Below are 60616 nucleotides of genomic sequence, written 5' to 3' on the forward strand. Positions count from 1 at the left end.
CCATGGTCATCCCTCACAGCATGCAGTCGCCCGCCGCCACGGCCTCCGCCGCCTCCTCCCCGTACCTCGACTACACCGGAGCGGCCTACGCCCAGTACTCAGCCGCAGCCGCCAGCGCCGCGGCCGCCGCTGCCTACGAGCATTACCCGTACGCAGCCTCCCCGGCCCCTGCGGGCTACATGGCTGCAGCAGGGTATGGGTATGCGGTCCAGCAGCCCCTAGCAGCCGCAGCCACCCCGGGAGCAGCCGCAGCAGCCGCAGCCTTCGCCCAGTACCAGCCTCAACAGCTTCAGGCAGACCGCATGCAGTAACTGACCACAACTACCACTATTACTGAGCCTGGATAACAGAAGAGGGGGAGGCTATAGAGAGGAGGGAGGAGGTCATACTCACCCCCAGGACACTACAAGGGGAGAGGTGGGGAGAGAGTGTGAGGATGGGCGAGGGATGTAGAGTGGAGTGTAGTGGTGGTCGTCAATCCTTGGCTTTAGAACATGCAGCGCTGCTACCAAAAGAGCCGGAAGAGAATCATCTCATAACTGAATAGAATCGTCTCATAACTGAAGAGAATCATCTCATAACTGAAGAGAATCATCTCATAACTGAAGAGAATCGTCTCATAACTGAATAGAATCGTCTCATAACTGAAGAGAATCGTCTCATAACTGAAGAGAATCGTCTCATAACTGAAGAGAATCATCTCATAACTGAATAGAATCATCCCATAACTGAATAGAATCGTCTCATAACTGAAGAGAATCATCTCATAACTGAATAGAATTGTCTCATAACTGAAGAGAATCGGCTCATAACTGAAGAGAATCATCTCATAACTGAAGAGAATCGGCTCATAACTGAAGAGAATCGTCTCATAACTGAAGAGAATCATCTCATAACTGAATAGAATCATCCCATAACTGAATAGAATCATCTCATAACTGAATAGAATAATCTCATAACTGAATAGAATCATCTCATAACTGAAGAGAATCATCTCAAAACTGAAGAGAATCATCTCAAAACTGAAGAGAATCATCTCATAACTGAATAGAATCATCTCATAACTGAATAGAATCGTCTCATAACTGAAGAGAATCATCTCAAAACTGAAGAGAATCATCTCAAAACTGAAGAGAATCATCTCATAACTGAAGAGAATCATCTCATAACTGAAGAGAATCATCTCATAACTGAAGAGAATCATCTCAAAACTGAAGAGAATCATCTCATAACTGAAGAGAATCATCTCATAACTGAAGAGAATCATCTCATAACTGAAGAGAATCATCTCATAACTGAAGAGAATCATCTCATAACTGAAGAGAATCGTCTCATAACTGAAGAGAATCATCTCATAACTGAATAGAATCGTCTCATAACTGAAGAGAATCATCTCATAACTGAAGAGAATCATCTCATAACTGAAGAGAATCATCTCATAACTGAATAGAATCGTCTCATAACTGAAGAGAATCATCTCATAACTGAATAGAATCATCTCATAACTGAAGAGAATCATCTCAAAACTGAAGAGAATCATCTCATAACTGAATAGAATAGTTACTTCATTATTCAAATATCATCAGTGTTGTCATCACTAAATTATTGTTTTTTGTTGTTGTCATTATATCAGAAATATTTAATATTTATTCATCAGGACAAATATCTAGAATTATTATTTAAGATATGACCTCATAACCAACCTTTAAGTTTAAGTTAATAATTTTAAGCATATTTAATGTGTAGTAAATTAAATGTGTGATTTTGTACAACTTTCACAAGTGCACTGAAGTCTAATCAGGTATTTTTCCCTCAAATTTCTTAAACAATGTAGATGGTCAAACCAAAAACACTTTTGGTCACTTTTCACCTTTTAATACTTTTAAACCTACATTTTGAACTATGCAATTTGAACTTGTAAAATATATTTAGTGAAATATGTCTTCTACAAATATATATATATATACAGTTGAAGTCAGAAGTTTACATACACTTAGATTGGAGTCATTAAAACTCGTTTTTCAACCACTCCACAAATTTCTTGTTAACAAACTATAGTTTTGGCAAGTCGGTTAGGACAGTTACTTTGTGCAAGACACAAGTAATTTTTCCAACAATTGTTTACAGACAGATTATTTCACTTATAATTCACTGTATAACAATTCCAGTGGGTCAGAAGTTTACATACACTAAGTTGACTGTGCCTGGAAAATTCCAGAAAATGATGTCATGGCTTTAGAAGCTTCTGATAGGCTAATTGACATCATTTGAGTCAATTGGAGGTGTACCTTTGGATGTATTTCAAGGCCTACCTTCAAACTCAGTGCCTCTTTGCTTGACATCATGGGAAAATCAAAAGAAATCAGCCAAGCCCTCAGAAAAAAAATTGTAGACCTCCACAAGTCTGGTTCATCCTTGGGAGCAATTTCCAAACGCCTGAAGGTACCACGTTCGTCTGTACAAACAATAGTACGCAAGTATAAACACCATGGGACCACGTAGCATCATACCGCTCAGGAAGGAGACGTGTTCTGTCTCCTGGAGATGAACGTACTTTGGTGCGAGAAGTGTAAATCAATCCCAGAACAACAGCAAAGGACCTTGTGAAGATGCTGTAGGAAACAAGTACAAAAGTATCTATATCCACAGTAAAACGAGTCCTTTATCAACATAACCTGAAAGGCTCCAAAACTGCCATAAAAAAAGCCAGACTACGGTTTGCAACTGCACATGGGGACAAAGATTGTACTTTTTGGAGAAATGTCCTCTGGTCTGATGAAAAAAATAAAATAAATTTTAAAAAACTGTTTGGCCATAATGACCATCGTTATGTTTGGAGGAAAAAGGGGGATGCTTGCAAGCCGAAGAACACCATCCCAACCGTGAAGCACGGGGGTGGCAGCATCATGTTGTGGGGGTGCTTTGCTGCAGAAGGGACTGGTGCACTTCACAAAATAAATGGCATCATGAGGAAGGAAAATTATGTAGCTATAATTGAAGCAACATTTCAAGGCATCAGTCAGGAAATTAAAGCTTGGTCGCAAATGGGTCTTCCAAATAGACAATGACCCCAAGCATACTTCCAAAGTTGTGGCAAAATTACTTAAGGACAACAAAGTCAAGGTATTGGAGTGGCCATCACAAAGCCTTGACCTCAATCCCATAGAAAATTTGTTGGCAGAACTGAAAAAGCGTGTGCGAGCAAGGAGGCTTACAAACCTGACTTAGTTAACCAGCTCTGTCAGGAGGAATGGGCCAAAATTCACCCAATTTATTGTGGGAAGCTTGTGGAAGGCTGCCCGAAATGTTTGACCCAAGTTAAACAATTTAAAGGCAATGCTACCAAATACTAATTGAGTGTATGTAAACTTCTGACCCACTGGGAATATGATGAAAGAAATAAAAGCTGAAATAAATCATTCTCTCTGCTATTTTTCTGACATTTCACATTCTTAAAATAAAGTGGTGATCCTAACTAACCTAAGACAGGGACATTTTACTTGGATTAAATGTCAGGAATTGTGAAAAACTGAGTTTAAATGTATTTGGCTAAGGTGTATGTAAACTTCCGACTTCAACTGTATATAATAATGTTACTATAATAATGTTTGTACCTATGCAAAACTGGCGTAGAGGAGTGTTAGCTGTCTGTCCTGTGTTCCTATGGGGGTCAGATCAGATCCAGTGAGGGCAGGACAGAAGAGAACAGCTTCCTATGGGGGTCAGATCAGATCCAGTGAGGGCAGGACAGAAGAGAACAGCTTCCTATGGGGGTCAGATCAGATCCAGTGAGGGCAGGACAGAAGAGAACAGCTTCCTATGGGGGTCAGATCAGATCCAGTGAGGGCAGGACAGAAGAGAACAGCTTCCTATGGGGGTCAGATCAGATCCAGTGAGGGCAGGACAGAAGAGAACAGCTACTGGCCCAAAGCTGAAGCTTTTCCTGTCTATAGAAGCTGCTCCTCTCTCTATGTTCATTGTTGGAGCACCAGCTACCACACACACACACACACACACACACACACACACACACACACACACACACACACACACACACACACACACACACACAGCGGAATGTGGAGCTGTTATATTCTAGAATGTTTTTCCTAATGTGCCTTAAAATATTGGTATTTGGAAAGTATTTACGTAGCTTTTAATGAGAAAAGACAGATTAGCACCCTTTAGTTAGTCAGGGAGTAGGACTGTATTGAATAAATAATGTGTTCATGTTATATTAGAGGTATGTTCTCCTGAGCTGTTCACATTGTTATTGTCAGGTATGTCCTACAGCTACAATGATAATTAGGACTTTTATAAAAACTAGATATAACGGCATGAAGTAAACCTTTTCTTTATCTATACAACCTATTTTCTTGTTACTTTGTAGATATATTTCTCTTTCTAATTTGTTCGTACAACGAAAGAGAAATGTTACAGCGTAAACTATTAGATATACATTATAATACTTTCTATCCTAAAAAAAACACTGTTTTTAAAATGTTATTTCCATAGCTGTGATTTTATTGTTAACTTTGTGAGATTGACTGTTTTACAATGTTGGGAACTTTTTATACTTGAACTGCTTCATACCAAGGAATATGTTAACACACATGTTATATATAATATATCACTATGTTAACACACATGTTATATATAATATATGCAATATGTTAACACACATGTTATATATAATATATCACTATGTTAACACACATGTTATATATAATATATCACTATGTTAACACACATGTTATATATAATATATGGAATATGTTAACACACATGTTATATATAATATATCACTATGTTAACACACATGTTATATATAATATATCACTATGTTAACACACATGTTATATATAATATATCACTATGTTAACACACATGTTATATATAATATATCACTATGTTAACACACATGTTATATATAATATATGGAATATGTTAACACACATGTTATATATAATATATGGAATATGTTAACACACATGTTATATATAATATATCACTATGTTAACACACATGTTATATATAATACATGGAATATGTTAACACACATGTTATATATAATACATGGAATATGTTAACACACATGTTATATATAATACATGGAATATGTTAACACACATGTTATATATAATACATGGAATATGTTAACACACATGCTATATATAATACATGGAATATGTTAACACACATGTTATATATAATACATGGAATATGTTAACACATATGTTATATATAATACATGGAATATGTTAACACACATGTTATATATAATATATGGAATATGTTAACACACATGTTATATATAATACATGGAATATGTTAACACACATGTTATATATAATACAAGGAATATGTTAACACACATGTTATATATAATACATGGAATATGTTAACACATATGTTATATATAATACATGGAATATGTTAACACATATGTTATATATAATACATGGAATATGTTAACACACATGTTATATATAATATATGCAATATGTTAACACACATGTTATATATAATATATGCAATATGTTAACACACATGTTATATATAATATATGCAATATGTTAACACACATGTTATATATAATATATGCAATATGTTAACACACATGTTATATATAATATATCACTATGTTAACACACATGTTATATATAATATATCACTATGTTAACACACATGTTATATATAATATATCACTATGTTAACACACATGTTATATATAATATATGCAATATGTTAACACACATGTTATATATAATATATCACTATGTTAACACACATGTTATATATAATATATCACTATGTTAACACACATGTTATATATAATATATCACTATGTTAACACATATGTTATATATAATATATCACTATGTTAACACACATGTTATATATAATATATCACTATGTTAACACACATGTTATATATAATATATGCAATATGTTAACACACATGTTATATATAATATATGCAATATGTTAACACACATGTTATATATAATATATCACTATGTTAACACACATGTTATATATAATATATGCAATATGTTAACACATATGTTATATATAATATATGCAATATGTTAACACACTCTATATATTTTTAAGAAGAATACTTTGAATGTCTCTGGACATAAACTGTCCAGTCTCTCAGAGATTCCAGTACAATATTCTATTTATCTTGCCTTTTCAAATGTGTTGCTCTGCAAATACAATCATTCATTTAATTAGATTAAATAAACAGCCTTTTAGCTGCTTCTATTTGTATTGTAGTTTTTACATAAATACACAACTGACAGAAAGCAGTTCACTGTAGATCCACCGAGTCTCACCTGCTGGGGCACATCTTTCTGTCAAACACAATCACCTGCTGGGGCACATCTTTCTGTCAAACACAATCACCTGCTGGGGCACATCTTTCTGTCAAACACAATCACCTGCTGGGGCACATCTTTCTGTCAAACACAATCACCTGCTGGGGCACATCTTTCTGTCAAACACAATCAACACCTCATCAGTCTGATCTCTTATTTAGAACAAACCTTGCCTTATCATGGGGAACGTATTTGAGGTACAGGGTAGGCTAGAAGAAACCTTGCCTTATCATGGGGAACGTATTGGAGGTACAGGGTAGGCTAGAAGAAACCTTGCCTTATCATGGGGAACGTATTGGAGGTACAGGGTAGGCTAGAAGAAACCTTGCCTTATCATGGGGAACGTATTGGAGGTACAGGGTAGGCTAGAAGAAACCTTGCCTTATCATGGGGAACGTATTGGAGGTACAGGGTAGGCTAGAAGAAACCTTGCCTTATCATAGGGAACGTATTGGAGTTACAGGGTAGGCTAGAAGAAACCTTGCCTTATCATAGGGAACGTATTGGAGGTACAGGGTAGGCTAGAAGAAACCTTGCCTTATCATGGGGAACGTATTGGAGGTACAGGGTAGGCTAGAAGAAACCTTGCCTTATCATGGGGAACGTATTGGAGGTACAGGGTAGGCTAGAAGAAACCTTGCCTTATCATGGGGAACGTATTGGAGGTACAGGGTAGGCTAGAAGAAACCTTGCCTTATCGTGGGGAACGTATTGGAGTTACAGGGTAGGCTAGAAGAAACCTTGCCTTATCATGGGGAACGTATTGGAGGTACAGGGTAGGCTAGAAGAAACCTTGCCTTATCGTGGGGAACATATTGGAGGTACAGGGTAGGCTAGAAGAAACCTTGCCTTATCATGGGGAACGTATTGGAGGTACAGGGTAGGCTAGAAGAAACCTTGCCTTATCATGGGGAACGTATTGGAGGTACAGGGTAGGCTAGAAGAAACCTTGCTTTATCATAGGGAACGTATTGGAGTTACATGTGAAGGACACAGTCGGGGTGAGAGACTCTTTAGAGGGAAACAGCCGTGCACTGATCCAGTCAGAGGCTTCGTCCCAAATGGCACCCTATTCCCGATATAGTGTACTACTTTAGACCAGAACCCTATGAGCCCTGGTTCAAAGTAGTGCACTGTATAGGGTGTCATTTAGGAAGCAGACAACGTTATAGAGTTTGGACAGCTGAAGATGGGGACAGGTGGGAAAATACATTCACTTCCAAAGAATGTTCCAACTGTAAGAGACACCACTCCACTCTTAACCGTCAGCCCATCTCTGGCTACGTGTGTCAGGTCTGAACAACGGTGGACTGAAGTCTCCTCCAAAATGTTTCTCTTCAAAGATTATTCTAAGACTCAATTCTAAATGTGACTCAAATTAATTCAGGTGAGTCCGTGTCTAGTTCTTTTCTATGTGGAATTTGAATGTCTCAGTTTGCCAGTTGGGTTGCTGTCCATGGTGCTACATTCCCATGCTGTTCATGACACTGCTGTTTAGGTGATATATGATTGGCCTGACAAATCAAAACAAACTAAAACCAGGAAGAGGAAGCTGAACTAGACAACTTGTATTATTACTTCACTTGATAATCTGAAGAATAAAAAATCTTGGTTGGTGTCCTCTAGTCTAAACATTAACTCTCAAACTGGAGAGATTCTGAGTCTTGCTGATTACATTATCCCCCTCTCTTGAGATATTCTGAGGCTTGTTGATTACATTATCCCCCTCTCTTGAGAGATTCTGAGGCTTGTTGATTACATTATCCCCCTCTCTTGAGAGATTCTGAATCTTGCTGATTACATTATCCCCCTCTCTTGTTAATAATGTAGATCACCTCTGAAACATGAACCTGCTATGTTCCTAGAATGGTAAGTAGGTGAACTCTATCCCCTGATGAATGCATCCCAAATGGCACCCTGCATACAGTAATCCCTATATTGGTACCTGGTTAAAACTAGTGCACTACATAGGGAATAGGGTGCCACTTGGGATGTAGTCTGATCTCTCAACCCTTCCTAGAAGGGTCCTTGGTCTGCCAACTTGCAGCCACAAGTCTCTCTGACAGCTACAACTCTCTACTGAGTATTTCATCAAAACATATCAGTTGACCAATGTAAAATATATACTGTATATATATATATATCTTTACCAGATCCTGATGATAAACATCCACGCTTCAATTCTATTAACACTCATCTACATAATGAAGTTCACTATACTGGATACAGAAACCCTTTCTAATGGGGCTTTGACTTCATTCATGGTTTTGAATCCTATGAGATGGTTGATTGGTTCCTACATGACATTCCCTGCTGTGGTCAGTAAAGGTTAGCTGTGTGTGTGTGTGTGTGTGCGTGCGTGTGTGTGTGTGTGTGTGTGTGTGTGTGTGTGTGTGTGTGTGTGTGTGTGTGTGTGTGTGTGTGTGTGTGTGTGTGGAGAGCAACCAGGCAGGAACAAATGAAGCTGCAAAACCTGCGACTTGACCAGTCAGACCGACAGAGAGGATCCTGGGAACTCCTCTTTCCCCTGTTTCCACCTTGTTTAGAATCCTTTTGAATTCCAGGCACATAGGAACTTCAATGTGGGAATAAAGTTAAGGCCACTGATGGCCATGTCAGCTTTACCATTAGTCTGACAGTTTCACTGGAATAGAGGACATGCTATATAATGTTCTGTCTGCATTTAACAGTTACAATACAATACATTATTGTTCATTTTCATGGAGTCACATTTTGTGAGGCCGTGAGTTGGTCACGCTTGTCCCCATTTTTACGACAGCTGAACCCTATTAGGCAGCTGCAGAAAGTCACCTGTCAGGCCTCAGTGTCTGAGTGTGTGCAGGCACAGGGGGGACAGGTGGTGGCCTACAGGCCCTCCTCAGTGGAAGGAGCATAAAGATAGATAGAGGAGTCCTCTTTATATCTGTGCCATAGTAGTGTCTTTGACAGCATGGGCAGCGCCATTTAGGCTACAACCCATAAGAATACCCATCTAGTTGACTACTTTACTACTTTAAAATGGTGGAAGCATGCTGGAAGCCCTCAATGGTGCTGCCCATGCTGAAACTGTTTTTTGTCCACTAGAGGCCTCTACCATACTCAATGGGAAGGATGAACAACAAAAGCCCTCTCGTGTTTTGTAAACAAGACCCTTGAAAATGTCTTCATTTCTCCATTCTGATCCATGTGAGAAAGAGTTAGACTTGTTCGGTGTCCTTCAATTCAACTAAATGCTGAGCTTGTGGTCAGTTCATTGAATTAGTTGTGTTAATACTGGGCTAAAGCAATTAAGCCTGCACCCTGATGCCAAGACTGGACAGAGTTGTAGATGATTGAAGAACAGAGTTGTAGGGGAGAGAGCTGAGGTCCGTCCGTGTGTGTGTGTGTGTGTGTGTGTGTGTGTGTGTGTGTGTGTGTGTGTGTGTGTGTGTGTGTGTGTGTGTGTGTGTTCAGATGTGACATGCTGACATCTAGTGGACTTTTGGGCTAGGCTGACTTTTACTTTAAAATAATAATAATTATAATTAACTGGGCACTAATTTATTCATCCTCATAAATAAACAAAAAAGCTATTATTGAAAGTACTTTTTGTTAAAGGCCCAGGTTGGAATAATACTGTGAAATTGTGAAAATTATGATAATGCTCTTTTAGTGCAAGAGCTGTTTGAAAAGACCGCCTGAAATTTCAGCCTGTTGTTGTGGGATGGAGTTTTGGTCTGCCTGCTGACATCACCACGTGGTACATTTGTTGACGTGATACATTTGTTGACCAATAGGAAAGAGAGTTCCAAACCTCTCTGCCAATAACGGATCGTTTTCAGTTTTCTCCTACCCACTCAGACCACTCCTAGACAGTCCAAGCAAAAATTGTTGTTTGAGGAATTTCTCTTCGCTAAGAAGCTATCTTTGTTTCTTTTTGACAATTTCAATAGAAAACAATCACAGTTAGGTACTTAATTGTTGGGGATAGATGATTTAATATAGAAAAACGGCCGTATTGGACCTTTAACGATCAAGTTATAATATTTACTCATCATTGGCCCTATGTTGACATGTGGTCGAGCCCCGCTGCCGCCAGATGGCGCTATTATTCCTCGTCTTTTGTAATTGCCACGTGAGGAATAATCGCGCCATCTGATGGCAGCAGGGCTGAAACAGCGTGACACAGTTCATTCGAGAAATGACGTACCTCACAAGGGGCGCGCATGACCTTTTGGACTGAAATATGTAACGCAGGACTTAGCGGAACAAATATCGCCTACCGAAAAGGAAAGTAAGTTTCTTCTAGCTGTTCAGGTGACTATCTTTCAAACTGGGAGCAACTTGGAAAACGCTTACGGAAAACTTTCAAACTTCATCGACGGAGAATACCGGTAATATGATACTGAGTTGTTTGTTGCAGTGGGATTTTATATATAAATATATGTATATTTTGTACAGCCTGTTATAGTTTTCAACTTCCATAAAACAACGTTTGTGTATGGCGCAGTAATAGTTATCCACAGCCGTAGTTTAGTCGACTAAACTGATCCTAGATCTGAGCTCATGAATCTTGTAACAATTAAATATTGCCAGTGAAAGTTATTATTGGTAGAAGGATGCAATTGCGGCCCCCAATTAGGGGCGTTCCTGCATCTGCACATCTCTCTTAATATAATATACAAAAGTATGTGGACACCTCTTCAAATGAGTGGATTCGTTTTTTTCAGTCACAAACATTGCTGACTGGTGTATACAATCAAGCGCACAGCCATGCAATCTTCATAGACAAACATTGGCAGTAGATTTTTTTAATTTAACTAGGCAAGTCAGTTAAGAACAAATTCTAATTTACTATGACGGCCTACCGGGGAACAGTGGGTTAACTGTCTTGTTCAGGAGAAGAACTACAGATTTGTACCTTGTCAGCAAACTTTCGGTTACTGGCCCACCGCTCTAACCACTAGGCTACCTGCCGCCCCCATAGAAAGGCCTTACTGAACAGTTCAGTTACTTTCAACATGGCACTGTCATAGGATGCCACCTTTCCAACAAGTCAGTTCATCACATTTCTGCCCTGGTCAACTGTAAGTGCTGTTATTGTGAAGTGGAAACATCTAGGAGCAACAACGGCTGAGCCGTGAAGTGGTAGGACATAAAGACCACAGAATGGGACCGCCAAGTCGCAGCGTGTATAACATCTCTGTCCTCAGTTGCAACACTCACTAACGAGTTCCAAACTGCCTCTGGAAACAACATTAGCACAAGAACTGTTCGTCAGGAGTTTCATGAAATAGGTTTTTATGGCCGAGCAGCCAAACCTAAGATAAACATGCGCAATGTCAAGCGTCAGCTGGAGTGGTGTAAAGCTCGCTACAATTGGAAATGCATTTTCTGGGGTGATGAATCACACTTCACCATTTGCCAGTCCTACGGACAAATCTGGTGGATGCCAGGTGGATCTGGTTTGGTGGATGCCAGGAGAACGTTACTTGCCCGAATGCATAGTGCCAACTGTAAAGTTTGGTGGAGGAGGAATAATGGTCTGGGTCAGTTTTTCATGGTTCGGGCTAGGCCCCTTAGCTCCAGTGAAGGGAAATATTAACTCTACAGCATACAATGACATTCTAGACAAGTCTGTGCTTCCAACTTCGTGGCAACAGTTTGGGGAAGGCCCTTTCCTGTTTCAGCATGACAATGCCCAAGTGCATAAAAGTGAGGTCCATACAAAAAGGTTTTTGTCGATCGTTGTGGAAGAACTTGATAGGCCCGCAGAGCCCTGACCTCAACCCCATCGAACACCTTTAGGATGAATTGGAACGCCAACTGCGAGCCAGGCCTAATCGCCCAACATCAGTCCCGGACCTCACTAATGCTCTTGTGGCTGAATGGAAGCAAAACCCTGCAGCAATGTTCCAACATTTAGTGGAAAGCCTTCACAGAAGAGTGGAGGCTGTTATAGCCGCAATGGGGGACCAACTCCATATTAATGCCCATGATTTTTGGAATGAGATGTCAGACGAGCAGGTGTCCACATACTCTTGGTAATGTAGTGTACTTCTAATGTTTTTATTTTATTTTTTTAACTAGGACTCCGGTACAGAGGCGGGCGCTCCAGTACAGTAGTTAACAGTAACGCACCATAACGTTGGATGCCAAACGTTGATAAACCCCACAAAAGAGGCGGGTAGCAGAGACAAAGAGTGACAGTGTCCTTCATCCCGCCTGACCGGGACTGTTTTCCCGCAGTGCTGTTAACAACGGTGAGGGCAGGCGTTAGCGAAGCCGAAGGACACTGGGTTCTAGCTAGCTACCTAGGACTCCGGTACACATCAGGCGGGATAGGTAGCTAGCTAACGATAGCTAGGACTCCGGTACACATCAGGTGGGGGCGACACCCGTAGCTCGTAATGATACCGGAGCTCCGAGCCATGCGTTGAAATCGCTAAGCAGCTAACTTCGGAGCAGTGTGCGAAAGCATGTGTCACTATCATCAATGACGTCAGAAGCTTATTTTGATCATGTGCTTTTCCACACCATGTGTTGCAAAATGAGAGATCCCACTGATTTGGCCGTTGTCGCTGCTTTCAAACACTGACCTGGACACAGCACTTACAAATATAGTCAGGATTTGGACAAAAAGTTTCACCTGACTGGTAGTTTAGCAGGTAGCGTATGGAACATTCAGGGACGTGAGGGATCTGAAGTCGAAACCAGTTGAAGGAACACAATTTAGAAGGGGAAAAAAAGTGAAACCACACTTTCTGCTCAGTTCAAATAAATTGTTTTATTTAGTACAATATAATCTTCTGTATTCAGAATCCTAAATAATGCCACAGATTCTGTTTGTTTTTTAAAATGTATTTTTAACAGCTGATGTTACTAATGTGCATTGTGAACAGACAATGAAGCTCCCAGTAATTTACCCTTTTTCGGCACAATTTGGTGAAAGCGGCGAAGCCGTTACCAGGTTTGCCAGATCTAGCTCAAATGTAAAGACCAATGACACATGAAAACCTGCACAGATTGAACCAGGGTTGCCAGATCTAGCTCAAATGTAAAGACCAATGACCCATGAAAACCTGCGCAGATGGAACCAGGGTTGCTAGATCTAACTCAAATGTATCGACCAATGACCCATGAAAACCTGCGCAGATGGAACCAGGGTTGCCAGATGTAGCTCAAATGTACTGACCAATGACCCATGAAAACCTGCACAGATGGAACCAGGGTTGCCAGATGTAGCTCAAATGTACTGACCAATGACCCATGAAAACCTGCCCAAAGGGCTGAACTAGACCCCAATAAATGTTGCAGCAAGAGAGAAGTTGCCACATTTATCCAATAAATCCTTTTCCTATAAAGTTATTAAGCAAATTAAGGAATATCATTTTAACTGACAGGCTAAGAAGCAAACTATGGTTTTCCATCAAAATAATAATTATTGCGAGTTTAAGAATATGTCACGAGATAAGATAAATTGCCCTTATTAAACTCCCCAGATCATTTTCATCAGTGGATGTCAATTTAACTTGTTTAGAGTGCTATGCTTAAGCAATAAGGCACGATGAGGTGTGGTATATGGACTGTACTTAGGACACAGCCTTTAGCAGTGGTATATTGGCCTTATACCACAAACCCCCTGACATGCCTTAATGCTATTATAAACTGGTTACCAACATAATTAGAACAGTAAAACGTTTTTGTCATTCCCGTGGTACACGTCTGATATACCATGGCTTTCGACCAATCACTATTCAGGGCTCAAACCACCCAGTTAATAATTGTAAATATAACCTGGGTGGTTTGAGCCCTGAATGCTGATTGGCTGACAGCCGTGGTATATCAGACCGTGTACCATGGGTATGACAAAACATTTATTTTTACTGCTCTAATTACGTTGGTAACCAGTTTATAATAGTTTATAATAACCAGTTTATAATAGCCTCTGGGTTTTGTGATATATGGCCAATATACCACGGCTACGGGCTGTATCCAGGCACTCCGTGTTGCGTCATGCATAAGAACAGCCCTTAGCCGTGGTATATTGGCCAAATACCACACCCCCTTGTGCCTTATTTCTAAAATATATCCCGTTTGTGCATGTGGATAACTATATAGATAAATCCAACAGGAGAGTTTGAGTGATGAGTATTGGATCTCAATCTCTGTGCTAGAAACACTTGGATTATCTTCTACAAATGAATGTTAGGCCATTTTCTGGGAATTGTGCAGTTATTATGTGCCAGATGTGAAGACTACAAACTGTTATTATAAATGGCCTATTTTTGAGATTGACTTGTTATTTCAAGAACTGAGCGAGAGTAGAAACCCTTCGCTTGATATGGTTATCCATAAGAAAGGTGACATTAGAATGCAGTTTATTTTAAACCACCTCTGAGCAAATGTATCTAAAGAGCTCTCGTGTGCCTAAAGTCATTTTCCAATGCTTTGTCGCCGTTATATCAGTTCTAGAGTGTTTAATGATTTATGGGAAAAGGGTGCCTCCATAATGACCAGTCTAAATAGACTTGGTAAAAAGTTGTCACGACGTGCTTGTGTGCTGCTCCGTCTCCGTGTCTCTGCTGCCGGACTCTCTCAACCAGCGCTCTCCACGTACACACACCCCTCCGGTCCTCTCACTCACTCACTCACTCACTCACTCACTCACTCACTCACTCACTCACTCACTCACTCACTCAACTCACTCAACTCACTCAACCAGCGCTCTCCACGTACACACACTCTCAACCAGCGCTCTCCACGTACACACACCCCTCCGGTCCTCTCACTCACTCACTCACTCACTCACTCACTCACTCACTCACTCACTCACTCACTCAACTCACTCACTCACTCACTCACTCAACTCACTCAACTCACTCAACCAGCGCTCTCCACGTACACACACTCTCAACCAGCGCTCTGCACGTACACACACCCCTCCGGTCCTCTCACTCACTCACTCACTCACTCACTCACTCACTCACTCACTCACTCAACTCACTCAACTCAACTCAACTCAACTCAACTCAACTCACTCACTCACTCACTCACAGCCTTCTCACTGCTTGATAGTCTGCGGCAGCAGGTCACAGTGAAATATATTTGTTTAAGATATATGCCATGGCGGCCGCAATGCGATTTAGAAGTATCCCAAAAACCCTCCACCCGCAACCAATACATTTTCACCCCTGACATCGTTTTCAAAGTAGCCCAATTTTTGCAGGAAAATGTCAAACATGGCAACCATGGATGGAACAATAAATCAGATAGTTGACAGGATGTATAGATATGAAGCATCCGGTTGGTGTTTACCTTCACTGAGAGGAAGCCCTGTGGCCGGAAGAGGCTCTTGGCTCTGCACACCTCCTTGCTTGTTCTGCCCACTATGGTTCATTTGGAAACGACAGGCTCTGATCTGTCTTGGGTTAGTTATCACAATATTTGATACCGGCAGACAGTGCCCTTGGCCCCTGAAAAACTCTGACTCTGACTCTTTTGACCCACATTGGAATCGCATTGACAATCAGCGGAAATCCAGAATATCAAGTGTCACACAAGAATTAAGATGGCATGCTCGAGGGGGGGGGGGCGTTTATGCAGGAACCAATGGAATGCTCGAGGGGGGGGGGCGTTTATGCAGGAACCAATGGAATGCTCGAGGGGGGGGGGGGGTGTTTATGCAGGAACCAATGGAATGCTCGAGGGGGGGCGTTTATGCAGGAACCAATAGAATGCTCGAGGGGGGGCGTTTATGCAACAACCAATGGAATGCTCGAGGGGGGGCGTTTATGCAGGAACCAATGGAATGCTCGAGGGGGGGGGGGGGGGGGGCGTTTGTGCAGGAACTAATGGCATGCTCGAGGGGGGGGAGTTTATGCAGGAACCAATGGAATGCTCGAGGGGGGGCGTATATGCAGGAACCAATGGAATGCTCGAGGGGGGGCGTTTATGCAGGAACCAATGGAATGCTCGAGGGGGGGGTGTTTATGCCGGAACCAATGGGATGCTCGAGGGGGGGCGTTTATGCAGGAACCAATGGCATGCTCGAGGGGGGGGCGTTCACATGCAGGAATGCCCCGAATTGCAGGCCGCAATCACACACTGTTGGACAGTTCTTGTGAACAGTCTAGATAAGAGCGGGACGGGGAGGGACACCTTAAAGTTGTGCCACTGTCCCACTCGCTTCCCGTAACCATAGTTCATTTTTAGTTACGGATCAACAGTCACAGGTTATTTTTGGTTATATTATTTTGAGCTCTTACATTGTAATGAATAGCACACTGCTGTTTGCTTATCATTGTTCTAATCTAGATAGTTTGCTGAATCATGGCTCCCTCCCTCCCTCCCTCCCTCCCTCCCTCCCTCCCTCCCTCCCTCCCTCCCTCGTGATGCACAGTTATTACAGGGTGGATAGAGTGTTCCCTGCTCCAGTATCTGTGCATTAGAGATGCCTCTAAACTGATTCAAACTCCCATTAGACAGCTCTGCAAGCGAGTTTACCAAATAGGGAGTTTTTCTCAGCAGCTGTGTTCATTTCCTGCCGTTACGGCCTGTATGTACTTCCAGAAAGGTCTATATACAAGCAACCAAAAAAAGGTCATTTTCAGCACCTCCAATGTATTGAGTTGTTGTGTACTTTCTGTTTGTGGCGGTGTGAGTGCCGATGTTGTGTACTTTCTGTTTGTGGCGGTGTGAGTGCCGATGTTGTGTACTTTCTGTTTGTGGCGGTGTGAGTGCCGATGTTGTGTACTTTCTGTTTGTGGCGGTGTGAGTACCGATGTTGTGTACTTTCTGTTTGTGGCGGTGTGAGTGCCGATGTTGTGTACTTTCTGTTTGTGGCGGTGTGAGTGCCGATGTTGTGTACTTTCTGTTTGTGGCGGTGTGAGTGCCGATGTTGTGTACTTTCTGTTTGTGGCGGTGTGAGTGCCGATGTTGTGTACTTTCTGTTTGTGGCGGTGTGAGTGCCGATGTTGTGTACTTTCTGTTTGTGGCGGTGTGAGTGCCGATGTTGTGTACTTTCTGTTTGGTGTGAGTGCCGAATATGCATTTATTTTCCTTTGCTTGTAAATTTTTATTTCTACCTTTTTTGAAGTACAGACCGGCCATAACGGGAGGGTAGCCTAGTGGTTAGAGCAGGGTAGCCTAGTGGTTAGAGCAGGGTAGCCTAGTGGTTAAAGCAGGGTAGCCTAGTGGTTAGAGCAGGGTAGCCTAGTGGTTAGAGCAGGGTAGCCTAGTGGTTAGAGCAGGGTAGCCTAGTGGTTAGAGCAGGGTAGCCTAGTGGTTAGAGCAGGGTAGTCTAGTGGTTAGAGCAGGGTAGTCTAGTGGTTAGAGCAGGCTAGCCTAGTGGTTAGAGCAGGCTAGCCTAGTGGTTAGAGCAGGGTAGTCTAGTGGTTAGAGCAGGGTAGCCTAGTGGTTAGAGCAGGGTAGCCTAGTGGTTAGAGCAGGGTAGTCTAGTGGTTAGAGCAGGCTAGCCTAGTGGTTAGAGCAGGGTAGTCTAGTGGTTAGAGCAGGGTAGTCTAGTGGTTAGAGCAGGGTAGCCTAGTGGTTAGAGCAGGGTAGCCTAGTGGTTAGAGCAGGGTAGTCTAGTGCTTAGAGCAGGGTAGCCTAGTGGTTAGAGCAGGGTAGCCTAGTGGTTAGAGCAGGGTAGCCTAGTGGTTAGAGCAGGGTAGTCTAGTGCTTAGAGCAGGGTAGCCTAGTGGTTAGAGCGTTGGACTAGTAACCGAAAAGTTGCAAGTTTGAATCCCCGAGCTGACAAGGTACAAATCTGTCGTTCTGCCCCTGAACAGGCAGTTAACCCACTGTTCCTAGGCTGTCATTGAAAATAAGAATTTGTTCTTAACTGACTTGCCTAGTTAAATAAAAAATAAATACATGAAGATATTTGGTGAGTAAGGAACATATTTTGACATAATGCTTGCAGAGCTGTCTAATGGGAGTTTTAATATGAGCCTCCTGGGCGTTAGAGAGGAGAACCATCATACTCATTGTCGACATCTCTAATGCACAGATACTGGGGCAGGTATCCCCTAGGGATACCAGGATGGACTTTGGTCTCCTTTTAAAACCCCTTTTTAGATTAGATGATGTACTCTTAAAACCTTTTCCATCCTAACCTACTACGATACCTACTAGGATCCTAACCACCTACCTGACTAGGTGAAAAATCGATGTACCCTTGAGCAAGGCACTTAACCCTAATTGCTCCTGTAAATTGCTCTGGATAAGAGCTTCTGCTAAATGACTAAAATGTCAAAAGTAACCTTTGTCATTCGTCATCGTGTGTCTCTGTCTCTAGTGCCCTGTTTCTACAGTCCAGACCAGATCAACACTTCTTGAACCCCTGTCCCAGTGAGAGGAACAGACCTAGTGATGTCCCAACCTGACAGGAATATCTATTCTTCATTGGAGGGGGGCATCCAGCCACCAAATGTAGGCTTTGGGCAGCCAAGCCCACCAGGATATGGGATGACCTTACCCAACACGCAGGGAATGTCGAACCCATTTGGGGGGCCAGGGCCTGCTCCAGGGGGGATGCCCTTCCCCACGCCTGGGGCATTTGGTCAGCCCATGTACTCCCAGGGTCAGGGGAACCCAGGATATGGCACTGCACCTTACGCTCCTATGCCTGGGGCCTACGGTCAGGGCTTTGACAACCCAAATCATGGTGAGTACTTCAAGTGTTAAAGGGATAGTTCACTCAAACTATCTTTTACTATTTTGTTCATTAGTCCACAAAATGATGCATGACAGCAGTGACGTTTTCAAGATGGAGCACTTTTAGTACGGAGCAAAAATTATTCATTAATAGATAGAAAGGGGCATTGGAAGTGTTTGTGGTCTGATGTGTGTTATCATTCATTAATAGATAGAAAGGGACATTGGAAGTGTTTGTGGTCTGATGTGTGTTATCATTCATTAATAGATAGAAAGGGGCATTGGAAGTGTTTGTAGTCTGATGTGTGTTATCATTCATTGATAGATAGAAAGGGGCATTGGAAGTGTTTGTGGTCTGATGTGCATTGCATTGTCTTTTCTCCCAGACCCAAACACTGGTTACCACAGCGATGATCAACCCCCAGCCTTTAGTGACAATAGTTCCTTCTCTCTTGGCTCTGGACTGGACGACAAGACCATAAGACGAGCCTTCATCCGGAAAGTAAGGGACAACCTGGACGACAAGAGGCTCCAAATCAGGACCTCAAGCAAACTTGAACTAAAGATAAAATATTAACTTAAGATAAAATGGCTGTACATGCATCTGTATAGCCATCATAATAATCAGATATAATGGTTGTACAGGCATCTGTATAGCCATCATAATAATCAGATATAATGGTTGTACAGGCATCTGTATAGCCATCATAATAATCAGATATAATGGTTGTACAGGCATCTGTATAGCCATCATAATAATCAGATATAATGGTTGTACATGCATCTGTATAGCCATCATAATAATCAGATATAATGGTTGTACAGGCATCTGTATAGCCATCATAATAATCAGATATAATGGTTGTACAGGCATCTGTATAGCCATCATAATAATCAGATATAATGGTTGTACAGGCATCTGTATAGCCATCATAATAATCAGATATAATGGTTGTACAGGCATCTGTATAGCCATCATAATAATCAGATATAATGGTTGTACAGGCATCTGTATAGCCATCATAATAATCAGATATAATGGTTGTACAGGCATCTGTATAGCCATCATAATAATCAGATATAATGGTTGTACAGGCATCTGTATAGCCATCATAATAATCAGATATAATGGTTGTACAGGCATCTGTATAGCCATCATAATAATCAGATATAATGGTTGTACATGCATCTGTATATCCATCATAATAATCAGACAAAATGTCTTCAAACCGTTTTTTAAAGAACAATCCCCAGAGTCCACGTAGTTGGAATTCTAGTAGTGTATGTATCCTGTATCTAATAGTCTCTGTCTCCTTGTCCACCTACAGGTCTTCATGGTGTTGACCGTCCAGCTGATGGTAACATTCTCCTTCGTGGCTGTCTTCACCTTTGTGGAGGAAATCAAAGTGTTCGTCAGGGCCAACACATGGACCTACTGGGTGTCCTATGGCATCTTCTTCGTCTCTCTCATCACCATCAGCTGCTGTGGAGAGTTTCGTCGTAAACATCCATGGAACCTGATTGCACTCGTAAGTTAATAAGACCTGTCTCATTTCAATGGCCATTATTACCATTCTATAATTATATACTTTATGGGCCTGTTTTCTAAACTCAGATTAAGCCTTTACGTGGACTAAAAGCATGCTTAATGAAGAATAGTATACTTTATGGGCCGGTTCTGTACATTTATCTAATTGAAGAAGAAAAATGATGTCTTATTCACTATAAGTGTGCGTTGATATGTGCACTTCTACATAGAAAGTTGCATAAGTATTGTTGAAGTTGTAAAAGAGGTTGTATGACTCTCCTTGCCTCTGGTGTTTCCAGTCCATCCTGACCCTGGCTATGTCCTACATGGTGGGGATGATAGCTAGTTTCTACGACACTGACTCAGTCATCATGGCCGTGGGCATCACTGCTGTTGTCTGCTTCACCGTGGTTATCTTCTCTCTCCAGGTCTGTATCCATCTCTCTCTCTCTGTCTCTCTCCCTCTATCTCTCTCTCCCTCCCTCTCCCTCTATCTCACTCTCTCTCCCTCCCCTCTCTCTCTCTCTCTCTCTCTCTCTCTCTCTCTCTCTCTCTCTCCCTCTCCCTCTATCTCTCTCTCCCTCCCTCCCTCTCTCTCTCTCTCTCTCTCTCCCTCTCCCTCTCCCTCTATCTCTCTATCTCTCTCTCCCTCCCTCTCGCTCTCTCTCTCTCTCTCTCACTCTATCTCTCTCTCCCTCCCCCCTCTCTCTCTCCCGCTCTCTCTCTCTCTCTCTCTCTCTCTCTCTCTCTCTCTCCCTCTATCTCTCTCCCTCCCCCTCTCTCTCTCTATCTCTCTCTCTCTCCCTCTATCTCTCCCTCCCTCCCCCCTCTCTCTCTCTCTCCCTCTCTCTCTCTCCCTCTCTCACTCTCTCTCTCTCTCTCTCTCTCTCACTCTCTCTCTCTCTCTCTCTATCTCTTCTCTCAGTTCAACATGTCATAGGATTATCAGGGTTGGGGGTGTATTCCAGTCAGTGGCAGAATTAATGGTAGACTCAGAAAAATGACATTGCCATGAGCGAGATGCAAGACTTCGCTCCCACAGTATCTGTGCATGGGTATGGGTTCACTTCACACTGTTAGAGCGTGATAGGTACGGGACCAAAACAGAGGGGGAGTTGAGCCTCACTCTTCGACGCTCTTAGTTGGGGAAATGTATGAATTATACTGTTTACTTTGTGCACCTACGTCATATCGCTGAGTGTACCTTTCAACAGCATTTCTATGGAATCAAATGTAACAGGAATTGAACTGGAATTGACCCTGACCCTGCCATCATAGATTCTGGCCCTGTTCGGTGAGGCTAGGGATGGTACTGACCCTACCCTGTTCAGTGAGGCTAGTGATGGTACTGACCCTACCCTGTTCAGTGATGGTACTGACCCTGCCCCGTTCAGTGAGGCTAGTGATGGTATTGACCCTGCCCTGTTTAGTGAGGCTAGTGATGGTACTGTCCCTGTTTAGTGAGGCTAGTGATGTTATTATTGTTTGACAGTAAATGAGATTCACCTCATTGGCTAATCACTAATATGTCCCTTTGTCATTCTTCCTGACCCAACCTCCGACCCCATACAGACCAAGTATGACTTCACTTCCTGTCACGGTGTGCTGTTGGTCTGTCTGATTGTCCTGTTCCTCTTCGGCTTCCTCTGCATCTTCATCCGCAACAAGATCCTGGAACTGGTCTATGCCTCGCTGGGCGCTCTACTCTTCACATGTGTAAGTTCTTGTCACAAATGCCACCCTATTTTCTTTATAGTGCACTACTTTTGACCATCGTAGTGCACTATTTAGGGAAGGGTGCTATTAGGGATGCATACTAAAATCTCTTTCTTTGGTAATGATCTTGATTATCATAGGTGGTGTCTCTTCCTGTAGAAACTATACTGGCGGTGGTAGTAGGGCAACGATTTAAGTATTCATGCAAGTGCTTTGATTGATGGGCCCTGGTCAAAATAATGCAATATATAGGGAACAGGGGGCCATTTTGTACACAGACTTAGTCATTATTTTGCATGTGTTGTCAGACCAAATCAAGACCATATCTCACTGCACATGTCTTGCTAAATAGAATGAGTAGAATGCTAATTGTAATTGTGATAATAGAATGATCATTGTTTTGAATGTGATTGATTCCAGTTCTTGGCTGTGGACACTCAGCTGCTGCTTGGCAACAAGGAGAATGCCCTGAGTCCAGAGGACTATGTTTTTGCTGCTCTCTCCCTGTACACTGACATCATCAACATCTTCCTCTACATCCTGTCTATCGTTGGAAGAGCACGGAACTGAGATATTCCTCTAAAGGAACCATTGAAGGATGAAGGAGTCTTTTTACAGGAGTTACCAATCTGTTCCCATATCTAGTACAACACCTGCTACACGTTGTTTTACGTGCCTATGTCTCAGGTGAACACTGCTGTCACCTGTCGTTCTAAACGTGGTTCCCTCTGTGCTTTTAGAGCAGTGGTTCCCAAACTGTGCCCCCCCCCCTAGCGAACTCAGTCCGGCGTTGAACTTACTCTTGAAAGTTGTAATAGTAGAATGCACAAGGTGACATTTGTAAATTGGGTGGTGCATCATCAGTTCCTCTTGTCAGTCATTACGTACCATGTTTGGGTAACCCTGATCTAGCAGATGCTCTTATCCAGAGAAATGTATTTTTCAATTGTCTTACTATTTTTCTTTGCTAATTTTCGTACTTTTTAACTCTGCATTGTTGGGAAAAGACTCGTAAATAAGCATTTCACGGTGAAGTCTACACCTGTTGTATTACTGTTACAAAACATTTGATTTGACATAGTCCGTTCATTCAACTTGGCTAACTAAACAACCACACATCACAGTCATAGCAAGTAACTCTGCTTGATAGTACTCCCTCATGTTCATTGTGCTCATTTTTACCACAATCCAGACTGGTTTAAATTGTGTAGTGTGAATAATTAATCATATTTGAATTCAATTTGTTTTGTGATATTTCTGATGTTTGTGAGTCTTTGCAGCTGTATTTGTTGATATTTATTCAATTAAAACTGAATTGTGATCTCTTCTTTTTTCTTGTTTTATCAGTGCTGATGGTTACTGGATGCTGTTAAATTGTTTCTAATAGTGTATGAATCATGATTATGCACTTTGTGATATGATTATTTTTTTTCTAAGCCAAAAGCATGAATGTCAGTTTGTTAATTATATTTTTCCAGACATTTGTGCCTAGTTTTCAGCTTTTCAGTCTGGAGAGAAATGGTGTGAGAAATGATTTCCCCTGATGCAATGCAAATGTTGGGCGTCAAGAATGACGTATAGCCTATCTGTTTAGACATCATAAAGGAGATTCTATAATTATGTTCGATGTGTAATTATGACACCGGTGTCAAGTTAAATCGAACGTTCTGACACCCTATTATGATGCTATTTATAACCTATTTCATTTGAGGATTTGATTTATAAGACAGGCGGAAAGGGTCCACAAACTTGCGGGTTGTGTCTCAATTGTCTGAACGCCTGAAGTAGGCGCTTGGAGTCGGAGAAGTGTTTCTGGGTGGATATGGATACAGAGGGGGGCGGTGCGTCATTGCGCTTGGAGAATGAGAAACTGCGGTACGAGAATGACGACCTGAAAATAATGCTTGGCCTAATGAAGGAAAACTTTGATCTTAAATCCAAACTGCAAACCTCCGCTCTAACCAGCGATACTCTCAGGGAATCGACAGGTAACTGTTCAAGTATGGTTTACGCATTGCAATCTCCATCTATGTGGGTGATGGTGGTGCGTGTGCCGCTCTTTGTCACTAGAGGACGTCCAAAACAGGGTTGGAAAAGCTGAAGAATTGGATTTACACTTTACGGCGTGAAATGAAATGTAATTAATCTCAACCCTTTTTACATAAAGACATCTCATAGTGATGTAAAGCAACAACAAAAAACAAACCATTTAAAAACGACATTAAGTTCATGAGTTGATCTAAGGACAAGAGACTGAAGGTTGAGAACGTTCATGGTTCCATTGTTTAGACGCCTGGATAGATATTTTACCTATCGACTAACCAAATCATATGTTATAGCAATCTGTCAGTCGATGACGTGCACGCAGCCATTGGTTGATGCATGCGAGGTCTCAGCAACCCATGGCTTGAGTGAGATCGATCAGCAGAGGGAGGATGTAGTCAAAGGGGAAGGCATCTACATATATTTGCTGATTGTTTTTGCCTGGTGTCTTTTTGTCTCCATTTGTCACCCCTTTTTGCATTTAGAATTGACTCTGGTGTGAATTTCCACAGGCAGGAACACAACTATTCAGTGGCAAGACATCGTGGATGAGGACAGATTCAAACATGAGCTGCATCAATCGCCCAGACATCCTCACAGAACGTCTTCCCCGGTTAACCTGGAGTCCTACACCAAGAGCTGCATGTGCACAGTCCCACGAGAACATGAAGAGACTGCAAGCTGTTCTTACGTCATGTCTCAGAAGGTGAAAGGTGCGTGAAATGGTCGTTTGCTCATTACAATGTTGTGACATGATCCTTAAGAGAAAAATGTTAGTCAGAAATTGAATCACCATTTTGTATCAACTGAGCTGATTATGACAATATTGCAATAGCAGAAGAGAATAGAAAAATATGTATTCAAAACTATTGTATATTGTATAGGTCCCAAATTGCACCCTATTTCCTATATAGTGCATAACTTTTGAGTAGGGCCTATAGGGCTCTGGTCAATAGTAGTGCGCAATATAGGAAACAGGATGCCTTCTGGGATGTTGTTTAGAATAGGAACATTTTGTTAAACTAGCTGTGGATGAATGTTGATGTTGGTGTAATGAGGTCTATTGAAGTAATCCATGCAGATTCAGAGATTGGTTCTGTAATGGTGTTTATTGATTCAGATCCAGAGCGGTTGTTGGGGGAGATAGCCTTCCAGCTGGATCGAAGGATCCTGTCCTATGTGTTCCAGGGCCAGAACAGACTCTATGGGTTCACTGTGCTCAATATACGAGACAAGATCATTCAGGTGTGTGTGTGTGTGTGTGTGTGTGTGTGTGTGTGTGTGTGTGTGTGTGTGTGTGTGTGTGTGTGTGTGTGTGTGTGTGTGTGTGTGTGTGTGTTTGTGTGCGTGCGTGCGTGCGTGTGTGTGTGTTGTCCTTTGTACAAAAGGCAGACATTCCAGTTTTTGAATAATAAGAAAGTTGAACAACATTATTCCTTCCTTCTGTCAGCTAAGGGATAATAGACTAGTTGAACAACAGGGTGTGGTTGTGTGCCATGTAGATATTTCAATCATTCACACACAGATGGAAATCAAAGCCTCCCGAACCGGTTTATTCCCAGGTCAAAATGGTTTTCCATTTCCTAAGAAGTTCATTCCAAATCTGTTCTAAACAAATGTGTAAGAGAGAGTTGGATAATGACATCTACAGTATAACTGGATTAGAAACTCTACAGGCTAATCCCTCACTCCCATGAGACTGCTTGCGTCCCAAATGGAACCCTCTAAACTATATAATAGTGCACTACTTTTGACTGTGTGTCTGTCCCAAATGGCACCCTATTCCAAATGGAGCCCTATATGGGCTCTGGTCTAAAGTAGTGCACTCTATTGGAAATAGGGTGCCATATGAGACTCACAATCTGTGTTTCATTCAAACTAAAGGCTTGACCCTCCCCCTTTTCCTCAGGTGTCCACACACCCTCTGACGGGGAAGGTGGACGAGGGCTACAGGCTCCAGCTGTCCCAGCGCTACACTGAGCTGATGGCCAAGCTGAAGCAGCTAGGCTATAGTATGACTCTCCACCCCCCCTTCACAGAGTTCATCATCAACACCTACGGCATCCTGAAGCAGAGGGCTGACTCATACAGCACCCGGGAGCTGGGATACAACAGGTGGTGATGTAGTCCCTTCAGGGTACCAGCTCGGCTGTGATGTCAGCTCAGCTTCCCTGCCATCAGGTTGGAGGTGTCAGACAATTACTGTAAAGGCTGCACTGCACGCTTCCGGAGGAGTTTCATCCCGGGGGGGGGGGGTTTATCACCATGAATCATTAACAATTCTATGAAGCTTCCTCCTATATGTGCAGGTGTGGGGGGGGGGCTGTTTACTGTTGTTTGTTTGCTGCCATGTTACAATGTGGTTTATGTAATGTGTGGTTTGTGTATGTAATGTGTGGTTTGTGTATGTAATGTGTGGTTTGTGTATGTAATGTGTGAGCTGTAGTAGGATTTTCCTCTTGTAGGACAATAAACAACAGTCTAATCTCAACAGCCCGGACTTCCTCAGGAGAGTAGTTATCAACGCAGCCCCCTCCAAACTGCTGAAGGATCTCCTGCTGCTGTTCAGTTGCCTCTCTTTCATGGCCAGGCAGGACGGCAAGCCCCTCTTCCTCTGGTAGACGGGCTGGGAACAGCTCTGGTCCAGGGTGTTACGTGCAGCTTGCTGATTCTGAGTCTTTTATAAACGCTTCGGACCAGAGCTAGACTGAGACAGCCACTGACACCACCTCCCTCCACAGCAGAGCAGTCGTCTATGGAGAGTCAAGGTTTTACACTATAAACAAATGACTCAAACCCAGCTCTTAACGTGTCTAAGCTTTTATTGCTTTGGAGACAAGCGCTAGTTTAGTGGCTAGTGATACATGTATTACCTGCCATTATATTTCCATATTTAAATGACAGACATGGAAAACCTGGACAGAATAAATACTTCCAGAGCTCTTTGGGCCATTTAAAATGCATTTCAACAAAGAAAAAGCAGCCTGTTTAAGTCACACGACTCATTTTCATTTACACTGAACAAAGTTTAAACAACATGTCAAATATTTGTCCCATGGTTCATGAGCTGAAATAAAAAATCCCAGACATTTGTCATACACACAAAAAGCTTATTTCTCTCAAATTTTGTGTACAAATTTAGTTTACATCCCTGTTAGTGAGCATTTATCCTTTGCCAAGATAATCCAGTCATATCAAGAAGCTGATTAAACCGCATGATCATTACACAGGTCCACCTTGTGCTGGGGACAATAAAAGGCCACTTTAAAATGAGCAGTTTTATCACACAACACAATGCCATAGATGTCTCCAGTTTTAAAATGAGCAGTTTTATCACACAACACAATGCCATAGATGTCTCCAGTTTTAAAATGAGCAGTTTTATCACACAACACAATGCCATAGATGTCTCCAGTTTTAAAATGAGCAGTTTTATCACACAACACAATGCCATAGATGTCTCCAGTTTTAAAATGAGCAGTTTTATCACACAACACAATGCCATAGATGTCTCCAGTTTTAAAATGAGCAGTTTTATCACACAACAACAATGCCATAGATGTCTCCAGTTTTAAAATGAGCAGTTTTATCACACAACACAATGCCATAGATGTCTCCAGTTTTAAAATGAGCAGTTTTATCACACAACACAATGCCATAGATGTCTCCAGTTTTAAAATGAGCAGTTTTATCACACACCAACAATGCCATAGATGTCTCCAGTTTTAAAATGAGCAGTTTTATCACACAACAACAATGCCATAGATGTCTCCAGTTTTGAGACATGGTGACTTCAGGAATGAACCACCAGAGCTGTTGCCAGAGACATGAATGTTCATTTCTCTGCCATAAGCTGCCTCCAATGTCATTTGACAGAATTTGCCAGTACATCCAACCGGCCTCACAACCACAGACTATGTGTAACCACACCGGCCCATCCACATCCAGCTTCTTCACCTGCAGGATCGTCTGGGTGGTGGGTGCTGAGGAGTATTTCTGTCTGTCTTAAAGACATTTTGTGGGGGAAAACTAATTCTGATTGGCTGGGCTTTGCTCCCCAGTGGGTGGGCCTGGCTGCCAAGGGTGTGGGCCTATACCCTCCAAGGCCCACCCATAGCTGCACCCTGTCCAGTCATGTGATATCCATACATTAGGGCCTAATTTATTTATTTCAGTTGACTGATTTTCTAATATGTACAGTAACTCAGTAAAATCTTTGAAATTGTTGCCTTTCAATATCGTAACGACCCTGGGTTTATAAGCGCGAATCCGCGCTTAATAACCCCATATACCTATAAACCCTTATACTGTTCGTATAAGGAAATATATTCAACTCGGTTGCCATTTCAGACGAGCACGCACACGGTGGGAAATAAGCGGCATGCACGCGCAAACTGTCTAGACTGAAGTTGGCTGCTCCCCGCGCGGGACTAGTCTTACACTGGTCGCTGGAATCCTTGTCTTCTGTTTTATACAGGAATATTGAATGAAAAATATCCACAGCATGATAAGGCCAACTTAGCAGTAGCCATGCTTACATGTATTTAGACGGATAAATTCACATTTTATGAAGGAAGTGGACTCTTCTATACAGACAGGTAAGAATAAAGGTGCATAGCTCATGTTAACGTTTGCTAACCAGATAACCTATTTTTAGCTAGCTAGTGGCTAACATTAGTCCACGAACGTGTGGCTATGTAAACGTGTAAGACAAAATTGTCTTGTTCATGAATGATACATTGTGCATGTGAGCACCTGCTACCTAGCCCAAATTAGTGAACATTTTCAAACTGGTTGAATTAGCCAGGTGACGTTAGTACTCCAAGTTAACGTTAGCTGGCTAGCTAGCTAACCACGCCACGTCAGAGAACAGCATTTGGGGCGAGTCGATCATTTCAAAGTAACAAGCACACACAACGAAAACTTGAGACACAATCGATATCACATTCATTCATGACCGATGTTGGTTGGCATGACGGTGTCAGCAGAAATGCTGGCACTCAGGACGGGCGTCATTGTCGGAATGTGTGGGGTCTTTTTGGAGACTTTTTGTGGACTATTTTGAACGTTGCATCGACCACTAGTTTTACACACTACACATCTGTCGCTATAGCGATTAGTGAATTCGTGCAGATGGTGTCGTCTGGATTAACAGTAGTTTGGGTAAAATACCCGTATATTCTTCTCCTCTTGCCCTCCTTTCCAACAATGTCTGTCTGTCTATCCACCAACCCAGCCCTTCATGTGCGCGCAGCCCAGTAAGCCAATGTAATCTGCCTTTCTACTCCAATTGATCCCGTGTACTATGACGCACCAGCTGTCGCCCAGCCCCATTGGGTTGATTCTGGTTTCCCTGACAACCATGCAACTTCAAGCACTATTGATTTACCTCACTAGTCGAACCAGGAAAGGTCTGAAAACACCCTCTACGTGTCCTGTCTGTGTGTTGTCTTCTACGTTTACTTCCAGTAGATTGCAGAGTCTCAGTCAGATGGTGAATAACCAGAGTGATGTGAGCAGCTGGGAGCCCTGATGCCTGATCTCCCTATTTGTGTCCAGAGGTGACTGAAGGAGGGAGGCATGTCTCTGCGGGAGTCCCCATTCCCCAACAGCTTTGTGGAGGGCCTGCATGCAGTGAGCTGGGGGCTTATCCTGCCCTGCTTCTGGTTCCTGGACCGCCTCATTGCCGTCTGCATGTCCACGAGCCTGGAACGCACCCAGCGGCACGAGCAGGAGTGTTACCTCCACCCTCTCAAGGTGTTCTTCGGCTTCATCCTCTTCCTCGCCCTCTTCCTGGTCACGGCTCCCCTGGCCTTCCTGGGGTTCCTGCTTTGGGCTCCCCTCCAGGCCGCCCGAAGGCCCTTCTCCTACCACCACGAGCCCCCGTCGAGGCCAGCACCAGCTGAGGAGGGGGAGAGGAACCTGGGCTTTGAGGCAGGGGCCAACAAGGCCACTTTTGGTTTTGCTACTGCCAACCTGTGCCTATTGCCGGACGGAATTGCGCGCTTCAACAACCTGGGGCACACGCAGCGCCGTGCCACCGCCATCGGCCGGAGCATCGTGCAGGGCGTGAACCGGCCACACATCCGCATCTTCGTGGACTCTCCTAGTAGCTGTGGCACCCTCAGCCCCTCCAGTAGCCTGCTCCCCGGCCCCTCGACCACAAGCCCTGCCTCATACGGCGCTACAGACCCAGCCTGCCAGCCACCACCCCAGGCTCATTCAGACGAGGACCAAGCTGACGGAGCGGTCCCAACAACGACACCCCCCAAACCCAGTGACTCAAACTATGTGGTGTACGTGCCCTGTGACGACACTGAGGAGTCTTCCCATTCTCCCGCCCCCGTCATCAACACCAACCACAACTCCAACCAGCAGGACCGGAAGGGCCACAGGAACCCTCCGCGGGCCCTACTCACTCAGGGGGTCGCCCAGCGCGGTCAGGCTGGGCCAGACGACGTGCCCTGGGAGGTGTCTTCTCTCTTCCCGGCCAACGTGGACATCCTGTGTCTGGAGGAGGTGTTTGACAAGAGGGCAGCTGTGAAGCTGACCAACACCCTGGGGCCCCTGTTCAACCACATACTGTATGATGTAGGGGTGTACGCCTGCCAGCCTCCCGGCAGCTGCTCCTCCTTTAAGTTCTTCAACAGCGGCCTGTTCCTGGCCAGCCGTTACCCAGTGCTGGAGGCCCAGTACCACTGCTTCCCTAACGCCCGGGGGGAGGACGCCCTGGCTGCTAAAGGCCTGCTCTCTGCCAAGGTACCAGTCACCACAGAGATCCTATTACACTACTAGAGAGGATGAAGTCAATAGGCTGATATTGGCAGCCATTTTGATTAGATTAAGGAGAAATACAGTTCTAATTTGTAATTCTATGCCACTCACTGTCATTATAGCTCTTGCCTTTCTCACCTCTCGCCTGCACTTTGGTTTTTTTCTGCTTAAAATAGCTGTGATATGTGGTTGTTTTTTTTCCTACTAACTTTAGTTGAAAGCACTGACTAAGTCTCTCTGGAGAAGAGTGTCTGGTAAATGTAGTGTCATCTGGTTGCCATTAACGCTCCTACTGTATTGAGTTACTGTTGTCAGTTATTGTAATGATAACGGCCGCTCCATTTTACCATGGGTTAAACAATAACATCATCAACAAGAACGCAGTTCATACCCAGTAGGTGAAGTAATGGTTTGTGGGTGTTCCCAGGTGCTAGTTGGCCAGAATCAGAAAGAGAAGAAGCTGGTTGGATATTTTAACTGCACACACCTCCATGCACCTGAAGGCAAGTCATCTTCATTCATTATTTTAAACTTAATCCAAAATGGCCTCCTCTTCTCTATTTACAGCACAACTTCTCACATAGCTCATTGTAATTGAGCTACTACTGTACATTGCATTGTAGTTACACTGTTAATGCACCCTGAGGAAGGCACAGTGATGCTGAAACGTTGATAAATACACATTCAATTGCTGGGAGATTATACAGGGAGTGTGTGACTTTCTTTATTTTGATTATCATTTATTTGTCGTTAGTCAGCACCTCCACACAAACTATTATTCTGGCTGTGCACCAGCTCATGTTGTTTTATCTACACTGTTTATGCACACCACACATGTATATACTGGAATCCTGACATAGCTCACTGTAATATACAGTGTCTACTGCTGTACATATCTCTCTTAGTATATATTGTTGGTGTGTGTGTATATGTGCACAGATTGCGTTTGTTTTATGATAGTGTTGTGTTTAGGTTCTGAACAGACAGAGTAAAAACTCAAACGGACGACTAGAGAAAAGCTCAAGCCACGTTTATTCAACCCACTGGGTGCCTCCGCTGCAAGCACAACATACAAGTACATATCTATACCTTCTGACTAGGAGTCACCTCCTTTTATGACTGAGATAAAAACAATCCGTCTCTGTTGCTAGGCAGGAACTAAACCTGTTCCTCTTACTGGTGTTGTCATGGCCCTGCATGAGTCTAGAACCTTCATTAGAGCGTGGAAGTGTGTGAGAGAGGACTGTAGTTAGCTCGTCTCCGGAGATGGATTTTCTCTTCAACTGTTCACCCTTATTGAGTTGAGTTCCACATCCCTCCTGGTCCTAGTTCCACAGCAACTTCCTTAGAAATATTACTATTCAGCAATAACATGTTTAAACAGACAAACTTTCTGTACTTCCCATTGTCTCGCTCGGTAACTTTCCATAAACAAAGTTCCTATTCTTCCTTCGTTGACCCCTAACATACAGGTCTTTTATACATGTCAAGGTAATCAATAAGGTCTAATATGGTGACAGGAATAAGTATATTTCAAGCCAGAATCTGACCGTTAATTGGTTTGTTTCTTACATTTGTTTTGTTATTTGTGTACTTGTTTGACATTTGACTGCCCTGTTAAAAGCTAGTAGCACAAGCATTTCACTGCACCTGCTGTAACATCTGCTTAACCCTGTACGTGACCAATACACTTTGATTTAGGACGCAGTAATTATCTGTCCAGCACCAGTCTGTCTCTGCTGGTATTGTAGTGGTTGAGATAACTGTGTCCTGTGATTGGCTGAGCAGGTGAAGGGGAGATCCGCTGTGAGCAGCTCAACATGCTCACCAAGTGGATCCAGGAGTTCCAGGTGACCAATAGCAAGCCTGATGAGGTGGTCGTGTTTGACGTGCTTTCTGGGGATTTCAACTTCGACAACTGCTCACCTGGTACGGTTGCGTCCCAAATTGAATCCTATTCTCTATAAAGTGCACTACTTTTGATGAGAACCCTATGGGCCTTGGTCAAATGTAGTACACTATATAGGGAATATGGTGTCATTTTTGAATATCTTTCTGTCTATGTACAGAGTACATTGGCTCTGCATGCAGTTTGTCTTCTATAAATGGGTATCTGTGTGGGCTTGATGTCGTGCAACCGGTTTCCACATTGTTCCATGTTTCTGTGTGTTTGTCCTTGGTCAGATGACAGTCTAGAACAGAAGCACAGTCTGTTTGAGGAGTACAGAGACCCCTGCAGGGCCGGGCCGGGCCAGGAGAAGCCCTGGGTCATTGGTGAGTTGGACTGTTGCACTATCTTTAAACTGCGTCCCAAATGGCATCCTATTCCCTATACAGTGGTACTACATTTGACCAGGGCCCATAGGTAAGTAGTGTACTATAATTAGAAATAGGGTGCCATTTGGGATACATAGCTGACATACAGGCCTACAAGTCATTAGGAACAATCAAACATTTGTTGATGTCTTGTGCACATTTTTGTGACATGAATAATGTTTTGAACCTCTTGTATAGTCAGTCTCCTGTACAGGCCCCAGCTCCATGTTTAACTATATTGTCAGTTGTTTTATGTCTTGTAAGGAGTTTATTTGATCTTTTTTTTTAACAAGGCACATTGAGAAATTGAGAACTTTTTCTTATGTTATATTGTTCAGGCACTTTGCTGGAACAGCCTACTCTGTATCATGAGGATGTAAGGACCCCAGAGAATCTTCAAAGGTATGCTATCCCTCAGACTGCATTCACTGGATGTAGTCAATGGGCCCTGGTCAAAACAACGTAGTGCACTACAACACATTGAAACCACTAGTCACTTTAATCATTGAAACCACTAGCCACTTTGATCATTGAAACCACTAGTCACTTGAATAATGTTTTCATCTTTATATACTGTATTCTATTCTACTGTATCTTAGTCTGTCGCTCTGACATTTCTCGTCCAACTATATATATTTTTAATTCCTTTACTTTGTGTATGTTAGATACTACTGCACTGTTGGAGCTAGAAACACAAGCATTTCGCTACACCCGCAATAACATCTGCTAAACACGCGTATGTGACCAATAAAATCTGATTTGATATGGAATAAGGTGTCATTTGGGACATGTCCTACGTTCCCCTGATCCCTTCCCTGTCTCTAGGACCCTGGAGAGAGAGGAGTTGAGGAAACAGTACATCTCCTCTCCTGTGGCCCTGGAAGGCTGTCCCATGGTCTACCCTGAGTTGGGTCAGCCTTGGGTGGGGCGCCGCATCGACTACATCCTCTACAGAGAGAGCTCCATCTCCAAGCACTGCCGAACTGTAGGTGTTTCCATACTTTTCCCCTCTCTGGTTCGCTAGCATGAGCTAGCTATCAGATACCTGCCATCTCATTCAGCTGTATAGAAGAGTCCACTTCCTTCATGTTCTCCTCTCCACACTCCTGACCTCCACCTGTGTTATTGAAATGATTGCTTGGAACACCACGAGAATGTGTTCTAGGAAAGACAACAGTGTGTGTCTGGCTGGCTGGCTGCAGGCGTCACAACAGCGTGTGTCTGGCTGGCTGGCTGCAGGCGTCACAACAGCGTGTGTCTGGCTGGCTGGCTGCAGGCGTCACAACAGCGTGTGTCTGGCTGGCTGGCTGCAGGCGTCACAACAGCGTGGGTCTGGCTGGCTGGCTGCAGGCGTCACAACAGCGTGGGTCTGGCTGGCTGGCTGCAGGCGTCACAACAGCGTGGGTCTGGCTGGCTGGCTGCATGCGTCACAACAGCGTGGGTCTGGCTGGCTGGCTGCATGCGTCACAACAGCGTGTGGGTCTATTATTAATTCTGGTGTTATTGCATCCTTTTCTTTCTCTCCTATAGGAAATTGAGGAGTTCACCTTTGTGACCCAGCTTGCTGGCCTCACCGACCACATTCCAGTGGGCCTGAGGCTCAATGTGTTCCTGGACTCAGACACTGCCCAGTCCGAATGAGTGACAACCCAAGCCTGAATCCATTTGGGGAGAAGGGAAAGATATGTACTTCATTCCAAATGGCACACTATTCCCTATATAGTGCACTACTTTTGACCAAAGTCCTATTGGGTGCCATTTGGGATGCAGGCATCTACTATGCACCACACACACCACACGGGTACAACAATTACAAAGTAAACAGACCAATGAAAAATGCCAAGGGGTTATGTTGGGGGTGAGCTGGCCTGTATCCTCAGTCAGAGAGATGGAACGGGCATCCCAAATGGCACCCTATTCCCTATCTAGAGATGGTAAGGCATCCCAAATGACTCCCTATATAGTGCACTACATTTGTCAGAGCCCTATGGGGAATACGGTACAGTTTTGGACAATACCATTGTCTGGTGGCTGCTGGATTAAAACCGATATTGATTTGCTGGTGCTGCATACAGAGACCAAATCTAAGCTGAATAATGACATGACTCACTGAGTAATATGTGGGCCTTTTCAGGTCAGGGGCATTGGTAACTCACTTTTATACAGTCAATCTTACTTTTGGTAAGTTGTTGGTACTGAAAATATTTTATATTTTTTCACTCTGATTTCACGATGATGCCTGTGGAAAATAAACGATCTCACTGAAATGCACCAAATGTTTGAGTCTCTTACTGATTACAAGGGTGGTAAAAACATATTTGAAGAATATTTGCAGTGTGGATGGGGAGGTGAAACAGATTAAACCAAAAACAGTAACACAGTTTGATAAATATGGATGTATTCTGAAACCTTTACAAGAAGTTGATTGTATGGCTTTAGAGAGCGATTAAATATTTAAATATGTTTTATAGCTGAAACGAGCGAAATATTATTTGTTTCGCTTCTTCACAAAGTCTTACTCCTGTACATTAGGCGGCGGTAAAGCGCATCCAGGAGGAGTAAACAGCGAAGAAACCACCTCAACCAACCAGAGTCCTGGAATCAGAAACACTTCCTGTTTCTAGACGGTCCTTTGAAAAACAAACCAAAATTCCATGCATTTTAATGGCAATGACACGATAGCTAAATCATGTATGTACTACATTGTTCGAGGCAATTTGTCTCTCAGATACTTTCACATAATGTTCTTCGTGGGTATACTGGTGTCGTTAGAGGTGCGTGTTTAATTTCAAAAGCGCGACGCAGCACAGCATTTTTGTATCGACGTTACACATGTCTTGCCTCTCAGCAATTGCATCCACATCTATCTGTATTTTACAACGGTATTAGACGATATTACGCCGATTTACATGCTGAAGAGAATGTTTTAAAGTCGGACACCCCTGGCAAGCTTCTGGCACAACGAGATGAATATGAGATGCAGAGTGACTCAAGCCAAAGTAAGTAGAACTAAAATCGACTCAGACAACTAGCTAGCTAACGTTAGTAGTGTGAGTAACGTTACATGGTTACAAGGCACCCAATTCAATTACAAAGTCACACTATCTGATCTAGCTAAGCGCCATACCTGCCTCTTCATGTTAAAATTCGTTACGTATTTTTTCGAAATTACAGGCTTGTGCATGACACTTTTCTGTAGACCAATTATAACGCTTCATATAGGGATAACTGTCGGAGTTTACTCACCTCCAAAACATTCTACTATAAATACCGGCAAAAAATAAATGCATAATGGTCTCCTTTTCCATTCCACATAAATCAGTTATAGTCAATATTTAGCTTGAATCCTTCCAAAACATGTTTCACAGGATAGATTCTATGTAACATTTTAAACAAAACTTTGTTACTGATACAATACACCCAGGCTAGTGTATTACGAATGAACATACTGAAGGACTGTTTAGTGTGATGATCCTCCCTCTCCCCTTGCTGTAGGAAACCCACAGGAGAACTTTAACATCGAGGTGTTGGTGTCCCTGCTCCGCCAGGAGAATGCAGCAGACATCTGTGTCATCAAGGTGCCTGAGGACATCAAGTACACAGACTACTTCATCGTTGTCAGCGGGTCCTCCTCAAGACACCTCCGTGCCATGGCCCTCTACGCCATTAAAGTGGTAATTCCTTTATTGGATCAATTGTAGGTTTGCAAAATTCCGGTAACTTTCCCCAAATTACCAGGTTTTCCAGAAATCCTGGTAGGAAGAATCACAGAATCCGAAGGGATAAGCAGGAAACCTGGGAATTTCCGGACGAGTTACTGAAATTTTGCAACTGTATTTGGAACATGTGAATAATGGTGCTGCTGGTCAAAGCTGTGCAGAAAATGCCATGTACATTTGGCACCACTGTGTTGTAATACATGTTATATTTTGGCAGTACAAATATATGAAGAAAGACCGGGACCCACATGCCAAGATTGAGGGAAAGGATGCAGAAGACTGGATGTGCATTGACTTTGGTATGTTTGATGATCTGCTCCTGGCTGTGGATTATATAGTACATGACGATTAGAATAATTTACCGAAACAACACACTGATGGTCTCTAGAAATATTACACTGATATATTTTCTCAGGATATGTGTGTAACCGATGTGAAATGGCTAGCTAGTTAGCGGTGGTGCGCGCTAATAGCGTTTCAATCGGTGACGTCACTCGCTCTGAGGCCTTGAAGTAGTTGTTCCCCTTGCTCTGCAAGGGCCGTGGCTTCTGTGGCGCAATGGGTAACGATGCTTCGTGGGTGACTGTTGTTGTCTGTGTGCAGAGCCCAGGTAGGGGTGAGGAGAGGGATGGAAGCTATACACGTGGGTAATAAGGTGAAAATGTAAATTTCTTACTTGCTAATCCCATTGCTGTCGTCTCTGTCTCTGTCTCCTCTCTCTGTCCCCCTTCTCTCTCCCCCCTCTCTCTCTCTCCCTTCTCTCTCTCTGTCTCTGTCTCCTCTCTCTGTCCCCCTTCTCTCTCCCCTCTCTCTCTGTCCCCCTTCTCTTTCCCCTCTCTCTCTCTCTCCCCTCTCTCTCTCTCCCTTCTCTCTCTCTCCTTTCCTTCCTGTAGGAAGGATGGTGGTCCACTTCATGCTACCAGAGACCAGAGAGGTGTATGAACTGGAGAAGCTGTGGACACTACGTTCTCTTGATGAACAGTTGAGCTCCATCCCTGTTGAGACGCTCCCAGAGGACTTCATATATGGAGCCGATGTCACCAAGTGACTCAACAATTAAAGAACTGTTGAAACTGGAGTGTTATTTATTGAAAAGAAGAGACACTGAGTCTGCTTCCTAAATGGCACCCTATTCCCTTTATAGTGCACTACTTTTGACCGGAGTCCTATGGGTCCTGGTCAAAAGTAGTGCACTATGTAGAGAAAAGCAGTGTACCATTTGGGGCTGATTCCAAATGTTGAAAACTGCCATTACTGGTTGAGTTCAGCCTGTAAATTGAAGTTGTCCTCTAAGCTTTGATCTTTGTTACCATTATAAACCAGTCTGCTATGCAGACTAGATGACACAAGAAGTGTCTTACAATCATGGTTGTTAGTGTTTGCACTGGAATGTAGCTAGGGGTTTAGGGTGTTTTTGTGTGTTTTGAGATGTATTGATGCGATGGGGAGGGGGATTCAGTGACAATGGTTGTTTGGGCATTTCATCAGAAGACTGAATTTTATTAAAGAATTCATTTAATAAAATCCTTTTCATGAGATATTGTGTTGTTCATGATGACTCCTGCCTAGCCACACATTATTACATTCAGTAGATGGTAACAGTGACCTCTGGTGCAGAGTTGGTATATAAACAACAGAACAGTAGTTTGTTGGCGATAGTCGGTGTATAAAGCTAAACAAAATATGGTCTTGTGCAGCTCCTTGTAACTTCAGAACGATCAGTGGTGGAAAAAGTACCCAATTTTCAAACTTGAGTAAGAGTAAAGATACCTTAAGAAAAAATTACTCAAATAAAAGTTAGTCACCCAGTAAAATACTACTTGAGTAAAAATGTAAATAATTACATTTCTTATATAAAGCATTTTGTTGTTTTAATTTACGGAAAGCCAGGGGCTTGGTCCAACACTCAGACATTATTTACAAACGAAGCATGTGTTTAGTTAGTCCGCCAGATCAGAGGCAGTAGGGATGACCAGGGATGTTCTCTTGATAAGTGTGAGAATTAGACAATTTTCCTGTCCTGCTAAGCATTCAAAACGTAATGAGTACTTTTGGGTGTCATGGAAAATGTATGGAGTAAAAAGTACATTTTCTTTAGGAATGTAGGGAGGTAAAAGTTGTCAAAATTATCATTAGTAAAGTAAAGATACCCCCCCTAAAAAACAACTTAAGTAGTACTTTCAAGTATTTTTACTTAAGTACTTTACACCACAAAAAAACAACTATCATGTTGAATAACAAACGTACCTTTATTTACACAGTATGATGTATTCAATATTCAACTATTATAAACTGGGTTGTTTGAGCCCTGAATGCTGATTGGCTGACAGCCGTGGTATATCAGACCCTATACCACGGGTATGACAAAACATGTATTTTTACTGCTCTAATTACGTTGGTAACCAGTTTATAATAGCAATAAGGCACCTCAGGAGTTTGTTGTATATGGCTACTATACCACGGCTACGGGCTGTATCCAGGCACTCTGCGTTGCGTCAGGTTTAAGAACAGCCCTTGGCCGTGGTATATTGGCAATATACCACACCCCCTCGTGCCTTATCGCTTTAATATGTACTACACATTATTTACACCTGCTAAGAGACCCACTGTAGAGTATCACAGAAAAAATGTGTCTTCGAGGGGCCGGTTTTTCCATGAACCGCTTGACCTCAGCATGAGTATACATTTCTTTCGTTTACAGAAGACCCATATCAAGATCCAAACAGGTGAGATTATTAGGTTGACCTACTGTAATTAAAAATATATGTTTGTCTGTTTCCACGGTAACTTCATGGACAACATCTGTTTTTTAGAACAAATGATTTCTCCCAAAACTTGAATGTATAAATGGATAGATTTCACGTTGGCCTAGCCAGGGAGCCGTAGCCATGCATTCTAGCGCATTATCATGTTGTGTTTTTTTACATCACAGCCAATCAACCTATAAACATAGACCAATGAATGATGGACGGTGAGAATAGTGAGTATTCTTTTTGTCGTCTAAATATTTCTATAACTATCCACTTAATTATGAAAAATATCCTTCGCGTATTAATACTGGTTTCATTTCATTTTAGTGGAGCTTGTTGGTGTAACACACGTTTTGGACGCCATTACGTTTTGGGCGCAGGTAGTTAACTACACGTAGCACATACCACTATTGAAATAATTAACGTTAGAACTTTGGTTAAACATTTCACCTGTTGGTTGATCCATTTGATTTACACAAGAACACCAAAGAAATGTAACCCAAACATGTACACAGTAAACTCCCATCTGTTTGTTTGTTATGTGTTGTAGAATGTCAAGGACGATCAAGCCATTGAAAACATAAGAAAAGCCTTGGCAGACAAATGCCCCACAGCCCCAAGGGTACTTGGAAGTCCCAATCCTCAGAAGGTAAAGAAAGGTAGAACCTAGACTTGGAGTGATGGAGAAGAGAGAAACCATTATCATTGGATTCATACATTGCATCTATCTTGTGTTTGCATCTAGATTTATGGGGCAGTCTTCTCTGAGGACAGCTGTTGGTACAGGTGCAAGGTTCTGCAGCAGACTGATAATGTGAGTCAATGAGTGTCTGGATACTACCCACATGGCACAATATTCCCTATAAAGTGCACTACTTTTGACCAGAGCCCTATGGGGAATTTGGGACACGCTGACCATCTCGCAGTCTGGAAAAGCGTGAGGGTGATGTGAGGGTGCTTATCAATGTATCATTGTGGTTCATATCTTCATTCTGACACAAGCATGATCTGAGGCTGTGCTGATGTCATTCTGACACAAGCATGATCTGAGGCTGTGCTGATGTCATTCTGACACAAGCATGATCTGAGGCTGTGCTGATGTCATTCTGACACAAGCATGATCTGAGGCTGTGCTGATGAGATCCTGGTATGGAAGTTAAGTGGTTAGACATGTAATAGATTTAGACAGATTTGGAATTGCAGCTGGTGTGTAAACCCCCCCTGGGACATAACACTGCAGGCTGTTGTTTAGTTTATCTTGGGATGATGTGCTGACTGTGGCTGTGGTGATGACTGACGTGAGGAGGCTGTGGTGATGACTGACGTGAGGAGGCTGTGGTGATGACTGACGTGAGGAGGCTGTGGTGATGACTGACGTGAGGAGGCTGTGGTGATGACTGACGTGAGGAGGCTGTGGTGATGACTGACGTGAGGAGGCTGTGGTGATGACTGACGTGAGGAGGCTGTGGTGATGACTGACGTGAGGAGGCTGTGGTGATGACTGACGTGAGGAGGCTGTGGTGATGACTGACGTGAGGAGGCTGTGGTGATGACTGACGTGAGGAGGCTGGCTGTGGTGATGACTGACATGAGGCTGTGGTGATGACTGACGTGAGGAGGCTGTGGTGATGACTGACGTGAGGAGGCTGTGGTGATGACTGACGTGAGGAGGCTGGGGTGATGACTGACGTGAGGAGGCTGTGGTGATGACTGACGTGAGGAGGCTGTGGTGATGACTGACGTGAGGAGGCTGTGGTGATGACTGACGTGAGGAGGCTGTGGTGATGACTGGCGTGAGGAGGCTGGCTGTGGTGATGACTGGCGTGAGGAGGCTGGCTGTGGTGATGACTGGCGTGAGGAGGCTGGCTGTGGTGATGACTGACGTGAGGAGGCTGGCTGTGGTGCAGACTGACGTGAGGAGGCTGGCTGTTGTGCTGACTGACGTGAGGAGGCTGGCTGTTGTGCTGACTGACGTGAGGAGGCTGGCTGTTGTGCTGACTGGTGTGAGGAGGTTGGCTGTGGTGCTGACTGACGTGAGGAGGCTGTGGTGATGACTGACTTGAGGAGGCTGTGGGGATGACTGACTTGAGGAAGCTGTGGTGATGACTGACGTGAGGAGGCTGTGGTGATGACTGACGTGAGGAGGCTGTGGTGATGACTGACGTGAGGAGGCTGTGGTGATGACTGACGTGAGGAGGCTGGCTGTGGTGATGACTGACGTGAGGAGGCTGGCTGTTGTGCTGACTGGCGTGAGGAGGCTGGCTGTTGTGCTGACTGGCGTGAGGAGGCTGGCTGTGGTGCTGACTGGCGTGAGGAGGCTGGCTGTGGTGCTGACTGGCGTGAGGAGGCTGGCTGTGGTGCTGACTGGCGTGAGGAGGCTGGCTGTGGTGCTGACTGGCGTGAGGAGGCTGTGGTGATGACTGACGTGAGGAGGCTGGCTGTGGTGATGACTGGCGTGAGGAGGCTGGCTGTGGTGCTGACTGGCGTGAGGAGGCTGTGGTGCTGACTGGCGTGAGGAGGCTGTGGTGATGACTGGTGTGAGGAGGCTGGCTGTGGTGATGACTGACAGGAGGCTGGCTGTGGTGATGACTGACGTGAGGAGGCTGTGGTGATGACTGACGTGAGGAGGCTGTGGTGATGACTGACGTGAGGAGGCTGTGGTGATGACTGACGTGAGGAGGCTGTGGTGATGACTGACGTGAGGAGGCTGTGGTGATGACTGACGTGAGGAGGCTGGCTGTGGTGATGACTGGCGTGAGGAGGCTGGCTGTGGTGATGACTGACTTGAGGAGGCTGTGGTGATGACTGACTTGAGGAGGCTGTGGTGATGACTGACTTGAGGAAGCTGTGGTGATGACTGACTTGACGAGGCTGTGGGGATGACTGACGTGAGGAGGCTGTGGTGATGACTGACTTGAGGAGGCTGTGGTGATGACTGACTTGAGGAAGCTGTGGTGATGACTGACTTGAGGAAGCTGTGGTGATGACTGACGTGAGGAGGCTGTGGTGATGACTGACGTGAGGAGGCTGTGGTGATGACTAACGTGAGGAGGCTGTGGTGATGACTGACGTGAGGAGGCTGGCTGTGGTGATGACTGATGTGAGAAGGCTGGCTGTGGTGATGACTGATGTGAGAAGGCTGGCTGTGGTGATGACTGACGTGAGGAGGCTGTGGTGATGACTGACGTGAGGAGGCTGGCTGTTGTGCTGACTGGAGTGAGGAGGCTGGCTGTGGTGCTGACTGGCGTGAGGAGGCTGGCTGTGGTGCTGACTGGCGTGAGGAGGCTGGCTGTGGTGCTGACTGGCGTGAGGAGGCTGGCTGTGGTGATGACTGGCGTGAGGAGGCTGTGGTGATGACTGATGTGAGGAGGCTGGCTGTGGTGATGACTGGCGTGAGGAGGCTGGCTGTGGTGCTGACTGGCGTGAGGAGGCTGTGGTGCTGACTGGCGTGAGGAGGCTGTGGTGATGACTGATGTGAGGAGGCTGGCTGTGGTGATGACTGATGTGAGGAGGCTGGCTGTGGTGATGACTGACATGAGGAGGCTGTGGTGATGACGGGTGTGAGGAGGCTGGCTGTGGTGATGACTGATATGAGGAGGCTGGCTGTGGTGATGACTGACGTGAGGAGGCTGGCTGTGGTGATGACTGATGTGAGGAGGCTGGCTGTTGTGCTGACTGGCGTGAGGAGGCTGGCTGTGGTGCTGACTGGCGTGAGGAGGCTGGCTGTGGTGCTGACTGGCGTGAGGAGGCTGGCTGTGGTGATGACTGACGTGAGGAGGCTGGCTGTGGTGCTGACTGATTATGTATCCAACTTGTCTTTAAAAGAAACATTGTTCCAAATGGCACCCTATTCCCTATAGTGCACTACTTATCCCTATAGGCCCTGGTCAAAAGTAGTGCACTATATAGGGAATAGGATGTCATTTGGGATGCAGCCTGACATTCCAATCTCCATCTTGTGTCCAGTTTCACGTGTCCTACATTGACTATGGGAACACAGAGTTAGTCAGTCGGTCAGCTCTGGTGGAGCTGCCAGGGGATCTACAGGCACCTTGTCTGGTCAAGAAGTACAAGTTCCAGGGCTTCAGTGTGTCCACTGACCAAGACTCAGCACATTTCCTGCAGGTACTCTGTTCCTCTCCATGTGCTGTCATTAATGTCTATGTGGAAATATGGCAGGTCCCCCTCGCAAAATAGGATTCTTATCTTAAGGGTTCGTGTTTAGTATTTGGTGTCATATATGTGTGAATGGGTTGACACATTGCAATGTATTTTCAGTAGAGTCCTTCTGCTCACAAAATGTGCATTGTCTTGTTTTGCTCTTTAGGGAAAGGCCTTCCTTCAGAATCTGATCTATGGGAAGAAGGTCCGCATCCAGAAGAAGTCTGTCTGCTTGGACGGGACCGTCCTGGTCCAGGCCTTTCAGGGAAACCTGGACATCGGTGAAGAGGTCCTCAAACAAACCTCTGTCTGTTATGTCCTGTAAGGAGTTTTTATGACTCAAGGCACATCTTGAAAACTGACAATAAAATGCTCTCTTAGGTTTTGAAGATGAAGTTTGCCAAGTTCACCCTCCCGGGGAGTAACCGTGAGGGCCCCATGTCTGTGCGGGCCCTGCAGGAGTCCCATTGCCCGTGGCCTCAGCGGGTGTTGGATTGGCCTGGCCCCCAGGGGGATGGGGACATGCCTGGCTCTACAGTCTGCATGCCCAAACTACGGCCTGCTTTCCCCGACCAGAGTCCCCTTTCAATGAAGTAAGATACCTGTCTGTCTGTTCCTCTGGGAAAATGAAGTAAGACACCCGTCTGTCTAGGACTGTGTTTTCTGTCAGCCTGTGTGTTTTAACTCCTGCTCAGGGAGAAGAGCAAGGCCACAGCCCAGCATGCTGCCAACCTAATGAAGAAGAAGATGGACCAGGAGCTGGTGGAGGAGAACCAGAGGCTGAAGGCAGAACGAGAGACCCAGCGCAGGGAGGACCAGCTGACAGACAGCCTCTCAGAGCTCCAGGTTGAACAAACAGAGTGGAGAGACACACTGACACACTCACACGGCAAGCTTTCCAGGACATTAGTTATGTATGAGTATCGTCTTGTGTTGTAATTTCAGAAGCTGAAAGAGGAGACTGCTAATTATGCTGAAGAGGCAGAGAGATGGAAAGTGGAGAGGAACACACTCAAGAACCAATCAGAGCAGCTGGAGAAACACCTGCAAGTTGCCAAACAGGAAGTGCAGGTGAGACTGGTGTCGTATGGAGCAGATTTCTACTAGTCAATTGTCCCTGAGCACCTGCTCATGAACACATAGCATTAAGAAGTCAACATACAATTCTCACCTCAGCACATCAACCATTCAACCCACAGCACATTAACGAGTCTACATTCAACCCTCACCACAGCACATTCAACCCTCACCACAGCACATTAACGAGTCTACATTCAACCCTCACCACAGCACATTCAACCCTCACCACAGCACATTCAACCCTCACCACAGCGCATTCAACCCTCACCACAGCACAATACCGCGTCTACATTCAACCCTCACCACACCTAATCTATGGATTTCACATGACTGGAAATACAGATATGCATCTGTTGGTAACAGATAGCTTTATAAAAAAATAAATAAAAGGTAGGGTCTTGGTGGATCAGAGAACCAGTCAGTATCTGGAGTGACCACCATTTGCCTCGTGCGGAGTGACACATCTCCTTCGCATAGAGTTGATCAGGCTGTTGATTGGCCTGTGGAATGTTGTCCCACTCATTAATGGCTGTGCCGAGTTGCTGGATATTGGAGGGAACTGGAACACGCTGTCGTACACGTCGATCCAGAGCATCCCACACATGCTCAATGGGTGACATGTCTGGCAAGTATGAGGCAATGGAAGGACTGGGACATTCATCCGTGAAGAGCACACTTCTCCAGCATGCCAGTTGCCATCAAAGGTGAGTATTTGCCCACTGAAGTCTGTCACGACACCAAACTGGTCAGGTCAAGTCTCTGGCGAGGACGACGAGCACGCAGATGAGCTTCCCTGAGAAATTCTTCGGTTGTGCAAACCCACAGTTTCATCAAATGAAGAAGTTGGATGTGGAGGTCCTGGGCTGGCTGGGTTACACAAGGTTTGTGGTTTTGAGGGTGGCTGGACGTACTGCAAATTCTCTAAAACTATGTTGCAGGCAGCTTATGGTAGAGGAATTAACATTCAATTCTCTGGCAACAGCTCTGGTGGACATTCCTGCAGTCAGCATGCCAATTACACACTCCCCCAAAACTTGAGAGACAACGGTGGCATTGTGTTGTGTGACAAAACTGCACATTTTAGAGTGGCTTTTTATTGTCCCCAGCACAAGGTGCACCTGTATAATGATCATGCTGTTTAATACACTGTCAGGTACACACCTGTCAGTTGGATGGATTATTTTGGCAAAGTAGAAATGCTCACTAACAGCGATGTAAACACATTTGTGCACAAAATCTGAGAAAAATAAGCTTTTTGGGACCAACACTTTACATGTTGCGTTTATATTTTTGTTCAGTGTATAATGCAAATGTTTGGCTTTGTCCTCAACAATGTTTTTTTTTTTTTGGCAGGGTCGTAAGTGTGGAAGGGACATGGTAGTGCAGGTATGAGGTTTTAAGGGGATAGACCTGGGTCTGGTTTCCCAAAAGCATCTTAATGCTAAGTTCATCGATAGAACCTTCCTAGGAACATTGCTAAATATCCCAGCTGTTTCCCCAAACCATCTTTAGTAAAGTTGCACTTCAAAACTCACTTTGTTTTCGTCTGCCTCGGTCTTTACAATTGAACAAGAAAAATATAAAAATATGCTTAAAATGAGAACCTAGATGACTGCATTATTTAAAATGTTTGTAGGCTACACGGTCTGTCAATTTTTGCCTCAGTATATTTCATGTGTAACAACGTGCGCCAATGAATGAGTGCATTATGGAATAAGCCGCCTCCAATACTTGCAGCCATTAGCTGATAATATATCTAGGAGCTGATCTGTCGTCAGTATTGTAGAATAATTCTAATGTTAAGGTCAGATTTGAATGGAGAAAAGCTGATCACCCACTGGGCAGAGACGTCAGTTAAAAGTCTAGTTTGATTTGCATTTGGTTGAGTTGTCAACTAACCGTGAATTCAACGTGAAATCCACGACAAATGTCACCATGTCATTGGATTTAGGTTAATAAAAGTTGGGTGAAAAAAAACACTAAAATGCCCTTACATTGATGAGTTTTTGCAAATTCAATCAGTTTCCCACGTTGATTTAACTTCATCACACAGATTTTTGGGGTTGAAATGGCATGGAAACGATGTTGATTCAACCAGATTTTGCCCAGTGGGCCGAGAGCAGCGCTGCCTTTTCTTTCAGTATCAACGCGTTTCCCAACGCACTTAGCGAACGCTCTTTCTGCCTGGTGTTTTGGGGAACGCATGTTACATCTTCGGCTGTTGCAGGAAAGATGAGTAGTTAAAACACTTGTAAACCTAAATTCCAACGCTATCGGGAAGCCGGGCCCTGGGTTATAGTTAGAATGAATGTTATGAAAGACTGAAGGAACGTGAAGGTAGATAATGTGGCTAATGTCCTCATTGGCGGCATAAACAATGTAGCAGGTGTCTTGTGGATCGATTCCTCCTGTCACCATTAACTTTTTTTTAAGATAAAAAAAAAAAATAACACTATTGCTGGAAAAGTAAGCATTTCACTGTCAATCTACAGCTGTTGTTTCCAAAGCATGTGACATACGATTTGATTTGTGCTACTGTGTCTCTGTCTTTGGTGTTTTGAATGCTTCTCGCTGTGTTTAGGCTATGAGGGGACAGTTAAAGAAGAAGGAGAAGCAAGTGGATAAGCTCCTGGACTCAGCGGTGGCTGAACGGTTCTGTCGACTGGCTGAGAGAGTCGATTCTCTGAGAGGATTAAGGTACTGTGATGGTCTGGGTGGCAAATAGCGCCCTATATAGTGCACTCTGGTCGAAAGTAGTGATATGGTAATGAGGTACCATTTTCTGACCCCCCCCCCACACACACACACACCTCTCGAATTGGAATTATTTTATTATAGAATAACAAATATTAAGTAACAATGTTTTATTAAATGTTTTTAATTTCATTTATATTTTTTTACAATTCAACATTTCACATTGAGTAACTCTTTCTATTGATTTGCATTATCGTGGTTTTATTTCTACTGGACAGAGAGAGAAACCCAGGTAACACGGATAGCGACAGGCTTACGGAGTCTATCAACATTGTCATAAACAACAGCATCTCTGCCCCGGTTGCCATGGAGAAGCTGGAGTCGGCATGGAGAGATTACAGCCTGGCTCAGGAGAAACTCAAGGCCTGTCAGATGGTCAGTCTGCATCCTACTATTAATGTGTGCATCCAAAATGGCACCCTATTCCCTATTTAGTGCACTACTTTAGACCAGGGCCCATAGTGGTCTGGTTAAAAGTAGTGCACTAAATCGGGAATAGGTTGCCATTTGGGACACAAAGACACGTGTCTCATCAGATCAGAATACAGTTTCTCATCAGTGAAATGACCATGTTTTGGCGTCCATTTTGCAGAAGGAGCAGCTTGGGGATCTGATAGACAACCGGAATAAGGTGCGAGGTGTTCTGACTGCCACTGTAGAGGCCTTCCTTCAGGAGGCTAAGTGTTTGCCAGTCAGACAACGCATGGACAAACTGGAGGTACTGAAAATGAAAACTAGGATTCGGTCATCTGAATATATCTTTTTTTTCATTCAACATTCCAAATATGTGAAGTGGGTTTGTTATTTCTAGATGACCTTACAGGATTGGGGTTATATCAAGGCTATCAGCTGAATGTGCTCTGATGCATCAACATATAAGGATGTGGCACAAATATCACCCTATTCCCTACATAGTGCACTATATAGGGTATTATTTGGGACGCGTGCTATGATCAAGCTGTTGTTCCCTTGTGTCCGTGTTACAGGAGGTGAGCTCCTCCCTGACTGCAGTGTTTGGTCCAGCCTCTATGGAGGGTGATGTTGGAGAGCAGGCCTTTGAGCAGTACTGCCAGTGGAGGACTCAGAGGAGTCGGCTCACCAGCTCTGTCAGAGACGGGACGGACAAGGCCCTCCAGGCCCTGTGTACCTGGTCGGAGAACGTTGGCAAGGTACAGAATGACCCGGTACCGCTTTGGTTTGGGTGAACTGAGGATGAAGAAACTTTTAAAAAAGAGAGTCTGGGTTTATTTCTCCCAAGCTTTTGTGTGTACTGTGAAGGGTGGGAAGGGGAAACAACTGTTCTCTTTACTAAAGTGATTGAAGATTTGACCACGGAACATGATTTGACATGTAATTCTTCTCCAGCGGTCTTCCTGGGTATGGAACTGTACAGTTTGGACCGGTTTCCCGGACACAGATTAAGCCTCGTGGACTAAGAAACATGTTCATGTTCAAAAGGTTTTTTTAGTTAAGCATTGGGCTTGTCTGGGAAATCCTAATCCTCCAATGTCCCTTCAGTTTTTCTGCCTGTCAGCTAACACAGTGGTGGGAGTGAATGACATCGTGGACGGAGTGAATGAGCTGCTGAAGCAGGCAGAGAACAACGTGGCCAAGGAGCTGGACTCTCCCCTGTCAGTCGGGGTGAGTTTGGTTGCGTCCCAAATGGCACCCTATTCCCTTTTTATATAGTTCACTACTTTTGACCAGGGCCCATATCTCACCTGTCCAGCTACATGTCAGTGAGTCTTATGGTGCTTTGAAGACAACTAGGAAACATGACGTCAGGGATCTTCAGGGCGGAAAGTTGGAGCTTTAGAAAGATGAGTTTCCTGACTTGGAATTCTGAGTTGGGTGACCGTTCAAAACTACTAGCCCCCCCCCCCCCCAGATTTCTCTGTTATTTTGAACACAGCATTACCTCATCGTCGTGTTTTTTTTACTCTGTTTGTTTGTTGTTGACTTATTTGTTTACTCAACAGGAGCAGAACAACCATGAGACCAAGGCAGTGTCCAACGCTTTCCACAAAGTCATGCAGCACATTCAGAGTGAGCAGAGTCTGCTGAGTGACATTATGGAGAAATATCTGCTCAACACCAAGGTGAGAGAATTGTTTTCGATATTTAAAGTGGTTACTTACCAGATTTTCCAGAAATCAAGGTTGGAAGATTCCCATAATTGTGAGGGAATATGCAGGAAATCCGGAATCATCCAACCAAGATTTCTAGAAAACCTAAAAGTTTCCCTTCATGCTGCGAGTAGATCTGAATAGATCTTGCTGTTTGTCTTTAACCATATAGCTTCTCTTTCTGCTGTGTCAGAACACTAGCAGTCTGGAGATGTGCTCTTATCTCTCAAACTGATGTTTTCTCCTTTATCAAGGATGTTCTATTCAGTTTGTGTTCTATTCAGTTTGTGTTCTATTCAGTTTGTGTTCTATTCAGTTTGTGTTCTATTCAGTTTAAGGGTGAGATGCTACAGTGGCAGAATACTAGCCCGACTCCAGACTCTCTGTTCTCTGTGAAGAAACGAATCCGCAGCCTGAGGGCTCAGCTGAGGTGGAGACAGGTGGAGGAGGCCAGTCTGGAGGAGGTGAGAGACGAGGAAGTCTATTTAGTGTCCTACTTTTGACCGTGGCTCATAAATCAGGCTGCAGTGTTAGTTGTACAGATCATTCATACAAAGGGCTTTGACTTGTCAAACAGGGCAGAAAGCGAACACGATATGTTTCCTTACTAATGCAATATGTTTCCCATTTCCTTATTAATTCAGCCATTTACTTAGATAACTAGCTAGTTCAATTTAAGGGTCACCCTAATGCAGAATTCTATGCTTTTCACACAGGGAAATACATTTCAATCTCATAAGAAATATCTTGCTGCGTCTTGTAAATGCAGATATAAAATGCTTCTTATTGTAATTTCTGTTCGGCATCAAACTAATTTCGTTCTTCAGTTGCTCTTCTCCACTCGGATGAGAATTCATGAACGGGCGTTCTATCAGCAGACAGCACTCTGACTGATGTGTAGCTACTGTTCTCCATCATTCTATCAGCAGACAGCACTCTGACTGATGTGTAGCTACTGTTCTCCATCATTCTATCAGCAGACCGCACTCTGACTGATGTGTAGCTACTGTTCTCCATCATTCTATCAGCAGACAGCACTCTGACTGATGTGTAGCTACTGTTCTCCATCATTCTATCAGCAGACAGCACTCTGACTGATGTGTAGCTACTGTTCTCCATCATTCTATCAGCAGACAGCACTCTGATATGTAGCTACTGTTCTCCATCATTCTATCAGCAGACAGCGCTCTGACTGATGTGTAGCTACTGTTCTCCATCATTCTATCAGCAGACAGCACTACTGTTCTCCATCATTCTATCAGCAGACAGCACTCTGACTGATGTGTAGCTACTGTTCTCCATCATTCTATCAGCAGACAGCACTCTGACTGATGTGTAGCTACTGTTCTCCATCATTCTATCAGCAGACAGCACTGACTGATGTGTAGCTACTGTTCTCCATCATTCTATCAGCAGACAGCACTCTGACTGATGTGTAGCTACTGTTCTCCATCATTCTATCAGCAGACAGCATTCTGATATGTAGCTACTGTTCTCCATCATTCTATCAGCAGACAGCACTGACTGATGTGTAGCTACTGTTCTCCATCATTCTATCAGCAGACAGCGCTCTGACTGATGTGTAGATACTGTTCTCCATCATTCTATCAGCAGACAGCACTCTGACTGATGTGTAGCTACTGTTCTCCATCATTCTATCAGCAGACAGCACTCTGACTGATTTGTAGCTACTGTTCTCCATCATTCTATCAGCAGACAGCGCTCTGACTGATGTGTAGCTACTGTTCTCCATCATTCTATCAGCAGACAGCACTCTGACTGATGTGTAGCTACTGTTCTCCATCATTCTATCAGCAGACAGCGCTCTGACTGATGTGTAGCTACTGTTCTCCATCATTCTATCAGCAGACAGCACTCTGACTGATGTGTAGCTACTGTTCTCCATCATTCTATCAGCAGACAGCACTCTGACTGATGTGTAGCTACTGTTCTCCATCATTCTATCAGCAGACAGCGCTCTGACTGATGTGTAGCTACTGTTCTCCATCATTCTATCAGCAGACAGCACTACTGTTCTCCATCATTCTATCAGCAGACAGCACTCTGACTGATGTGTAGCTACTGTTCTCCATCATTCTATCAGCAGACAGCGCTCTGACTGATGTGTAGCTACTGTTCTCCATCATTCTATCAGCAGACAGCACTCTGACTGATGTGTAGCTACTGTTCTCCATCATTCTATCAGCAGACAGCATTCTGATATGTAGCTACTGTTCTCCATCATTCTATCAGCAGACAGCACTGACTGATGTGTAGCTACTGTTCTCCATCATTCTATCAGCAGACAGCGCTCTGACTGATGTGTAGATACTGTTCTCCATCATTCTATCAGCAGACAGCACTCTGACTGATGTGTAGCTACTGTTCTCCATCATTCTATCAGCAGACAGCACTCTGACTGATTTGTAGCTACTGTTCTCCATCATTCTATCAGCAGACAGCGCTCTGACTGATGTGTAGCTACTGTTCTCCATCATTCTATCAGCAGACAGCACTCTGACTGATGTGTAGCTACTGTTCTCCATCATTCTATCAGCAGACAGCGCTCTGACTGATGTGTAGCTACTGTTCTCCATCATTCTATCAGCAGACAGCACTCTGACTGATGTGTAGCTACTGTTCTCCATCATTCTATCAGCAGACAGCACTCTGACTGATGTGTAGCTACTGTTCTCCATCATTCTATCAGCAGACAGCGCTCTGACTGATGTGTAGCTACTGTTCTCCATCATTCTATCAGCAGACAGCACTACTGTTCTCCATCATTCTATCAGCAGACAGCACTCTGACTGATGTGTAGCTACTGTTCTCCATCATTCTATCAGCAGACAGCGCTCTGACTGATGTGTAGCTACTGTTCTCCATCATTCTATCAGCAGACAGCACTCTGACTGATGTGTAGCTACTGTTCTCCATCATTCTATCAGCAGACAGCACTCTGACTGATGTGTAGCTACTGTTCTCCATCATTCTATCAGCAGACAGCACTCTGACTGATGTGTAGCTACTGTTCTCCATCATTCTATCAGCAGACAGCACTCTGACTGATGTGTAGCTACTGTTCTCCATCATTCTATCAGCAGACAGCACTCTGACTGATGTGTAGCTACTGTTCTCCATCATTCTATCAGCAGACAGCACTACTGTTCTCCATCATTCTATCAGCAGACAGCACTCTGACTGATGTGTAGCTACTGTTCTCCATCATTCTATCAGCAGACAGCACTCTGACTGATGTGGAGCTAATGTTCTCCATCATTCTATCAGCAGACAGCACTCTGACTGATGTGTAGCTACTGTTCTCCATCAGCTTTTTCATTGAAAGCTCATTTACTTGTGTGTCTGCCAGCCAAATAGTGTTACACTTCTGTTGTAAATTACGCTATTGTCTGATGAATGTGTTTCACCAATGTATTGTCTGATGAATGTGTTGTACTAATGTATTGTCTGATGAATGTGTTGTACTAATGTAGTGTCTGATGAATGTGTTGTACTAATGTAGTGTCTGATGAAGGTGTTGTACTAATGTATTGTCTGATGAAGGTGTTGTACTAATGTAGTGTCTAGGCTCAACTGTTCTGGGGAACTACGGTGAGCTTCAAAATGTGACTGTCTCAACTGTTCTGGGGAACGACGGTGAGCTTCATAATGTGACTGTCTCAACTGTTCTGGGGAACTACGGTGAGCTTCATAATGTGACTGTCTCAACTGTTCTGGGGAACTACAGTGAGCTTCATAATGTGACTGGCTCAACTGTTCTGGGGAACTACGGTGAGCTTCATAATGTAACTGTCTCAACTGTTCTGGGGAACTACGGTGAGCTTCACAATGTGACTGTCTCAACTGTTCTGGGGAACTACGGTGAGCTTCACAATGTGACAGGCTCAACTGTTCTGGGGAACTATGGTGAGCTTCACAATGTGACAGGCTCAACTGTTCTGGGGAACTACGGTGAGCTTCATAATGTGACTGTCTCAACTGTTCTGGGGAACTACGGTGAGCTTCATAATGTGACTGTCTCAACTGTTCTGGGGAACTACGGTGAGCTTCACAATGTGACTGTCTCAACTGTTCTGGGGAACTACGGTGAGCTTCACAATGTGACAGGCTCAACTGTTCTGGGGAACTATGGTGAGCTTCACAATGTGACAGGCTCAACTGTTCTGGGGAACTACGGTGAGCTTCATAATGTGACTGTCTCAACTGTTCTGGGGAACTACGGTGAGCTTCATAATGTACAATAATGTGACAGGCTCAACTGTTCTGGGGAACTACGGTGAGCTTCATAATGTGACAGGCTCAACTGTTCTGGGGAACTACGGTGAGCTTCATAATGTGACTGTCTCAACTGTTCTGGGGAACTACGATGAGCTTCATAATGTGACTGTCTCAACTGTTCTAGGGAACTACGGTGAGCTTCATAATGTGACTGTCTCAACTGTTCTGGGGAACTACAGTGAGCTTCATAATGTGACAGGCTCAACTGTTCTGGGGAACTACGGTGAGCTTCATAATGTGACAGGCTCAACTGTTCTGGGGAACTACGGTGAGCTTCATAATGTGACTGTCTCAACTGTTCTGGGGAACTACGATGAGCTTCATAATGTGACTGTCTCAACTGTTCTGGGGAACTACAGTGAGCTTCATAATGTGACTGTCTCAACTGTTCTGGGGAACTACGGTGAGCTTCATAATATGACTGTCTCAACTTTTCTGGGGAACTACGGTGAGCTTCATAATGTGACTGTCTCAACTGTTCTGGGGAACTACAGTGAGCTTCATAATGTGACTGTCTCAACTGTTCTGGGGAACTACGGTGAGCTTCATAATGTGACTGTCTCAACTGTTCTGGGGAACTACGGTGAGCTTCATAATGTGACTGGCTCAACGGTTCTGGGGAACTACGGTGAGCTCCATAATGTGACAGGTGAAATGATCAATGCGATCATCTTCCTCTCCTAACGAATTGCACAAGTTGACTGCAGGTTTTACTTAAGTAGCCACAAATATAAAAATGTATTGAAACGCTTCAACTTCCAGTATTAACATCATCCTATCACTAAAATAAGTACAAAAGCACAGACTGACCGGCCTGCTCTGCACTAATACTATGGCTGAACATGCTGTAGATGACGAAAGTGGAGACATGGAGAATAGTTCTGTATTGAAAAACTTCCCCAAGATATTTTACAAACGGTATTGAAAAACCAATCTTTGGCCATTTCCAAATCCCCTGCTATACGGTATACCAGCCAAGCCTATAGGATGCCGTTTGGAACACAGTCCCAGAACAGCTGGCTTGTCTGCGGAGGATACCCAGCTCATGTGCTCAATTTGAATAGTTATAATGGCCGAATGATTTCCTGTGAATGCAGTAGTGATTAGAGTGGTAATATAGGAAAGGGAGGTTTATTAATGGTTTCTCCTGTCAGGCTGAAGACTTTGACCTAACGGAGATTCTGAAGAAGAAGGAAGAGATTGCTGAGACCAGAAACACTCTTTTCCATGAAATCGGTCAAGAAAGAAAAGAATATGTACGTTACATGTTCCAACATCTTTCTGTCATTCTAATTCTGTCATATGTTCTGTCATTCTAATTCTGTCATATGTTCTGTCATTCTAATTCTGTCATATGTTCTGTCATTCTAATTCTGTCATATGTTCTGTCATTCTAATTCTGTCATATGTTCTGCCATTCTAATTCTGTCATATGTTCTGTCATTCTAATTCTGTCATATGTTCTGTCATTCTAATTCTGTCATATGTTCTGTCATTCTAATTCTGTCATATGTTCTGTCATTCTAATTCTGTCATATGTTCTGGCATTCTAATTCTGGCATTCTAATTCTGGCATTCTAATTCTGTCATATGTTCTGTCATTCTAATTCTGTCATATGTTCTGTCATTCTAATTCTGTCATATGTTCTGTCATTCTAATTCTGTCATATGTTCTGTCATTCTAATTCTGTCATATGTTCTGCCATTCTAATTCTGTCATATGTTCTGTCATTCTAATTCTGTCATATGTTCTGTCATTCTAATTCTGTCATATGTTCTGGCATTCTAATTCTGGCATTCTAATTCTGGCATTCTAATTCTGTCATATGTTCTGTCATTCTAATTCTGTCATATGTTCTGTCATTCTAATTCTGTCATATGTTCTGTCATTCTAATTCTGTCATATGTTCTGGCATTCTAATTCTGGCATTCTAATTCTGGCATTCTAATTCTGTCATATGTTCTGTCATTCTAATTCTGTCATATGTTCTGTCATTCTAATTCTGTCATATGTTCTGTCATTCTAATTCTGTCATATGTTCTGTCATTCTAATTCTGTCATATGTTCTGCCATTCTAATTCTGTCATATGTTCTGTCATTCTAATTCTGTCATATGTTCTGTCATTCTAATTCTGTCATATGTTCTGTCATTCTAATTCTGTCATATGTTCTGTCATTCTAATTCTGTCATATGTTCTGTCATTCTAATTCTGTCATATGTTCTGTCATTCTAATTCTGTCATATGTTCTGTCATTCTAATTCTGTCATATGTTCTGTCATTCTAATTCTGTCATATGTTCTGTCATTCTAATTCTGTCATATGTTCTGTCATTCTAATTCTGTCATATGTTCTGTCATATGTTCTGTCATTCTAATTCTGTCATTCTAATTCTGGCATATGTTCTGTCATTCTAATTCTGTCATTCTAATTCTGTCATATGTTCTGTCATTCTAATTATGCCATATGTTCTGTCATATGTTCTGTCATTCTAATTCTGTCATTCTAATTATGCCATATGTTCTGTCATATGTTCTGTCATTCTAATTCTGTCATTCTAATTCTGGCATATGTTCTGTCATTCTAATTCTGGCATTTTAATTCTGTCATTCTAATTCTGTCATATGTTCTGTCATTCTAATTCTGTCATATGTTCTGTCATTCTAATTCTGTCATATGTTCTGTCATTCTAATTCTGTCATATGTTCTGTCATTCTAATTCTGTCATATGTTCTGTCATATGTTCTGTCATTCTAATTCTGTAATTCTAATTCTGGCATATGTTCTGTCATTCTAATTCTGTCATTCTAATTCTGTCATATGTTCTGTCATTCTAAATATGCCATATGTTCTGTCATATGTTCTGTCATTCTAATTCTGTCATTCTAATTATGCCATATGTTCTGTCATATGTTCTGTCATTCTAATTCTGTCATTCTAATTCTGGCATATGTTCTGTCATTCTAATTCTGGCATTTTAATTCTGTCATTCTAATTCTGTCATATGTTCTGTCATTCTAATTCTGTCATATGTTCTGTCATTCTAATTCTGTCATATGTTCTGTCATATGTTCTGTCATTCTAGTTATGCCATATGTTCTGTCATATGCTCTGTCATTCTAATTCTGTCATTCTAATTCTGGCATATGTTCTGTCATTCTAATTCTGGCATATGTTCTGTCATTCTAATTCTGGCATATGTTCTGTCATTCTAATTCTGTCATATGTTCTGTCATTCTAATTATGCCATATGTTCTGTCATATGTTCTGTCATTGTAATTCTGTGTTCCAACTAAGTCCAGGAACACTTCCACAATGTGTAAGTTCCACTCATCACACCCCTCCCTAATAGCTGTGTCATGTTTGTGTTGTAGAAGAAGCTCAGTGCTCTGGCTGAAGGCTGCTGTCCTGAGCTCCCCCTGCTCTACCCCGAGGCAGACATCCACAGCCACATGGTGAGACACAACCTGAGTCCTGACTGATCCAACTATACCTCTGTACAAGACCATATGGAAACCAGGACATGGTCACATTGTGCTGCAGTTCTGTCCCCTATTGGAGATCTGTGAATGTGTCCAGTATTATTTCACTGTGTTCCTAATTACCATGTTCTCATCATGTATGTATTATTAGCAGCACCTACGTAATTCACAGATGTGAGTATGATGACCACAACCGTGTGTGTGTGTGTGCAGAGCTCTGGAGGTCTGGTGGTGAAGAGTCTGGACAGGGACATGTTTGACGCTGAGCCCATGAAGGAGCTGAGTGGACGCAGGCCTCTGGTCTGTACTGAGTTCCAGGGACAGAGGGTCATACTCAAGGTAACCCCTTTTTCACACACCTTTTTAGGTCTACGTCCCAAATAGCACCCTATTCTCTATATAGTGCACTACTTTTGACTAGGGCCCCATAGCGCTCTGGTTAAAAGTAGTGCACTATATATGGAATAGGGTGCCATATGGGAGTTAGAGTTCCACATTTACACAATGTTTTTAACCTGTAAGGCTGTCAGGCCGAAATGTGAGCAAACATTTTGAAACAGAATGATTGTTCTTTTTGAACATGTTCAGGTATTACTGTTCCTGTTTAAAGACGTGTTGATCTCGTTTAGTGCCAACTGAAACACCCCGGTCTTTTGACAGGGGTTTAGTTGTTATCCTTATTGGTGGTTTGTGTCTGGTTTCCCTGTCAGAGTTACACTGTGAATGAGGAGGCAGAGGCCAGAGTGTTAGCGAGAACCACCCAGTTTCACAGAACCAGGACTCAGCGGGAGAGTCAGACTGACACTGGAATACTCCCTCTTCTGGCACTGTTCTTTGGCAAGGTACTGCTCACTCAGCTTCCCTGTCTCGACCCAGTCACTAAGCTTCATATGTCTTCCTGTCTTACAAGCCACATGTTTCATGATCTGAGGAACTTGACTTAGACTTAAAGACATGTTTATGCATGATCTGAAAATGCGGTCGGAGGCTTCGTATGTAATTGAAAATGCGGTCGGAGGGTGTGATGTAATTGCGGAGCCTCCTGATGAGGCGTGCAGAGGCCAAGTCGAGCTCTGTACCGCATCGCCGTGAGCCTCCCAAATTTTGTAACAATGCAGAGGGCTCTGTTTAGCTCTGCGTTGACATGATTGGTTGACAGTAGGTGGGGGCGTAACGTCCTGTGTAAACACACACACTTCCTTCACAACAGCTCTGCTCCCCTAAGCGTGGGAAGTATGAAAGCCCTGAAGTCTGTGGAGGCTACATCGTAGTGAATGTTGTACAACCACTTCAGATGTCTGATTGACCAGGCAGAACATTTTAGAGAGGTCGTGTTCTCCATTTGTCATGATGTCACTATGAACCCTTCTCTTCCAGTCAGACCCTCTTGCCTATGTGATGGTGCCATACTTCCCCAATGGAAGTCTCTGGGCTGTTCAGGCTGCCAAACCCCTAACAACCTCAGTGAGTTCTCTCAACTACCTTCCTCATATTTCACGTTTAGAGTTACAAAACTCTCCCAAAATTCCCAGGTTTCCAGAAATTTCAGTTGGAGGATTCCCTTTCTTCCAACAGAGTTTTCTGGAAAATCGGGCAGTTTTGGAACCTTATTCACATGCCCTTGTTTTGTAGTAGTAGTATAACACATTGACCTACTGTCCTGTCTCTCCCATCAGGAGACTGGTAGTGTAACACATTGACCTACTGTCCTGTCTCTCCCATCAGGAGACTGGTAGTGTAACACATTGACCTACTGTCCTGTCTCTCCCATCAGGAGACTGGTAGTATAACACATTGACCTACTGTCCTGTCTCTCCCATCAGGAGACTTGTAGTATAACACATTGACCTACTGTCCTGTCTCTCCCATCAGGAGACTGGTAGTATAACACATTGACCTACTGTCCTGTCTCTCCCATCAGGGGACTGGTAGTATAACACATTGACCTCCTGTCCTGTCTCTCCCATCAGGAGACTGTGAAGGTGATGAGAGGCGTGGCCAGGGGCCTCCAGGCCCTCCACGCTGCAGGTGTCACCCATGCCTCCCTCAACCCCAACAACGTCTTCGTCCTCCACCGACACCAAGGCATGGTGGGAGACTACGACTTCATAAAGACTCCTGTGAGTAGCCTTTCCTCCATCCTAACGTGGAAGCTAAAGAAACGCACACCTGTTTAGGAGAGGTGCTGGCTAGAGGAGTAGAACACCTGTTTAGGAGAGGTGCTGGCTAGAGGAGTAGAACACCTGTTTAGGAGAGGTGCTGGCTAGGGGAGTAGAACACCTGTTTAGGAGAGGTGCTGGCTAGTGGAGTAGAACACCTGTTTAGGAGAGGAACTGCCTATTACTTCAAATTAAAGAACTGCACACTAGGAGCTCAGATGTAATAACCTAATAACCAACGTTTCAACAGACAACTGTCTTCATCAGGGTATAATGACAGACACTGCGGGGTGACTCGTTTATATAGTGTCAACGGACACACACAGGTGTCTGTAATCATGGCCGGGTGTGGCCTGATCATTGGTTAATTCTCAGATATAAAAAATAACATACATAAAACATGAATGGACAGCACAACCCTAATTTACCACATCTCTCTCATCAAACAGAAACAACTGTTTTCCCCCTCCATTTTAAATACACTATCTCATGTACCTTGGTTTCTTTTACACCTGTCTGAATGAGCGCTACGTATGGTTGTTTCATGGTTGTACGTACCATGTTGGTTCCAGGTACAGAGGGCAGTGGACAGTGGGATGGTGGCCGGATCTATCAGCCTGGTGGCCCCAGAGCTCCGTCAGACACAAGGCACACCTCCTACTCCAGCCTGTGACATGTACTCCTACG

General features: G+C 43.7%; 6 protein-coding genes across 9 annotated transcripts in view; all 6 read left to right on the plus strand.

Moving 5' to 3' along the window:
• The window catches only part of LOC139387034 (RNA-binding protein 24-like), a 12567-nt gene extending 9889 nt beyond the window's left edge, over positions 1-2678 (plus strand). Inside the window, exon 5 of the mRNA XM_071133007.1 lies at positions 1-2678. This exon is cut by the window's left edge and continues 2 nt beyond it. Within this exon, the coding sequence (XP_070989108.1) occupies positions 1-311 (311 nt within the window). The 3' untranslated portion in view covers positions 312-2678.
• Positions 2679-10500: 7822 nt separating this feature from the next.
• LOC139387042 (protein lifeguard 1-like) lies at positions 10501-23593 on the plus strand. 4 transcript variants are annotated; one of them, XR_011629116.1, is made up of 8 exons: positions 10555-10756; positions 18664-19032; positions 19409-19524; positions 20351-20551; positions 20850-20978; positions 22123-22266; positions 22687-23142; positions 23391-23593. XR_011629116.1 is itself a non-coding variant. In XM_071133028.1 (7 exons), the coding sequence occupies exons 2-7, from the start codon at positions 18738-18740 to the stop codon at positions 22834-22836; spliced, it is 1035 nt and encodes a 344-aa protein (XP_070989129.1). In that variant the 5' UTR covers positions 10501-10756; positions 18664-18737; the 3' UTR covers positions 22837-23593. The 4 variants fall into 4 exon arrangements, 2 of the variants coding, with proteins under 2 accessions (XP_070989129.1, XP_070989120.1); XR_011629117.1 differs by having other exon boundaries at positions 10555-10656; XM_071133028.1 differs by having other exon boundaries at positions 10501-10756; positions 22687-23593.
• A 243-nt stretch (positions 23594-23836) lies between these two features.
• LOC139405586 (speriolin-like) lies at positions 23837-26449 on the plus strand. Its single transcript, XM_071147998.1, has 5 exons — positions 23837-23841; positions 24055-24254; positions 24822-25022; positions 25430-25554; positions 26219-26449. The coding sequence occupies exons 1-5, from the start codon at positions 23837-23839 to the stop codon at positions 26429-26431; spliced, it is 744 nt and encodes a 247-aa protein (XP_071004099.1). The 3' UTR covers positions 26432-26449.
• A 2298-nt stretch (positions 26450-28747) lies between these two features.
• LOC139405667 (sphingomyelin phosphodiesterase 5-like) lies at positions 28748-35655 on the plus strand. The gene is made up of 8 exons (XM_071148086.1): positions 28748-28907; positions 29779-31068; positions 31511-31586; positions 32872-33012; positions 33268-33357; positions 33738-33801; positions 34225-34384; positions 34930-35655. The coding sequence occupies exons 2-8, from the start codon at positions 29890-29892 to the stop codon at positions 35038-35040; spliced, it is 1821 nt and encodes a 606-aa protein (XP_071004187.1). The 5' UTR covers positions 28748-28907; positions 29779-29889; the 3' UTR covers positions 35041-35655.
• Positions 35656-36015: 360 nt separating this feature from the next.
• Positions 36016-38642, plus strand: LOC139405669 (mitochondrial assembly of ribosomal large subunit protein 1-like). Its single transcript, XM_071148088.1, has 4 exons — positions 36016-36398; positions 36895-37073; positions 37336-37417; positions 38012-38642. Exons 1-4 carry the CDS (start codon positions 36089-36091, stop codon positions 38164-38166), a joined length of 726 nt encoding a protein of 241 aa, XP_071004189.1. The 5' UTR covers positions 36016-36088; the 3' UTR covers positions 38167-38642.
• A 1437-nt stretch (positions 38643-40079) lies between these two features.
• Positions 40080-60616, plus strand: part of LOC139405668 (serine/threonine kinase 31) — a 21489-nt gene continuing 952 nt past the window's right edge. Inside the window, exons 1-24 of the mRNA XM_071148087.1 lie at positions 40080-40098; positions 40196-40248; positions 40419-40517; positions 40614-40682; positions 43835-43993; positions 44196-44318; positions 44411-44622; positions 44725-44875; positions 44975-45100; positions 46463-46495; positions 47691-47806; positions 48082-48238; positions 48456-48581; positions 48850-49032; positions 49382-49504; positions 49843-49962; positions 50322-50453; positions 55443-55544; positions 57663-57743; positions 57984-58109; positions 58481-58612; positions 59148-59234; positions 59741-59890; positions 60502-60616. The exon at positions 60502-60616 is cut by the window's right edge and continues 17 nt beyond it. Coding sequence (XP_071004188.1) covers positions 40080-40098; positions 40196-40248; positions 40419-40517; positions 40614-40682; positions 43835-43993; positions 44196-44318; positions 44411-44622; positions 44725-44875; positions 44975-45100; positions 46463-46495; positions 47691-47806; positions 48082-48238; positions 48456-48581; positions 48850-49032; positions 49382-49504; positions 49843-49962; positions 50322-50453; positions 55443-55544; positions 57663-57743; positions 57984-58109; positions 58481-58612; positions 59148-59234; positions 59741-59890; positions 60502-60616 — 2794 coding nt within the window. The remainder of the gene's footprint in view (positions 40099-40195; positions 40249-40418; positions 40518-40613; positions 40683-43834; positions 43994-44195; positions 44319-44410; positions 44623-44724; positions 44876-44974; positions 45101-46462; positions 46496-47690; positions 47807-48081; positions 48239-48455; positions 48582-48849; positions 49033-49381; positions 49505-49842; positions 49963-50321; positions 50454-55442; positions 55545-57662; positions 57744-57983; positions 58110-58480; positions 58613-59147; positions 59235-59740; positions 59891-60501) is intronic.

This window comes from Oncorhynchus clarkii, chromosome 3, assembly GCF_045791955.1.
Source record: "Oncorhynchus clarkii lewisi isolate Uvic-CL-2024 chromosome 3, UVic_Ocla_1.0, whole genome shotgun sequence".
Lineage (NCBI taxonomy): Eukaryota > Metazoa > Chordata > Actinopteri > Salmoniformes > Salmonidae > Oncorhynchus > Oncorhynchus clarkii.

What these genes read in the sequence shown, in the direction of transcription:
- LOC139405667 (XM_071148086.1), top strand. Translation starts at nt 29,890, where the DNA reads ATGTCTCTGCGGGAGTCCCCATTCCCCAACAGCTTTGTGGAGGGCCTG. An exon ending in ACCCCAGAGAATCTTCAAAG is followed by an intron (nt 33,802 to 34,224) that starts GTATGCTATCCC and finishes CCCTGTCTCTAG; the next exon opens with GACCCTGGAGAGAGAGGAGT. An exon ending in TCTCCAAGCACTGCCGAACT is followed by an intron (nt 34,385 to 34,929) that starts GTAGGTGTTTCC and finishes TCTCTCCTATAG; the next exon opens with GAAATTGAGGAGTTCACCTT.
- LOC139405669 (XM_071148088.1), top strand. Translation starts at nt 36,089, where the DNA reads ATGTATGTACTACATTGTTCGAGGCAATTTGTCTCTCAGATACTTTCA. An exon ending in CCCTCTACGCCATTAAAGTG is followed by an intron (nt 37,074 to 37,335) that starts GTAATTCCTTTA and finishes ATATTTTGGCAG; the next exon opens with TACAAATATATGAAGAAAGA. An exon ending in CTGGATGTGCATTGACTTTG is followed by an intron (nt 37,418 to 38,011) that starts GTATGTTTGATG and finishes TCCTTCCTGTAG; the next exon opens with GAAGGATGGTGGTCCACTTC.
- LOC139405586 (XM_071147998.1), top strand. An exon ending in CATGTCTCAGAAGGTGAAAG is followed by an intron (nt 25,023 to 25,429) that starts GTGCGTGAAATG and finishes TTATTGATTCAG; the next exon opens with ATCCAGAGCGGTTGTTGGGG. An exon ending in TACGAGACAAGATCATTCAG is followed by an intron (nt 25,555 to 26,218) that starts GTGTGTGTGTGT and finishes CCTTTTCCTCAG; the next exon opens with GTGTCCACACACCCTCTGAC.
- LOC139387042 (XM_071133028.1), top strand. Translation starts at nt 18,738, where the DNA reads ATGTCCCAACCTGACAGGAATATCTATTCTTCATTGGAGGGGGGCATC. An exon ending in CTTTGACAACCCAAATCATG is followed by an intron (nt 19,033 to 19,408) that starts GTGAGTACTTCA and finishes CTTTTCTCCCAG; the next exon opens with ACCCAAACACTGGTTACCAC. An exon ending in GACGAGCCTTCATCCGGAAA is followed by an intron (nt 19,525 to 20,350) that starts GTAAGGGACAAC and finishes GTCCACCTACAG; the next exon opens with GTCTTCATGGTGTTGACCGT.